At 35.0% G+C, this 72,089-nt stretch overlaps 2 protein-coding genes and 1 long non-coding RNA gene across 3 annotated transcripts; 1 reads left to right on the top strand and 2 right to left on the bottom strand.

Moving 5' to 3' along the window:
* Positions 1 to 18,499: 18,499 nt before the first annotated feature.
* On the bottom strand, positions 18,500 to 19,573 carry LOC139482574 (uncharacterized). Its single transcript, XM_071266488.1, has one exon. It carries the CDS (start codon positions 19,571 to 19,573, stop codon positions 18,500 to 18,502), a length of 1,074 nt encoding a protein of 357 aa, XP_071122589.1.
* A 13,204-nt stretch (positions 19,574 to 32,777) lies between these two features.
* LOC139482573 (uncharacterized) lies at positions 32,778 to 34,389 on the top strand (the record flags this gene model as incomplete). The annotated part of the gene is made up of 1 exon (XM_071266487.1): positions 32,778 to 34,389. A coding segment is annotated over one exon (1,020 nt), but the record flags the coding sequence as incomplete, so codon positions are not given.
* Positions 34,390 to 51,539: 17,150 nt separating this feature from the next.
* LOC139482747 (uncharacterized) lies at positions 51,540 to 54,981 on the bottom strand. The gene is made up of 2 exons (XR_011654939.1): positions 54,785 to 54,981; positions 51,540 to 52,192 (listed from the first exon to the last, which is right to left on the bottom strand). It is a non-coding gene; the product is annotated as an uncharacterized lncRNA (long non-coding RNA).
* Positions 54,982 to 72,089: the final 17,108 nt, after the last annotated feature.

Genomic DNA, 72,089 nt, shown 5'->3' with positions numbered 1-72,089 from the left:
GAAAGGAACAAAATGTATATAGTCGACATGTTCAGCAACGCATATTAGAGGACTTAAATGTCGAAATACGCGTGAAAATTAAGAAATAGCCAATTTTGAATAATGAAATGGATATTTTGAATAATGGAATGGACTGCTGCGACCCTTTATCCCCTAATTATAGATAAACCTTATACCTCATTCGAAAGCTTATAACGAGAGGAACAAAATGTTTATAGTCAACATGTTCAGCAACGCATATTAGAGGACTTAAATGTCGAAATACGCGTGAAAATTAAGAAATAGCCAATTTTGAATAATGAAATGGATATTTTGAATAATGGAATGGACTGCTGCGACCCTTTAGCCCCTAATTATAGATAAACCTTCTACCTCATTCGAAAGCTTATAACGAGAGGAACAAAATGTATATAGTCAACATGTTCAGCAACGCATATTAGAGGACTTTAATGTCGAAATACGCGTGAAAATTAAGAAATAGCCAATTTTGAATAATGAAATGGATATTTTGAATAATGGAATGGACTGCTGCGACCCTTTAGCCCCTAATTATAGATAAACCTTATACCTAATTCGAAAGCTTATAACGAGAGGAACAAAATGTATATAGTCAACATGTTCAGCAACGCATATTAGAGGACTTAAATGTCGAAATACGCGTAAAAATTAAGAAATAGCCAATTTTGAATAATGAAATGGATATTTTGAATAATAGAATGGACTGCTGCGACCCTTTAGCCCCTAATTATAGATAAACCTTCTACCTCATTCGAAAGCTTATAACGAAAGGAACAAAATGTATATAGTCAACATGTTCAGCAACGCATATTAGAGGACTTAAATGTCGAAATACGCGTGAAAATTAAGAAATAGCCAATTTTGAATAATGAAATGGATATTTTGAATAATGGAATGGACTGCTGCGACCCTTTAGCCCCTAATTATAGATAAACCTTCTACCTCATTTGAAAGCTTATAACGAGAGGAACAAAATGTATATAGTCAACATGTTCAGCAACGCATATTAGAGGACTTAAATGTCGAAATACGCGTGAAAATTAAGAAATAGCCAATTTTGAATAATGAAATGGATATTTTGAATAATGGAATGGACTGCTGCGACCTTTTATCCCCTAATTATAGATAAACCTTATACCTCATTCGAAAGCTTATAACGAGAGGAACAAAATGTATATAGTCAACATGTTCAGCAACGCATATTAGAGCACTTAAATGTCGAAATACGTTTGAAAGTTAAGAAATAGCCAATTTTGAATAATGAAATGGATATTTTGAATAATGGAATGGACTGCTGCGACCCTTTATCCCCTTGTTATAGATAAACCTTTATACCTCATTCGAAAGGTTATAACGAAAGGAACAAAATGTATATAGTCAACATGTTCCGCAACGCATATTAGAGGACTTAAATGTCGAAATACGCATGAAAGTTAAGAAATAGCCAATTTTGAATAATGAAATGGATATTTTGAATAATGGAATGGACTGCTGCGACCCTTTAGCCCCTAATTATAGATAAACTTTATACCTCATTTGAAAGCTTATAACGAAAGGAACAAAATGTATATAGTTGACATGTTCAGCAACGCATATTAGAGGACTTAAATGTCGAAATACGCGTGAAAATTAAGAAATAGCCAATTTTGAATAATGAAATGGATATTTTGAATAATGGAATGGACTGCTGCGACCCTTTATCCCCTAATTATAGATAAACCTTATACCTCATTCGAAAGCTTATAACGAGAGGAACAAAATGTATATAGTCAACATGTTCAGCAACGCATATTAGAGCACTTAAATGTCGAAATACGTTTGAAAGTTAAGAAATAGCCAATTTTGAATAATGAAATGGATATTTTGAATAATGGAATGGACTGCTGCGACCCTTTATCCCCTAATTATAGATAAACCTTATACCTCATTCGAAAGCTTATAACGAGAGGAACAAAATGTATATAGTCAACATGTTCAGCAACGCATATTAGAGCACTTAAATGTCGAAATACGCGTGAAAATTAAGAAATAGCCAATTTTGAATAATGAAATGGATATTTTGAATAATGGAATGGACTGCTGCGACCCTTTAGCCCCTAATTATAGATAAACCTTCTACCTCATTCGAAAGCTTATAACTAGAGGAACAAAATGTATATAGTCAACATGTTCAGCAACGCATATTAGAGGACTTAAATGTCGAAATACGCGTGAAAATTAAGAAATAGCCAATTTTGAATAATGAAATGGATATTTTGAATAATGGAATGGACTGCTGCGACCCATTCCCTAATTATAGATAAACCTTATACCTCATTCGAAAGCTTATAACGATAGGAACAAACTGTATATAGTCAACATGTTCAGCAACGCATATTAGAGGACTTAAATGTCGAAATACGCGTGAAAGTTAAGAAATAGCCAATTTTGAATAATGAAATGGATATTTTGAATAATGGAATGGACTGCTGCGACCCTTTAGCCCCTAATTATAGATAAACTTTATACCTCATTCGAAAGCTTATAACGAAAGGAACAAAATGTATATAGTCGACATGTTCAGTAACGCATATTAGAGGACTTAAATGTCGAAATACGCGTGAAAATTAAGAAATAGCCAATTTTGAATAATGAAATGGATATTTTGAATAATGGAATGGACTGCTGCGACCCTTTAGCCCCTAATTATAGATAAACCTTATACCTCATTCGAAAGCTTATAACGATAGGAACAAAATGTATATAGTCAACATGTTCAGCAACGCATATTAGAGGACTTAAATGTCGAAATACGCGTGAAAATTAAGAAATAGCCAATTTTGAATAATGAAATGGATATTTTGAATAATGGAATGGACTGCTGCGACCCTTTAGCCCCTAATTATAGATAAACCTTATACCTCATTCGAAAGCTTATAACGAGAGGAACAAAATGTATATAGTCAACATGTTCAGCAACGCATATTAGAGGACTTAAAAATCGAAATACGCGTGAAAATTAAGAAATAGCCAATTTTGAATAATGAAATGGATATTTTGAATAATGGAATGGACTGCTGCGACCCTTTAGCCCCTAATTATAGATAAACCTTATACCTCATTCGAAAGCTTATAACGAGAGGAACAAAATGTGTATAGTCAACATGTTCCGCAACGCATATTAAAGGACTTAAATGTCGAAATACGAGTGGAAATCAAGAAATAGCCAATTTTGAATAATGAAATGGATATTTTGAATAATGGAATGGACTGCTGCGACCCTTTATCCCCTTGTTATAGATAAACCTTTATACCTCATTCGAAAGGTTATAACGAAAGGAACAAAATGTATATAGTCAACATGTTCCGCAACGCATATTAGAGGACTTAAATGTCGAAATACGCATGAAAGTTAAGAAATAGCCAATTTTGAATAATGAAATGGATATTTTGAATAATGGAATGGACTGCTGCGACCCTTTAGCCCCTAATTATAGATAAACTTTATACCTCATTTGAAAGCTTATAACGAAAGGAACAAAATGTATATAGTTGACATGTTCAGCAACGCATATTAGAGGACTTAAATGTCGAAATACGCGTGAAAATTAAGAAATAGCCAATTTTGAATAATGAAATGGATATTTTGAATAATGGAATGGACTGCTGCGACCCTTTATCCCCTAATTATAGATAAACCTTATACCTCATTCGAAAGCTTATAACGAGAGGAACAAAATGTATATAGTCAACATGTTCAGCAACGCATATTAGAGCACTTAAATGTCGAAATACGTTTGAAAGTTAAGAAATAGCCAATTTTGAATAATGAAATGGATATTTTGAATAATGGAATGGACTGCTGCGACCCTTTATCCCCTAATTATAGATAAACCTTATACCTCATTCGAAAGCTTATAACGAGAGGAACAAAATGTATATAGTCAACATGTTCAGCAACGCATATTAGAGCACTTAAATGTCGAAATACGCGTGAAAATTAAGAAATAGCCAATTTTGAATAATGAAATGGATATTTTGAATAATGGAATGGACTGCTGCGACCCTTTAGCCCCTAATTATAGATAAACCTTCTACCTCATTCGAAAGCTTATAACTAGAGGAACAAAATGTATATAGTCAACATGTTCAGCAACGCATATTAGAGGACTTAAATGTCGAAATACGCGTGAAAATTAAGAAATAGCCAATTTTGAATAATGAAATGGATATTTTGAATAATGGAATGGACTGCTGCGACCCATTCCCTAATTATAGATAAACCTTATACCTCATTCGAAAGCTTATAACGATAGGAACAAAATGTATATAGTCAACATGTTCAGCAACGCATATTAGAGGACTTAAATGTCGAAATACGCGTGAAAGTTAAGAAATAGCCAATTTTGAATAATGAAATGGATATTTTGAATAATGGAATGGACTGCTGCGACCCTTTATCCCCTTGTTATAGATAAACCTTTATACCTCATTCGAAATCTTATAACGGAAGGAACAAAATGTATATAGTCAACATGTTCCGCAACGCATATTAGAGGACTTAAATGTCGAAATACGCATGAAAGTTAAGAAATAGCCAATTTTGAATAATGGAATGGACTGCTGCGACCCTTTAGCCTCTAATTATAGATAAACCTTATACCTCATTCGAAAGCTTATTACTAGAGAAACAAAATGTATATAGTCAACATGTTCCACAACGCATATTAGAGCACTTAAATGTCGAAATACGTTTGTAAATTAAGAAATAGCCAATTTTGAATAATGAAATGGATAATTTGAATAATGGAATGGACTGCTGTGACCCTTTAGCCCCTCATTATAAATAAACCTTATACCTCATTCGAAAGCTTATAACGAGAGGAACAAAATGTATATAGTCAACATGTTCAGCAACGCATATTAGAGGACTTAAAAATCGAAATACGCGTGAAAATTAAGAAATAGCCAATTTTGAATAATGAAATGGATATTTTGAATAATGGAATGGACTGCTGCGACCCTTTAGCCCCTAATTATAGATAAACCTTATACCTCATTCGAAAGCTTATAACGAGAGGAACAAAATGTGTATAAACAACATGTTCCGCAACGCATATTAAAGGACTTAAATGTCGAAATACGAGTGGAAATCAAGAAATAGCCAATTTTGAATAATGAAATGGATATTTTGAATAATGGAATGGACTGCTGCGACCCTTTATCCCCTTGTTATAGATAAACCTTTATACCTCATTCGAAAGGTTATAACGAAAGGAACAAAATGTATATAGTCAACATGTTCCGCAACGCATATTAGAGGACTTAAATGTCGAAATACGCATGAAAGTTAAGAAATAGCCAATTTTGAATAATGAAATGGATATTTTGAATAATGGAATGGACTGCTGCGACCCTTTAGCCCCTAATTATAGATAAACTTTATACCTCATTTGAAAGCTTATAACGAAAGGAACAAAATGTATATAGTTGACATGTTCAGCAACGCATATTAGAGGACTTAAATGTCGAAATACGCGTGAAAATTAAGAAATAGCCAATTTTGAATAATGAAATGGATATTTTGAATAATGGAATGGACTGCTGCGACCCTTTATCCCCTAATTATAGATAAACCTTATACCTCATTCGAAAGCTTATAACGAGAGGAACAAAATGTATATAGTCAACATGTTCAGCAACGCATATTAGAGCACTTAAATGTCGAAATACGTTTGAAAGTTAAGAAATAGCCAATTTTGAATAATGAAATGGATATTTTGAATAATGGAATGGACTGCTGCGACCCTTTATCCCCTAATTATAGATAAACCTTATACCTCATTCGAAAGCTTATAACGAGAGGAACAAAATGTATATAGTCAACATGTTCAGCAACGCATATTAGAGCACTTAAATGTCGAAATACGCGTGAAAATTAAGAAATAGCCAATTTTGAATAATGAAATGGATATTTTGAATAATGGAATGGACTGCTGCGACCCTTTAGCCCCTAATTATAGATAAACCTTCTACCTCATTCGAAAGCTTATAACTAGAGGAACAAAATGTATATAGTCAACATGTTCAGCAACGCATATTAGAGGACTTAAATGTCGAAATACGCGTGAAAATTAAGAAATAGCCAATTTTGAATAATGAAATGGATATTTTGAATAATGGAATGGACTGCTGCGACCCATTCCCTAATTATAGATAAACCTTATACCTCATTCGAAAGCTTATAACGATAGGAACAAAATGTATATAGTCAACATGTTCAGCAACGCATATTAGAGGACTTAAATGTCGAAATACGCGTGAAAGTTAAGAAATAGCCAATTTTGAATAATGAAATGGATATTTTGAATAATGGAATGGACTGCTGCGACCCTTTATCCCCTTGTTATAGATAAACCTTTATACCTCATTCGAAATCTTATAACGGAAGGAACAAAATGTATATAGTCAACATGTTCCGCAACGCATATTAGAGGACTTAAATGTCGAAATACGCATGAAAGTTAAGAAATAGCCAATTTTGAATAATGGAATGGACTGCTGCGACCCTTTAGCCTCTAATTATAGATAAACCTTATACCTCATTCGAAAGCTTATTACTAGAGAAACAAAATGTATATAGTCAACATGTTCCACAACGCATATTAGTGCACTTAAATGTCGAAATACGTTTGTAAATTAAGAAATAGCCAATTTTGAATAATGAAATGGATAATTTGAATAATGGAATGGACTGCTGTGACCCTTTAGCCCCTAATTATAAATAAACCTTATACCTCATTCGAAAGCTTATAACGAGAGGGACAAAATGTATATAGTCAACATGTTCAGCAACGCATATTAGAGGACTTAAAAATCGAAATACGCGTGAAAATTAAGAAATAGCCAATTTTGAATAATGAAATGGATATTTTGAATAATGGAATGGACTGCTGCGACCCTTTAGCCCCTAATTATAGATAAACCTTATACCTCATTCGAAAGCTTATAACGAGAGGAACAAAATGTGTATAGTCAACATGTTCCGCAACGCATATTAAAGGACTTAAATGTCGAAATACGAGTGGAAATCAAGAAATAGCCAATTTTGAATAATGAAATGGATATTTTGAATAATGGAATGGACTGCTGCGACCCTTTATCCCCTTGTTATAGATAAACCTTTATACCTCATTCGAAAGGTTATAACGAAAGGAACAAAATGTATATAGTCAACATGTTCTGCAACGCATATTAGAGGACTTAAATGTCGAAATACGCATGAAAGTTAAGAAATAGCCAATTTTGAATAATGAAATGGATATTTTGAATAATGGAATGGACTGCTGCGACCCTTTAGCCCCTAATTATAGATAAACTTTATACCTCATTTGAAAGCTTATAACGAAAGGAACAAAATGTATATAGTTGACATGTTCAGCAACGCATATTAGAGGACTTAAATGTCGAAATACGCGTGAAAATTAAGAAATAGCCAATTTTGAATAATGAAATGGATATTTTGAATAATGGAATGGACTGCTGCGACCCTTTATCCCCTAATTATAGATAAACCTTATACTTCATTCGAAAGCTTATAACGAGAGGAACAAAATGTATATAGTCAACATGTTCAGCAACGCATATTAGAGCACTTAAATGTCGAAATACGTTTGAAAGTTAAGAAATAGCCAATTTTGAATAATGAAATGGATATTTTGAATAATGGAATGGACTGCTGCGACCCTTTATCCCCTAATTATAGATAAACCTTATACCTCATTCGAAAGCTTATAACGAGAGGAACAAAATGTATATAGTCAACATGTTCAGCAACGCATATTAGAGCACTTAAATGTCGAAATACGCGTGAAAATTAAGAAATAGCCAATTTTGAATAATGAAATGGATATTTTGAATAATGGAATGGACTGCTGCGACCCTTTAGCCCCTAATTATAGATAAACCTTCTACCTCATTCGAAAGCTTATAACTAGAGGAACAAAATGTATATAGTCAACATGTTCAGCAACGCATATTAGAGGACTTAAATGTCGAAATACGCGTGAAAATTAAGAAATAGCCAATTTTGAATAATGAAATGGATATTTTGAATAATGGAATGGACTGCTGCGACCCATTCCCTAATTATAGATAAACCTTATACCTCATTCGAAAGCTTATAACGATAGGAACAAAATGTATATAGTCAACATGTTCAGCAACGCATATTAGAGGACTTAAATGTCGAAATACGCGTGAAAGTTAAGAAATAGCCAATTTTGAATAATGAAATGGATATTTTGAATAATGGAATGGACTGCTGCGACCCTTTATCCCCTTGTTATAGATAAACCTTTATACCTCATTCGAAATCTTATAACGGAAGGAACAAAATGTATATAGTCAACATGTTCCGCAACGCATATTAGAGGACTTAAATGTCGAAATACGCATGAAAGTTAAGAAATAGCCAATTTTGAATAATGGAATGGACTGCTGCGACCCTTTAGCCTCTAATTATAGATAAACCTTATACCTCATTCGAAAGCTTATTACTAGAGAAACAAAATGTATATAGTCAACATGTTCCACAACGCATATTAGAGCACTTAAATGTCGAAATACGTTTGTAAATTAAGAAATAGCCAATTTTGAATAATGAAATGGATAATTTGAATAATGGAATGGACTGCTGTGACCCTTTAGCCCCTAATTATAAATAAACCTTATACCTCATTCGAAAGCTTATAACGAGAGGAACAAAATGTATATAGTCAACATGTTCAGCAACGCATATTAGAGCACTTAAATGTCGAAATACGTTTGAAAGTTAAGAAATAGCCAATTTTGAATAATGAAATGGATATTTTGAATAATGGAATGGACTGCTGCGACCCTTTAGCCCCTAATTATAGATTAACCTGATACCTCATTCGAAAGCTTATAACGAAAGGAACAAAATGTATATAGTCAACATGTTCAGCAACGCATATTAGAGGACTTAAATGTCGAAATACGCGTGAAAGTAAGAAATAGCCAATTTTGAATAATGAAATGGATATTTTGAATAATGGAATGGACTGCTGCGACCCTTTAGCCCCTAATTATAGATAAACCTTATACCTCATTCGAAAGCTTATTACGAGAGGAACAAAATGTATATAGTCAACATGTTCCGCAACGCATATTAGAGCTCTTAAATGTCGAAATACGAGTGAAAATTAAGAAATAGCCAATTTTGAATAATGAAATGGATATTTTGAATAATGAAATGGACTGCTGCAACCCTTTAGCCCCAAAGTATAGATAATCCTTATACCTCATTCGAAAGCTTATTATGAGAGGAACAAAATGTTTTTAGTCAATTTGTTCCGCAACGATATTAGAGGAGAAATGAAGGACTTAAATATACGCGTGAACATTGAGAAATAGCTTATTTTGAATAATGGAATGGACTGCTGCAACCCTTCAGTCCCTAACCAAAGCAAAATTTGTACACCAAATTAAGCTTATTGACAGAGAAATAAACAGAGTATAAACGATATGTGCCGCAATGACCATCAGAGGTGTTCCGGAGGACCTAAATGCCAAAATACGCGCGAAAATTAAGAAATAGCCAATTTAAATATGAAATAGATATTTTGAATAATGGAATGGACTGTTGTTAGCCCGAAATTACAGATATACCTTATATCTCATTTGAAATATAAAAAGAAGATGTGGTATGATTGCCAATGAGACAACTATCAAAAAAAGACCAAAATGACACAGACAATAACAATTATAGGTAACCGTACGGCTTCAACAATGAGCAAAGCCCATACCGCATAGTCAGCTTTAATAGGCCCCGATAAGAGATTATAAATCAATTCAAACGAGAAAACTAACGGCCTCATTTATGTACAAAAATTAACGAAAAACAAATATGTAACGCATAAACAAACGACAGCCACTGAATTACAGGCTCCTGACTTGGGACAGGCATATACATAAATAATGTGGCGGGGTTAAACATGTTATCGGGATCCCAACCCTCCCCCTAACTTGGGACAGTGGTATAACAGTACAACATAAGAACGAACTATAAAAATCAGTTGAAAAAGGCTTAACTCATCACATGGACAAAAATACATGTTGATTCGGCCGGGTACTTATACATCCCGACACAAAAAGACACAATGAACAGATCTGAGAGTACTCGCAGATTTCTGACAGCTAATTCAAAGTCAGTAACAACTAATTAAAATATCATGCATCTAAGACTAAACTATCAATCCGTACACATTCTACATCCAATGGATTTAGTGTAAAGACGTCATAAACAGCCAGAGAAAAACATGACCTTGTGCAATGCCAAGTTACAGGTATCGACAGATTGTAGGTCCATGAATATGTATATGTATGCAACATAGTCTAGTAATATTTAGTTAGCTTTTAATCCACTGATAACAAAATCAATATTTATACCAATAAAAACGATATTCAATGATGGTGTTGAATAGGTTACCTTTTAGAATAAGTTTATTTAAAGGAGGGACAAGTTTACATGGATCATTTCTAAATTTCCGGGCACGGTTAACAACATTTCCGTAAAAATGAGGATGTGCTATCCCGTTTGAAATAAGTTTTCTACAGATACAACCAAACTTCAAAACCAAATCTTTATATCTATGGAAAAATTAAGTAAAGGTTGTAAGTAATTTATGGTAACGATATCCCTGGTTTAATAATTTACCAGTAATACATAGGTTGCGTTCGTTAAAATCAAAAACGTAACAACAAACACGGGCATATAGCGAACAAGTTGTGAAATATAAACACCGTAAGATGGTACCAAAGGATCCCGAACATCGCCATCTAAAAATGGAAAATTAACATTAGGGAACGAAAAATCGTCTCTTTTGTCATAAATTTTAATGTGGAGTTTCCCGTTTAAAACCGAAATATCTAAATCCAGGAAAGGACAGTTATTACCGAATAAATTTGATTTATTTAAGTAAGTTCCTTGCGGTAAATTTCAGCAGTATATTGAGAAAATTCTTGATTATTTAACGAAAAAAATATCAAGATAACGGTAAGTCTTGTTGAATTTATCTATTAAATGCAATTTCGACGGGTCTTTACTGAGTTTAGTCATAAACTGTGATTCGTAACAGTACAAAAACAAGTCTGCTATTAAAGGGGCAAAATTAGTGCCCATGGGGATACCTACAAGCTGTCGATAAACTTTGTTGCCGAAACGTACATAAATATTATCAAGGAGAAAATTAACAGCTTCAATCATCTCATCACACCTCCAGTAAGTATGTCTAGCATATTTACCTTTCTTATATGAGAAGAAGGCTTTAAATGAGTTGCAGCAAATATATCTACATTCAGCTTTACCAAACGACCATTCAATTAAATAGGAAAACTTTTGTTTAATAGTGTGGAAGTGTAGTGTAAAGAGTAGAAAAATCAAAACTAATTAACAGAATCAAAAGGACCATCAAAAGCCCGTAATTTATGTAAACATCCAAAGAATTTTTTACACTCCAAAAATGGTTTATACCACTATGTTCATATATTTTATTACAATAGTTTATGATAAGCTCTTTAATAGCAGGTAATGAACTAGTTAAGATCACTGACAGATTACTAGAGGCCGAGATGAAACGATATTTAAATGATTTTTTGTGTAGTTTAGGTAGCCAATACATAGTAGGGACCTTCAAATGTTCAGAAGAAGCATTAAGCTTTGATGGGGTTGTGATATGCTTGTTAACTATATGGCTATCTGTGAAGCGGATGGACTTGAATGTAGATGAATTTAAAATTTCATTCTTAAGAACGTCCGTGTAGTATGTACGGCATACCAACACCACATTGTTGGCTGCTTTGTCGGTCGGTACAAAAACAAACCGCTTTGAAAGTATTTGAAGTTTATTTCTTATTCTGGAAATAGCTGTATTATGTACTCTATTATTTACTTCTAAATCATTTTCAAAATGTGATATTCTCGAGCTCTTATCTATTACATTCATATATTTATTTAAATAAGAATCAAGAGATTTTTTATCAGATTTTTCGCTTAAACACCATTTTTTACAAAATGAGGAAAGCTTATTTAGGAAGGAACAGTAGTATGATAATGGGAGTTCTGCCACACACCCATTCTGAGGAGAAACACACACACACACACACACACAAATTCACAGATATAAAATACACAATGGATTTTAATATTATAAATATGTTTGATCACAAATAGAATACGGCGCAAGAGAAATTCTGAAAAAAAACCTGGCCGCTGTTAAGGCCAATCGAGAACAGCGCTGCAATGATGAGGAAATTCTCAAATGGCGAGAAGTATGGCAGGACTCACCCTGGATTGTCAAAGACATGAAAGATGTTGACACGAGGTAAATGTATACAAAATTATAACATTATGCTGGAAAGGGGAAACTTTTTGCAAATGGGGATGTGAGAGACTAAACATGCAGCTGACTTCCACAAAGAAGAGACCAATCGAGCTGTGCAAATTGTGAGCTGAAGAAGGTGCAGGAAAAGATTTGGGAAGATAAGAAAGCCATTGGGAATAAAATTGAGGTACATTCGCCAAAGAAAGCTGTTTAATTTCTATGTACTACCTGGAATATGACCCCCATTATTGGCATGGATGTGCAGACCTCCCTTGAGGTCTTTCGGAAGTCACGGGTGAAACTTATAGAAAATTGGGATTGAACGAGGGATACTTTCACTCGAGAAACTTGATTTTCACCACGGCCACGGACTTGGTTGAAACCCTTGAGGAGATGGATGAAAAGATCGTAGAAAAGATTACCCAGTGGACCTCTGACAAAACTAGGGAAATGGTGAACACTTTTTAGGTCTAGCGGGGGGGGGGGGGGGGTGGGGGGGGGGGGGTGGGGTGGTACCCCTTCTCGAATGTACATTTTGTCTTGGTGATTCATAAAATCGCAGTGGTTTCATGGGAGATATGCTGCCGTAAAGGGACCTATACAACTAGTTTTTATGCTCCTTATGACTTGCGGCAATAGGGCTAGGGGCCATCTTGATAGCGGTGTTTGTTGGTATTGTTCTGGCGAACAAGATCGTCCAGGACATCGATATAGGTGCGTGTGGAGTTGGCTGAAAAGTATTTGAACATTTTCTCTTTTATGGTGCGACTCCAACGTTTGAAAATACTCGACTTCTCTTCGTTCCCGGTGGAGTAGAGATCGATAACATGCTTTTGAAGCAGCTGCTTTATATGTTTGTTGTAAAACTCAGTGCCTATGTCTGTCCATATCTTCTTGGGCACACCGCTTGGAAGGCAGCCAGCACCGTCACCCCCGTCTTGTTCTTGAGTGGTATTCACCAGCCATATTTGGAAATAAGACAACGATAATGCTCAGGATAAATTTATTTCCTTTGTTGTCCCTGGAGAATTCACTCATATCATCAAGGTCGGCCGCCAAGGTCTCATCCAAACCACCCAACGCTACACAGCGTTCATTAAACTAGAGTCGAACTGATTTGTGCAACTTCTCAGGTAGATCAGCGGTCCAGCGAACATTTTTTTAACACCCAGACCAAATCAAACTTTGGTACCGATGAAGGGTCCGACGATGCTGCAGTCGAAGCGTTCGCGTGTGGTAGAGAAGGGAATGGTGTTAAGCGAGGCTAGCAAAGCTTAGTCACATATGGAGTTGCGTGTGGTTGCATCCTTGTGCTGGGCATAACACAGATCGTGGTGATATGCTGCCTGGTCAACTTGATTAATTGGTTTTGACCTAGCCTTCGGAATGCCATTCGGAAGTAGGCGCTTGCTAAGTTTAGTCCCTGGACGGCGAAGTTGTGTCCGGGTAGATGCATTTCCATGGGTAATCGATTGATTAGTTTGTTCATGAACCCTGTACCGGTTGTAGCAACAAACTGAGATTTCTTTGGCATCGCACACCTTGCAGTTGCCAACCTTTCTCCTTCGCCTGTTGCTGGTCATTACATCGCTGATGTTAACTGTGTCAGTCTTTCTGCTACGACTTTCACGCAGAAAATCATCGCTATTTTATTTAAATGAATGAACGTTGAAAACATTTCTTACAGTGTCAACGCCTCTATGAGGAGTAATTTACTACCTCATACCTCAGCGGTCGATAAAACGGTTGATCATTGGGAAGTTGGACTGTGGATGGCTCATACTACAACCGATTGTACGTCTTCGGATAATCGCTTCACCAACCTTTCTACCAGCTGTTGGAGCAAACGCTGAATAAAAGCTTTCCTAAGAAGATATCCGATACCTCCTACAGTGCAATGGACATGTCACCCTACTCGTTGGTCGATGAGGTCAACACCACCACGACCCCTGAGTGGTGTTCGACGACCGGATGCTGAGAAAACAGAACACGTGTGAACACAACGTCGATTGTTTTTACCTATGCCAGAACAACTTCACACTTCCCCGCCAGTCGATCCGGGAGAATGCCAACTTCCCCTGCCTCTTCCAGTAGAACGCTAAGAATATCGACCACATCCGACACGATCACTGCAACGATCTCACCAAGGAACAGTTTGACGTTCTGTGTAAGCATTGTTAGTCCAAGCCCTATGAATTTGTAACCATCGATTTACAAGCACCAAGGCAAATGGAAAATATCGATGCAAATAAAAAGGAGTTCTATGAGGTACAAGATAAAGAATGGACCAGCCCGAAGATTTCGTTATGGAACTGAAGGATGAAGAATATGTAGACACAATGAAAAACTAGCCCTCCACGTTTGAATGGCCCTGTAAATGCAATTTTGAGTTGGTTCCAGTCGATACGAGGAGCATATGTTGAAGATGCGGTTGTGTGATCCTTCGTTCGATCTAAAGCTGTGGAGGTGATTTCAATGCATGTAAATTCATCATTATGATAAGGTGGAGCGATATTCTCAACCCGTATGCCCTGCAAAGACGATTCGAGGCCACCAGCGCACATACCTATGACACTTGGATTTTTCGAAGAAAAGGAATCCGAATCAGCTGTGTAATACCTTCATGTGCAACTCATCGATTGGGGGCGTTCACTCCAACGCTTGGGGGCATTTAGCAGCCTTCGATCCTTCTTGAGTAATGACGTTTATCAAGATTATCGACCCTAAGCAGCATGATACAATTGTCAAGGAGTTGCAAGACACCAAACGAAATATTCAAGCCAGTAATATGCAGCATCGCCTCGACAAGACTGAACTTAGCAGGGACCTTTACAAGGTGTTCAATCCTGTGCTTGAGGCTCAGCGAGAGGCAGGTTCACAGATCACCAAAATATTGCAGACCTTCCTGAAACAGTGCCAGCCCTCCCACCTCCACCGCCCGAGTTTGTCGTACCACTTGTTGGGTTTTGAGTGTGTTAGTACTTCGTGTTGTGTTCGTTTAGGGTTTGGCTAACAATATATACAATCGTGTGGTTCAACATTCATTCAAACAAGCATAGAATCATAAATACAATATACATAGAAACGCGACGGCACACATACGAACGCATAACGTTCCCGCAATCCTCGACATCCTGGGGGCCACCAAAATGGAAATTACTAAAGAAAAATGATAAAATTTACAATCACAAAAGAATCCAAAAGGAATTTACTTTTACTGTCTCTGTAATTTACGATATTTAAATGACTCCTGAAAATTACTTTAACTAATTCACAATTGTCTTTCAATTTGCCCCTCCGTCATTGAATGTAATTGATACGTGAAAGTCCTTTTTTGTTTACTTTTGGCGGGAACGGAGTTAATAGTGCGTTTAAGAAATTTCACTAGTTGGTCCTTGCAATTCCAACGGATATAATTTAACAATTGGTCGATTTATAATACCAGTATCTGTTTTGATAATAGCAGTTCGGATCAATCGATCTTTTCCACGAATCAACTCCTTCACGACGGCTTACCTCCACATAAGTCTATTGGAATCGTTGTGAACTTGAACGATGTCTCCTACTTCAATAGTTTGAACGTTAGTACCAGTTGCACGGCATCTTCGCTAGCCAAGGGTTACGATCCACTCCCGCTAGAGAGCGGGAGTGGATCGTAACCCTTGGCTAGCGAAGATGGTTGCACGGTGGAATTCTCGTAAAGATGTCAAATATTCATTCCTCCAACGTGAACGGAAATATTAAATTAGTTGATGTTGTCTCTGAAGTTTTTTGTAACAACACGAATGGTTAGAATTGTGAAAGTTTTCAATATCATCCATTTGATGTGGTAGCGAATCCAATATCCTTCCGTTTAGTAAGTGTGATGGCGTAAGTGGTTGTGGGTCTGTTATGTCTGTTGATATATACGTAATCGGACGATTATCAAGTATGCTTTCAATATCAGTCACTATGGTTCGAACCAGGTCAATAGTAATAAATGATTGACGTAATACTTTTTTAATATCATTTTGGTTAGTCCTATAAGTTTTCCCCACCATCCATCTAACCATGGGGCTCTATTTGGGATAAATTTCCATTCGGTTCCGCGCTCCACCACTTTTTTGTTGAATTGATTCGGCAGCAGCTTTAAATGTATTAGCGTTATCTGACATCATTATTCTTGGAAGTGAACGACGTGCCACAAATCTAAAAGCTAACACGAATGACTCTTCTTTCATATCCGGCACAATTTCTAGATGTACTGCTCGTGTTGCTGCACATGTAAACAGGCAAATATAAGTTTTGCAGTCAATGTTATTTTGTTCTTTTGTACACAAAGCGCCTGTAAAGTCGACACCTGTAACAAAAAGGGAAATTCATCGTTAAGTCTATCTTTCGGAAGCGGTGGTGGCTCAGGTGAACGGTAAGGTTTTCCTGTTACTTTATTACACTGCTTCTAAGATGGTACTTCACACATTGCCGAATTCTCGGAATCCAAAACTTCTGCTGAATATGCGCAATTGTGCTGTTTAGTCCAGAGTGTAAATTTTTGTGATGCATGTCTCTAATTATCAACGACGTAAAATGGAGTTTCGTTGGTAACAAAATTGGATACTTCGTATTATAATCTAATGATGCGTTGTTTAGTCTTCCTCCGCAGCGCAATAATCCGTTGTCGTCCAAATAAAGTCTAAGTTGTCTAACTATAGCAACTTTATGTTTCGATGATGGGTTCAAACTATCAATCTCGAGTTCAAATGTCGTCCGCTGAACATTACGAATAAATGTATTTTCGGCTTCTCCAATTTCTTGAATGCTGATTATTCCAAATTCTGTTATTCTAACCAATTTACTAAACGAGCTATATTTGTCGATTTGAATACAACTTGTCTTTGGTACATTTATCTCAGCGTCCATAGATTCCTGTGTAATTGTTGAAAATGTGTTACAGTTTTCCACATTTCTTGTCCAGTTTGGCCATTCTGTCTTGTTAGCGACCCATTTTAGTCCCTTTATCCAAAGTACACTATTCATCAGCTGTTTTGCCGTAATTCCGTGGGTAAGATAATCTGCTTGGTTTTGGTCTGTTGGGCAATATCTCAAATCACTGTTTTCGGCCAATTTTCTTATTTCTTTGAGACAATTAGATACAAATGTAGGTAACGTTTTTGTTGACGATATCCAACTCAACACTATTTGACTGTCACTCCAAAAATATGTCTTGTGTGTTTCAATAAATCTTAATAAATAGTTTGCTAATCTGGCGCCAATCAGCGCACCCATTAATTTCAAACGTGGCAAAGTTATAGTTTTTACCGGAGCGACTCTGTTTTTGTAATGATTAGACTAGACGTGTTCCCTTTGACTAAATAGGCATACGCGCCATATGCTTATTGACTGGCGTCTGTAAATATAATGAAGTTCAGTCTCGTCTTGCGCATCATATTCAGGTGCTTTTTGGCGGGAAATTTCTGTTTCTGTTGCCTCTTCTATTTCCATAGCGATCGATTTCCACTCTTCTTTTAAAGAACACGGTAATAGCTCGTCCAAATTTAACTTCTCTTTCCATAATCTTCCCATAAAGAGTTTTGATGTCACAGTAACTGGGGATATTAATCCAAGCGGATCAAATATTCTTGACGACTGGCGCAACACTTCTCGTTTTGTTAATGGTACATCATCATTTTTTTGTGAAAGTTAGTTGATTATACAAAATGTTATCATATTTTGTGTTCCAACGCATTCCAAGTATTTAAACTGTCTGGTCCTCGTCCCCTGCCTTTTCCTGTATTGCTATATTTCGTAAGTTTTCATTGTTAGAATTCCATGATCTCCAGTTAAAACCGGCATCGTGTAATAATGTCGAGATTCTGCATAACACTTGAGTAGAGTTGTCTCGTCAGAATGGTATCTACATATATGTTCCTTTGCAGTTTTGAGGATGTGTTAGATGGATTTTCTCTAAAATGTTTCATCAATGTAGCACTCAAAATAAAGGGTGAACATGTTGCACCAAACAGTACTACTTTGAATCTGTAAGTTATTAATTGACTGTTCGGATTGTTGGGGTTCTGTAACCAAAAGAATCTCGTAACATCTCTGTCATTTTCGTCTAATTATATGTGTAGAAATCCTTTCTCTATATCAGCTGTCACTGCATATTTCTCCATTCTAAGGCGTGTCAACATTGTAGTAAGGTCGTTCATCATAGGCGGATATTCTGCTAAACAATCGTTGAGACTAGCGCTGTAAGAATTTGCTTTACAGCTACAGTTATAAACTATTCGTATAGGCGTGGTTGTGGAATCCTTCTTAACAGCGTGATGTGGTATATAATGAATTAAATTTTCAGTAAGAGTCTCATCGCTTACCTTTCCTATGAAACCTATCCGTTCTTGGTCAGCTTTAATATCTCCATACATTCGGAACATTTCATTGTCTTTTGAAATACGACGTATTACATTTTCTGTTCTTCTTTTGGCGAAATCTTTGTTTGTTAAAAACTCCGGGTAGTTTTCTTTCCATGGTAGTTTGGACACATATTTCCCATTTTGTTTTGTAATGGGCGATTCGGCAAAGGTTTCCATGACATCTATCAATTGCGTATCAACTTCCTTTTCGTCAATTCCTAAAGATTCCAGTTTCAAAAATTCCTCTAAATCGCAATTTTCCTGTTTATGAGATATCAAAACATTCATTATTAAAGTTGACTGGTTATTATTCTTGACTGGAACTGGGCCTGACAACAAATATCCGAGTTTAGAGCTCACAACAGTCGAACCATTTCCAAGCATTTCTTTATCTTGCACTATATTCCAATAAAAGTCTGCTGCAATTAGAAGAGTAAGCTCAAAAGACTCTGCGTCTGTAACGGGGTGGGCTAGAGATGATCCATGTAGATAGTGAAGTCCCTGCGTGATTTTTCTGCTCTGGCTCTGAAGCGGTGATGCTATGGTGATAACTATCAGTACTTTTATAGGTATAATCTCTCCATTATTGGCTTTCAACTGTACCGTGGTTTTGTCTAAATTTCTTATACAGCTAGTTTTATTCCCGAAAGAAACAATATTCAGATTTTCGGATCCCTCTTTCTGTACATTTAATTTAGTAGCTAAGTCTGCAGTAATAAAAGACCGTTGTGCACCCTCGTCGAAAAGTATGTTTGTCTCTGCTGTATTATTCACCGACATTACCTGAGCTACTGCTGTTTTAAGCAAAACGGTTGAAGTTTCTTGACTGGCTGATGTGTACAGCATTGAAGTTTCTGTGGTGTCCTTATCTTCTGATTGTTGTGTTATATTGTTCTTGCAAATTGATGCATGATGCTTACGATGGCAAATTCTAAAGTCGTATTTAGTGCTACAATCTGATACTCTGTGCTTTCCAAAACAATTAAAACACAATTTTTTTTCTTTAATAATGGCTATTCTTCTTTCATGTTCGGCGACATCCGTGCAGTCATTGGAAAAGTGGTCCCCCTCACAGAATGGGCAGGCTTTTTTTTGTGCGGAATTAATTGGGTTTTTTTCATACCTTGATACTTCGATGTTTTTCCTTGTGGGCGAGTTTTGCTTAAATCCTTCTTAACGCTTGCTACAAAATTTGTGGTGTGATTAGCTGTCGGCGGTTGATACATGTATTCATTCATGTCATTATGTCCTGATTCTTGAATTGAAAGTTCTCAGCAAATAGCGTCTCGTAGTTTCTGTATATTCCAATCATCACTTCCGTTTTCCCGTGTAATATTTTTCCTGAGATCTGTCGGAAATTTCCCTAGAATAACTGGAATCAGTAATGAACCAAACATTTCTTGGCATTGGCCTAATGACTCTAGACCTCTGATGTATGCCTCAGACTTATCGTAAAATGCTCTTAAACTCTCTAAACGCTCATCAGGCACCGGCATATCCAAAAGTGATCTCATGTATGCATTGATTATCTTGTGGGTTTGGCCATAACGATTCTTTAAAAGTTCAATAGCATTGTAGTAATTTGGGTTGGTCATGGTGAGGCCTAAAACTACGTTTGCAGCATCTGATTGCAATAAGGACTTCAAATATTAAAATTTCTGAATGTCGGATAGTGTATTGTTATGATGAATCGTCGATTCAAATGAATCCCAGAAATATTGCCATTCTAATATATCTCCGCTAAAATTTGGTAGCGTTAACTTGGGTAGGCGATGATTTTGGATTGAGGTTGAACTTGTTTGTGACAGCTCCCGACTGGAATGCGTAAATGGGTTTGAATGTGAATGTGGTATAAACTCTTGGGCATTGCTATCTAAAATTGAAGAAGTGGCGGTGGCGACGGGTTTCAAGAACTTTTTATATTTTCTAATTTTACTTTCCTTCTCTAAATAGTTCTCATCTGTTTCTATAATGTCATCAGTAATTCCCTCCGAGTCCACTGAATTTAAAATCTGTTCGTCGATATTGGCTAAAGTTTTCTTTTTCTTTTCAACTGCTTCCAATAATGTACATATTTCCTCTGGGTCTTAAGTTGAATCAACAATAGCGTCTTCCATCTTGTTAAAAACTTTCGTCACCACTGCTTTGTTCCCCGCTCTCAATTATTTTAATCTGCTTATGTCCATTCTCTCTATCCATTATTCACGGCACCAATGTTGGGTTTTAAGTGTGTTAGTTCTTCGTGTTGTGTTCGTTTAGGGTTTGGCTAACAATAAATACAATCGTGTGGTTCAACATTCATTCAAACAAGCATAGAATCTTAAATACAATATACATAGAAACGCGACGTCACATCGTCCGTGGCGACGGCACACATACGAATGCATAACGTTCCCGCAATCCTCGACACTACTACTCATTGGACCACCTACTACAGACACCGTCCTCGGAGCTCGAGAACAGCAGCATTTGCAGCTCAGTTTGACTACTCCCGACCACACCCTTCTGAAAACGATGGTATCTTCACCAGAAGGTCATCATTTACTTATGACGGTGATAATTTTTTCATGGAGAGTGTGAAATACAAAGGAACCCTTGGCCTCTGGGAAGTCATGGTAAAAAAGAAACCAGAATCGTTCAAGCTCGACGACCTTGGCGACTATGCAGAGATACTTGATCATTTTCATTCACCATACCCCTGAGACACATTTTCGTCTTTGCAGACGATTACAACAAGATTGTGTATGGATTTAAGCACGAATTGTCACTCGTGCGCACCTCGGACGACAATGTCATCCTGCTGCTGCCGTGAACGATGTTGCGAAAATCAACCTGAGGACGTAGCAGAAATCAACCTGAGTAAGATCTCTTGGTTTGTTTGGGTGATGTAGCCGTCAACAAGGCCTTAAGGTCTGGATAGTACCTGAAACGTGGTGGATGCGTTTACACAGTGAATCCCAGTGGCAACGGTCTCTACCTCAAATCCTCAAACGCCTCGATTACCTATGGGTATTGTCTCTACTTGAAGCGCAGGTGGCAGTTAGGTCCGCTGCTGTATGCCCTGAGGTAATCGGTGCCCTCAGGTAGAAGCGGAGCCGGTCTGGTCTTATATTTAGATGCTAACAGCCCCTTCAAAAATATTCCCCTCCTCGGTATGCTCCTATAAAACAAATGAACGATTAGATGCTAGGTACCGGCAGACTAAAGTCGAATGTGTGTAGATTCAACTCGATGCAGAAATTTGAAGGTATGAAACTACCTTGAACTCCTATAAACGTCTGGACAAAGCTGTATCTGTAGCACTGGGTGCTTGTTCTGTTGGTAGTTTGGTGTTAACCAGCAGAACCTTGGGTTTAGCTTTGACCGGTACAGGTGCTATAGCCACCTTTCCTCTGGGGTTTCTAGCTTGCTTGAATGCTACAACCGTAATGGATCTCACACTTATTACTAGGCATGCAACTAAAAAGAAAAAGAAACACCACGATACCTCGCGATTGGTCCAGTCCAAAAAGTCCTTGGTTGAGCAATGTGTCAGCTCTGCTTTAGCTGATGATGAACAAATCGATGATGCCTAGTTTGGGAAATTCGTCACCAGCCTCAAAAACTACTACGACCATAAAGATCAGCTGCAGCAACTCATGTCCAGTTTAAGCAAAGTTTGTCAAAATGTTCCTTTTATGATTTTCCCACCATCCCCAATTAAATGGTTTTAGACCCGATTTTCAGGCCTAAACAATAGATCTTTACACTTCAAATCATACCGTCCTTATAAAAAATATACAAGTTGTGGTTATCATATACCCGGCGTGCCTGTTTTTTTTCATCCCATAGCTCACGATTTGCACAGCTCCGTCGGTCTCTCTCTTTGCCCAGACGGTGGTAAGGTGTTTGTTTAGTCTTTCACATCCCCAAGTGCAGATATGTTTTCTCTTTTCAGTACAAGGTTATAATTTTTCCGAACCACACTTTGTGTCAAAATCTTAAATGTCTTTGACAATCCAGGTCGAGTCCTGATCTACTTCTCGCCATTTGAGAGTTTCCTCATCAGTATTTTCCAAAATGTCTACCTCTTGTGCCATATTCTCTCTCTGATCAGACATATTTGTAACCTTACAAGCCATTGTCTTTATTCCATCTACGGTTTTTTTTTGTGTTTTCTTTCTTCCAAAAAGGTTCATTTTTCCACGACCCCAACCTCCCACTTTTTTCCATTCAACCCCAACCACCCACGTTTTGCCCGCTTAATCTCGTCAACGAGCGTGCAATATTTCGGATTTTTAGGTCCGGTCCCAGCAGAAATGAATTATATAATAAATTGACTATATACTTTGTCTTCCTCTCTTTATTAGGCTTCCGAATGAGGTAGATCTATAGTTAAGGGTTGAAGGGTCCTATAACTACACGCGTATTTTGGCATTAAGGTACTCCGAAACCCCTCTAATAATCATTGCGGCACATAAGGTTTATACTCAGTTTATTCCTCTACCAATCGGCTTTAATTTGGTGTATCATTTTGCTTTGATTAGGGACGGATGGGTTGCAGTAGTCCATTCCATCATTCAGAATAAACTATTTTTCAATGTTCAAGCGTTTTTCTATATTTAAGTCCATTATTTCTCCTCTATTATGCATTGCGGAACATGTTGACTATATACATTTTGTTCCTCTCGTTATAAGCTTTTGAATGAGGTATAAGGTATATCTATAATTAGGGACTAAAGGGTCGAAGAAGTCCATTCCATTATTCAAAATAGCTATTTCATTATTCAAAATTGGCTAATTCTTAATTTTCACGCGTATTTCGATACTTAAGTCCTTCGTTACTTCTCTAATATGCGTTGCGGAACATGTTTACTATATATATTTTGTTCCTCTCGTTATAAGCTTTGGAATGAGGTATAAGGTTTATCTATAATTAGGGGCTAAAAGATCGCAGCAGACCATTCTATTATTCAAAATATCCATTTCATTATTCAAAATTGGCTATTTCTTAACTTTCACGCACATTTCGACATTTAAGTCCTCTAATATGCGTTGCAGAACATGCTGACTATATACATTTTGTTCCTCTCGTAATAAGCTTTCGAATGGGGTAGAATGTTTATCTATAATAATTAGGGGCTAAAGGGTCGTAGCACTCCATTCCATTATTCAAAATATCCATTTCATTATTCAAAATTGGCTATTTCTTAATTTTCACGCGTGTTTCGATACTTAAGTCCTTCGTTACTTCTCTAATATGCGTTGCGGAACATGTTTACTATATATATTTTGTTCCTCTCGTAATAAGCTTTCGAATGGGGTAGAATGTTTATCTATAATTAGGGGCTAAAGGGTCGTAACACTCCATTCCATTATTCAAAATATCCATTTCATTATTCAAAATTGGCTATTTCTTAATTTTCACGCGTATTTCGATACTTAAGTCCTTCGTTACTCCTCTAAAAAGCGTTGCGGAACATGTTGATTATATACATTGTGTGTTCCTCTCGTTATAAGCTTTCGAATGAGGTATAAGGTTTATCTATAATAAGGGGCGAAAGGGTCGCAGCAGTCTATTCCATTATTCAAAATATCCATTTCATTATTCAAAATTGGCTATTTCTTAATTTTCACTCGTATTTCGACATTTAAGTCCTCTAATATGCGTTGCGGAACATGTTGACTATATACATTTTGTTCCTCTCGTAATAAGCTTTCGAATGAGGTATAAGTTTTATCTATAATTAGGGGCTAAAGGGTCGCAGCAGTCCATTCCATTATTCAAAATATCCATTTCATTATTCAAAATTGGCTATTTCTTAATTTTCACTCGTATTTCGACATTTAAGTCCTCTAATATGCGTTGCGGAACATGTTGACTATATACATTTTGTTCCTCTCGTTATAAGCTTTCGAATGAGGTATAAGGTTTATCTATAATTAGGGGCTAAAGGGTCGCAGCAGTCCATTCCATTATTCAAAATATCCACCATTTTACCATTTCATTTTTCAAAATTGGCTATTTCTTAATTTTCACTCTTATTTCGACATTTAAGTCCTCTAATATGCGTTGCGGAACATGTTGACTATATACATTTTGTTCCTCTCGTAATAAGCTTTCGAATGAGGTATAAGGTATATCTATAATTAGGGACTAAAGGGTCGAAGAAGTCCATTCCATTATTCAAAATATCCATTTCATTATTCAAAATTGGCTATTTCTTTACATTCACGCGTATTTAGACATTTAAGAGCTCTAATATGCGTTACGGAACATGTTGACTATATACATTTTGTTCCTCTCGTTATAAGCTTTCGAATGAGCTATAAGGTTTATCTATAATTAGGGGCTAAAGGGTCGCAGCAGTCCATTCCATTATTCAAAATATCCACCATTTTACCATTTCATTTTTCAAAATTGGCTATTTCTTAATTTTCACTCGTATTTCGACATTTAAGTCCTCTAATATGCGTTGCGGAACATGTTGACTATATACATTTTGTTCCTCTCGTAATAAGCTTTCGAATGAGGTATAAGGTTTATCTATAATTAGGGGCTAAAGGATCGCAGCAGTCTATTCCATTATTCAAATTTCCATTTCATTATTCAAAATTGGCTATTTCTTAATTTTCAAACGTATTTCGACATTTAAGTGCTCTAATATGCCTTGCGGAACATGTTGACTATATACATTTTGTTCCTTTCGTTATAAGCTTTCGAATGAGGTATAAAGTTTATCTATAATTAGGGCTAAAGGGTCGCAGCAGTCCATTCCATTATTCAAAATATCCATTTCATTATTCAAAATTGGCTATTTCTTTACATTCACGCGTATTTCGACATTTAAGAGCTCTAATATGCGTTGCGGAACATGTTGACTATATACATTTTGTTCCTCTCGTTATAAACTTTCGAATCAGGTATAAGGTTTATCTATAATAAGGGGCTAAAGGGTCGCAGCAGTCCGTTCCATTATTCAAAATATCCATTTCATTATTCAAAATTGGCTATTTCTTAATTTTCACGCGTATTTCGATACTTAAGTCCTTCGTTACTCCTCTAATAAGCGTTGCGGAACATGTTGATTATATACATTGTGTGTTTTTCTCGTTATAAGCTTTCGAATGAGGCATAAGGTTTATCTATAATTAGGGGCTAAAGGGTCGCAGCAGTCCATTCCATTATTCAAAATATCCATTTCATTATTCAAAATTGGCTATTTCTTAATTTTCGCGCGTATTTCGATACTTAAGTCCTTCGTTACTTCTCTAATATTCATTGCGGAACATGTTGACTATATACATTTTGTTCCTCTCGTTATAAGCTTTGAATGAGGTATAAGATTTATCTTTAATTAGGGGCTAAAGGGTCGCAGCAGTCCATTCCATTATTCAAAATATCCATTTCATTATTCAAAATTGGCTATTTCTTTACATTCACGCGTATTTCGACATTTAAGAGCTCTAATATGCGTTGCGGAACATGTTGACTATATACATTTTGTTCCTCTCGTTATAAGCTTTCGAATGAGCTATAAGGTTTATCTATAATTAGGGGCTAAAGGGTCGCAGCAGTCCATTCCATTATTCAAAATATCCATTTCATTATTCAAAATTGGCTATTTCTTAATTTTCACGCGTATTTCGACATTTAAGTCCTCTAATATGCGTTGCTGAACATGTTGACTATATACATTTTGTTCCTCTCGTTATAAGCTTTCGAATGAGGTAGAAGGTTTATCTATAATTAGGGCTAAAGGGTCGCAGCAGTCCATTCCATTATTCAAAATATCCATTTCATTATTCAAAATTGGCTATTTCTTAATTTTCACGCGTATTTCGACATTTAAGTCCTCTAATATGCGTTGCTGAACATGTTGACTATATACATTTTGTTCCTCTCGTTATAAGCTTTCGAATGAGGTATAAGGTTTATCTATAATTAGGGGATAAAGGGTCGCAGCAGTCCATTCCATTATTCAAAATATCCATTTCATTATTCAAAATTGGCTATTTCTTAATTTTCACGCGTATTTCGACATTTAAGTCCTCTAATATGCGCTGCTGAACATGTCGACTATATACATTTTGTTCCTTTCGTTATAAGCTTTCGAATGAGGTATAAAGTTTATCTATAATTAGGAGCTAAAGGGTCGCAGCAGTCCATTCCATTATTCAAAATATCCATTTCATTATTCAAAATTGGCTATTTCTTAACTTTCATGCGTATTTCGACATTTAAGTCCTCTAATATGCGTTGCGGAACATGTTGACTATATACATTTTGTTCCTTTCGTTATAAGCTTTCGAATGAGGTAAAAAGTTTATCTATAATTAGGGGCTAAAGGGTCGCAGCAGTCCATTCCATTATTCAAAATATCCATTTCATTTTTCAAAATTGGCTATTTCTTATCTTTCAAACGTATTTCGACATTTAAGTGCTCTAATATGCGTTCCTGAACATGTTGACTATAAACATTTTGTTCCTCTCCTTATAAGCTTTCGAATGAGGTAAAAAGTTTATCTATAATTAGGGGCTAAAGGGTCGTAGCACTCCATTCCATTATTCAAAATATCCATTTCATTATTCAAAATTGGCTATTTCTTAATTTTCACGCGTATTTCGATACTTAAGTCCTTCGTTACTCCTCTAAAAAGCGTTGCGGAACATGTTGATTATATACATTGTGTGTTCCTCTCGTTATAAGCTTTCGAATGAGGTATAAGGTTTATCTATAATAAGGGGCTAAAGGGTCGCAGCAGTCCATTCCATTATTCAAAATATCCATTTCATTATTCAAAATTGGCTATTTCTTAATTTTCACTCGTATTTCGACATTTAAGTCCTCTAATATGCGTTGCGGAACATGTTGACTATATACATTTTGTTCCTCTCGTAATAAGCTTTCGAATGAGGTATAAGGTTTATCTATAATTAGGGGCTAAAGGGTCGCAGCAGTCCATTCCATTATTCAAAATATCCATTTCATTATTCAAAATTTGGTATTTCTTAATTTTCACGCGTATTTCGACATTTAAGTCCTCTAATATGCGTTGCTGAACATGTTGGCTATATACATTTTGTTCCTCTCGTTATAAGCTTTCGAATGAGGTAGAAGGTTTATCTATAATTAGGGGATAAAGGGTCGCAGCAGTCCATTCCATTATTCAAAATATCCATTTCATTATTCAAAATTGGCTATTTCTTAATTTTCACGCGTATTTCGATACTTAAGTCCTTCGTTACTCCTCTAAAAAGCGTTGCGGAACATGTTGATTATATACATTGTGTGTTCCTCTCGTTATAAGCTTTCGAATGAGGTATAAGGTTTATCTATAATAAGGGGCTAAAGGGTCGCAGCAGTCCATTCCATTATTCAAAATATCCATTTCATTATTCAAAATTGGCTATTTCTTAATTTTCACTCGTATTTCGACATTTAAGTCCTCTAATATGCGTTGCGGAACATGTTGACTATATACATTTTGTTCCTCTCGTAATAAGCTTTCGAATGAGGTATAAGGTTTATCTATAATTAGGGGCTAAAGGGTCGCAGCAGTCCATTCCATTATTCAAAATATCCATTTCATTATTCAAAATTTGGTATTTCTTAATTTTCACGCGTATTTCGACATTTAAGTCCTCTAATATGCGTTGCTGAACATGTTGGCTATATACATTTTGTTCCTCTCGTTATAAGCTTTCGAATGAGGTAGAAGGTTTATCTATAATTAGGGGATAAAGGGTCGCAGCAGTCCATTCCATTATTCAAAATATCCATTTCATTATTCAAAATTGGCTATTTCTTAATTTTCACGCGTATTTCGACATTTAAGTCCTCTAATATGCGTTGCTGAACATGTCGACTATATACATTTTGTTCCTTTCGTTATAAGCTTTCGAATGAGGTATAAAGGTTATCTATAACAAGGGGCTAAAGGGTCGCAGCAGTCCATTCCATTATTCAAAATATCTATTTCATTATTCAAAATTGGCTATTTCTAATCTTTCAAACGTATTTCGACATTTAAGTGCTTTAATATGCGTTCCTGAACATGTTGACTATATACATTTTGTTCCTCTCGTTATAAGCTTTCGAATGAGGTATAAAGGTTATCTATAACAAGGGGCTAAAGGGTCGCAGCAGTCCATTCCATTATTCAAAATATCTATTTCATTATTCAAAATTGGCTATTTCTTGATTTCCACTCGTATTTCGACATTTAAGTCCTCTAATATGCGTTGCGGAACATGTTGACTATACACATTTTGTTCCTCTCGTTATAAGCTTTCGAATGAGGTAGAAGGTTTATCTATAATTAGGGGCTGAAGGGTCGCAGCAGTCCATTCCATTATTCAAAATATCCATTTCATTATTCAAAATTGGCTATTTCTTAATTTTCACGCGTATTTCGATTTTTAAGTCCTCTAATATGCGTTGCTGAACATGTTGACTATATACATTTTGTTCCTCTCGTTATAAGCTTTCAAGTGATGTATAAGGTTTATCTATAATTAGGGGCTAAAGGGTCGCAGCAGTCCATTCTATTATTCAAAATATCCATTTCATTATTCAAAATTGGCTATTTCTTAATTTTCATGCGTATTTCGACATTTAAGTCTTCTAATATGCGTTGCTGAACATGTTGACTATATACATTTTGTTCCTCTCGTTATAAGCTTTCGAATTAGGTATAAGGTTTATCTATAATTAGGGGCTAAAGGGTCGCAGCAGTCCATTCCATTATTCAAAATATCCATTTCATTATTCAAAATTGGCTATTTCTTAATTTTCACGCGTATTTCGACATTTGAGTCCTCTAATATGCGTTGCTGAACATGTTGACTATATACATTTTGTTCCTCTCGTTATAAGCTTTCGAATGAGGTAGAAGGTTTATCTATAATTAGGGGCTAAAGGGTCGCAGCAGTCCATTCCATTATTCAAAATATCCATTTCATTATTCAAAATTGGCTATTTCTTAATTTTCACGCGTATTTCGACATTTAAGTCCTCTAATATGCGTTGCTGAACATGTTGACTATATACATTTTGTTCCTCTCGTTATAAGCTTTCGAATGAGGTATAAGGTTTATCTATAATTAGGGGATAAAGGGTCGCAGCAGTCCATTCCATTATTCAAAATATCCATTTCATTATTCAAAATTGGCTATTTCTTAACTTTCATGCGTATTTCGACATTTAAGTCCTCTAATATGCGTTGCGGAACATGTTGACTATATACATTTTGTTCCTTTCGTTATAAGCTTTCGAATGAGGTAAAAAGTTAATCTATAATTAGGGGCTAAAGGGTCGCAGCAGTCCATTCCATTATTCAAAATATCCATTTCATTATTCAAAATTGGCTAACATGTTTAACCCCGTCCATTATTTATGTATGTGTCTGTCCCAAGTCAGGAGTCTGTAATTTAGTGGTTGTCGTTTGTTTATGTGTTACATATTTGTTTTTCGTTCATTTTATAAAATAAATAAGGCTTTTAGTTGTCTTGTTTAAATTGTTTTACATTGTCTTATTGGGGCCTTTTATAGCTGACTATGCGGTATGGGCTTTGCTCATTGTTGTAGGCTGTACGGTGAGCTATAGTTGTTGATGTCTGTGTCATTTTGGTCTTTTGTGGATGTTTGTTTCATTGGCAATGATACCACATCTTCTTTTTTTTTTTTATATTTTCTCATTTTTTATGCATATTGTGGCATTTAGGTCGTCCGTAAACCCTCTTATGGTCATTGCGAATCAAAATATAGCTATAGTGTCACGGTCAATTTTTTTTATATTTTTTTCACTATTCACCGCTTCAATTTGAATAATGAAACATAAACCATTTCATTATTCATTATTCATTTTTCAATATTGAATAGTGAATAATGAACTATTTCATTATTCATTATTGAATAATGAATAATGAACTATGAATAATGGACGTACTTCAGCGCGGTAAATTTAATTTTTTAAAGATACTATTAGACATGGTTATATTTTACCTTTCTATTCCAATCCTATATTGACTTGTTTATCTAATAATGTATCAGCTTTGAATAATGCAGATTTTGTAAAATCGGCTATTAACGATTTATTAGCTAGATGTTTAATTGTGGAGACATTAGATATTCCATTTGTTGTGAATCCTTTAACTGTTGCTGTTCAGTCAAACAACAAAAAACGGTTAATTTTAGATTTGAGAGAAATTAACAGACATTTATGGAAGCAGAGTGTAAAATTTGAAGATATGCGTATTGCAAAACATTATATTAATGCACATTCATATATTTGTAAGTATGATGTTCGTTCTGCATATCATCACGTCGATATCTTCCCGCCTCACACTAAATATCTAGGTTTTGCATGGGAATTAAACGGTGTTAAAAAATATTTCAAATTTCTAGTATTACCGTTTGGTCTCAGTACGGCTTGTTACATATTTACCGAACTAACTAGACCACTTATTAAAAAGTGGAGAGGAGAAGGCAAGCAGATAATTATGTACTTGGACGATGGGCTTGGTGTACATGATGATAAGGAATTGTGTACTCAAATGTCTATACAGGTTAAACAAGACATAATTAGTAGCGGTTTTGTACCTAAAGCCGAAAAGTCTATGTGGACACCTACTAAAAATCTAACTTTTTTAGGCACTCATATTGATACAGATAAAGGCATTTTTACTATCCCTGACAATCGTATTGATAAGATTATGAGTACCATTTCAGATATTGATATGTGTTTCACCAAAAGTGGTAAAGTATTTGTAAGGAAGGTAGCTTCCTTGGTAGGACAGATTATATCTACGTCTCCCGTTATAGGCAATATAGTATATTTAATGACTAAACATTTGTCTATTGACATTAATAGTGTTCATTCATGGAACAGTTATATACATTTATCTGTAGACAGTATTGATCAAATTAATTTTTGGAGGTTTAATTTACATGAAGCCAATGTTAAACCTTTTAAGACTGATGTATCTTGGCAGACTATTGTATATAGTGATGCAAGTTATACGGGTTACGGTGGTTATATCGTGGAAAACCCATATAATATTGCTCTTGGTACGTGGTTAGAATCTGAAGTTTCTACTAGTTCTACATGGAAGGAGTTGACTGCGGTGAAAAATGTATTTTTGTCGCTTATAAACTTTTAAATGGCAAGAATGTAAAATGGTTTACTGACAATCAAAATGTTGTTAGCATTGTTAGTAAAGGGAGCACTAAATCAGTTCTGCAAAAGTTAGCGTTAGACATTTTTAGCACATGTATTAAACACAATGTTAATATAGATATGGTATGGATCCCACGTACTGAGAACGAGAGAGCTGATTATCTAAGTAGAATTATTGATTTAGATGATTGGGCTATTTCTGAATTTGTATTTCAGATAGTTGAATCCCTTTGGGGACCTCACGAGGTTGATTGGTTTGCCTCTGACGACAATTTTAAATTGCACGTTTTTTATTCCAGATTTTGGAATGTGAATTCATCAGGTGTTGATGCGTTCACGGTTGATTGGCGAGGGATCAACGGGTTATTTGTTCCACCGGTTTCTTTGATCCCACGTGTATTGATGTATATGCGGCAGTGTAAAGCTGTTGGTACTTTAATTTTACCTTACTGGCCCTCTGCCAGTTTTTGGCCAATGCTTTGTCCTTTTGGTGATGGGTTTATTTCTGAGGTGATAAATATTATAGATCTTCCTACTTACAAAAATGCTTATATAGCTGGTAAGAGTAAGAAGGCCATATTTGGCAATGTTGATTTAACTTTTCGCATGTTAGCATTACGGATGGATTTTTCATCCAGTTAGCTCATTTTGATGTGAGCATGTATTATAGATCTCTCTTGATCTTTTCTTGTAGAATGTAATTTAACATGGATTTCTTGTGTGTTTGTGTTGACAGTGGCGAATATTACAGTGACATTTAGATTGTAGTATTAATATGATTGTAATGATTTTAAATGATTTTCATTATTAATGTTTCCTTTCAATTACACATATATTTTTGCAGGCTTTCGCTGGAGAATTGCAGAATCTACCTGTCTCTTTACTTAGTAAAGTGAATTTACTTCCAGAATTACTTTCGGAATCTCGAGCAGCATCTACAACAAAAGGGTATTATCAAAGTTTTTTACGATGGAAAAAATGGGCTATATTTAACGGAATTGAAAATTGTGATATTCTACCAGCTAAAGCTTTTCACGTAGCTATATATTTAGCTTCTCTGACACAGTCGAGCAATACTGTTAGTCCAGTTGTTCAGGCGTTTTATTCTTTAAAGTGGATACATTCACTAATTGGATCTTTATGTTCACCGACTGATCCGTCTTTAGTTGTTAATGTGTTAGAAGGTGCGAAACGCAGTTTGGCTACTCCTACGAATAAAAAGGAACCTATTTCAGTAGAATTGCTGCATAAAATGTATGATGCCATGTTTTCTTTTGGTAACTTGTATAATCAACGTATAATTTGTGCGTGTTTCACTGCATTTGCTGTTTTTTTAAGAGTTTCTGAGATGCTTAATATTAGAAGAAGTGATGTAGTTATTTTAGAGTGTTATATGTCAATTCTAATACAACATAGTAAAACAGATGTATATAGAGATGGAAATTCAGTATTAATCGCTCGTACACATTCAAATAAGTGTCCCGTTAAAAACATGGAATTATATTTGCAGTGGGCTGATATTTCATGTGATTCTGATGAGTTTATTTTTCGAAATCTAACAAAATGTAAAGATGCCTATGTTTTGCGTAAAGGAAATACCCCTTTGTCGTATTCAAGGATGCGTGAGCTCTTTATTGAGGCTTTCAAGCCTTTTGTTCATAACATAAAGCGATATGGATTGCACAGTTTGAGGTCTGGGGGTGCTAGTGTTTGTGCTAATTTGGGTTTACCAGACCGCCTTTTTAAGAGGCACGGTAGATGGCGTTCTGAAACGGCCAAAGATGGTTATGTTAAGGACTCCTTAGAAGATTTGCTTAAAGTCTCCAAAAATTTAGGGTTATAGATTTATTGCTTGAATTTTGAATTCTTTTATTGCATGATATAAAACTTTCTTAAAATTTTCCCGTTCTTTGTGTTTCGGCCATCGGCTCTGTCGTGTGGTATTGCACTTTACTATTTCTTGTTATTATTATTATGAGAATAATATGTGGTTTTGATATATGGGTATTAACGGAAGAAGAAATATAATTTCAATCGTTTGAATTTATGAATTAGTATGAAATTATTTTCTTCTGAATTGTCTGCCCATAGGTGGCGTTTTTAGGTTATGTGTTTCATCTGATTTGGCGGTTAAATCATTCGGCACGACAGGGTCCACTCGATCGGTCACGTTTATTTTTTAATACTACGGTTTTCATAGATTTTGTATCATGCATTAAGAGATTATTTTGCTTTACATGTGTGGGTTCACTGAATGAACTATTTACATATTTATACGAGGACACTATAAAGATGTTTATATTATGTACATGAGATATATTATTATTAAATGGTAATTAAACCAGCCATCGGCTCTGTCGTGTGGTATTGCACTTTACTATTTCTTGTTATTATTATTATGAGAATAATATGTGGTTTTGATATATGGGTATTAACGGAAGAAGAAGCTGACTTAACAGTTAATAATAATAAATAAAATAATAGTGTGGTTCAAAATATGACGGGATACATAAGTACAGAGTCACGTCAAATGTATATAACAAAAAAAGTAGGTTAACAGTAAAAGTAATATTAATAAATAAAATAATTTTGTCATTCAAAGTATGACAAGATACATAGGTACAGAGTCACATCATAAAATAATTTTGTCGTTCAAAGTATGATGGGATACATAAGCACAGAGTTACGTCAAAAGGATATCTCAAAAAACAGACTTAACAGTAAAAGTAATATTAATAAAGACAAATAAAAGAATAATATAACACGTTATTAAGATGATAAACAACGTCAGTACGCAAAATCTATACTTCAAGACCATCGTGTATTATTTGTGAAGTTGATACGGAATATTTTTCAACAAGTTCTGGGTACCTTCCGATGAACTTTTTTTAGGAAAAGGACGAGACGTTCTTTGACATACCCCTGGTTCACCAACTTTCTGCTCAGACACTGGTGACGTTTATCAAAGTCTGAGTAGGAGCTGCAAGCTCTTGTATACCGAATAAGTTGGGAAATGTATATTCCATATGCAGGTGAAGTTGGTATATTGCTACTAAGGTAAGGGAAATTGATAATTTCAAAATCAAAATCGTCTCGTTTGTCATAGATTCTGGTACTAAGATGACTGTGCATGTCACATTCGAGATATAAGTCTAAAAATGAGGCGGATGAAGCCGTGTCTGTTGTCTCTTTAATTTCTAGTTCTGGTTGATATATTAATGGAACCCAATCAGAAAAGTTCGGATTGTTAATGGAAAGAACATCATCAATATATCTGAAAGTGAAATTAAATAACCTGGCTTCTTTAATCTTCTTGTTTTTGACAAGTGTCTGAAGGAACTCCGATTCATATGAAAACAAGAAGAGGTCAGCAAGGAGAGGCGCGCAGTTTGTTCCCATAGGAATGCCGACAATTTGTTGAAAAAGTCTACCTCCAAACTCAACAAATATGTTGTCGATAAGAAACTCCAGCATACTGACCACTTGTTCTTTTGTGTAGCATGTTTTACCTTTTTGTTTGTCACTATTAACGAAATATGCCTTATGAAATCCCAAAGTAATAAATTTATAGCGTATGCTACCATTTATATGTTGAAAGCCATTATGGATTATTTCTTTTAGGCGATTTTTCAATTTCACATGGGGAATGGTGGTATACAGGGTTGAAAAATCAAAAGTTTGATAGAACTAATTTCAGAAATAGACCGAGACTTAAAATTGTTTAGAAGTTCTTTAGAATTTTTAAGAATCCACATATGGTTAATACCACTACGCGAGTAAACAGTTTCACAGTATTTCTGAAGACCCTCTTTCACTGCGGATAAAATTTTAGTCAATCTAATGGACAATTGTTTAGTGGAACATGCAGATGAGCCAGCAATATACCGTTGTTTGTACGGAATTTTATGAAGCTTTGGTATCCAATACAAACAAGGTAAGTCCTCCGATTTGGTCTTCAATGTAATGTTTATTGAAGCCATGAAGGACTTATGATTTGCTAAAATCTCATCTTTGTCAAATGATATGTCTTTGTATGTGGGATTACCTGAGTGCTCCCCTATACCCAATTCCTTTACAAGACATTCGTAGTAATACGATTTACATACAAAGACAATATTATTTGAAGCTTTGTCCACAGGAACAACAACATACTTATCATGAAGAGATGATAGACATTTCATGGCCTCTTTGTCTCTGGAAATGGACTTTGGTCGATCGTTCACACAGTTTTTCAACTTGTGAATGCGACGTTTTATCAGAGACCTGATAGTTTTAACCCATTCTGACAAAGTGTCCAGTTCAACTTCTTCTCGCTTAGCCCATGCTCTGGCGTAGTCCTCAATGGAATCCATAATAATTTTGAAGTTATGGTTCCAATTGATGTGTTGGGGTTCTCTAAACTTAGGACCATGAGAAATCACCTTTCGGAGATTTTCATGTTGAATTATGTTTAGATCTCCAGTTATAACATGACCAGAGGGGCTGTAATTATAAGGTGAGTGGGAACAGTCTCATGTCGGAGGGCTTTTTAAGTATTGTTCTAAGTCAAGGTCCTGCAATGCTTGTTTATAGTCAAATATTTTAGGTGCAATGGTTTTGGTGTAAATGTAGGATACAATAGGAACAGATTGATTTTGAAAATAAATAGGAATTTTAGATGTTACCTCCTTGTGATGTAGAACGTTGCTGATATTGATTGCATCAATTCCTCTATTGGCAAAATCAACAGTAAGGAATTTCCTCTTTTCCTCATGTAAAGGTTCCGATCTTACTGGTTTGAAAAGACGGAAAAGAGCTACATCACAAATAATACTGACTAGTCTGTATATTGCAGAAAATGTATTGGTGCCTCCTTTGTCAAGTGCATAATCTCTCAAACGTTTTAGAAAATTAACTGGCAGTGAAAAGAGAATAGTTCTTATGTAATGTAACCCTAGTGGATGATGAAGATGTGAAAAAATGTCATCAAAGCTCCAAGAGAGTGATCTAGATTTGGAAGACTTTTTTACATTAGGCCGATGGTAATGTTTTTGCCCATGACTACGTTGTTGTCGTAAGGTAGTATTAAATAAACTCATTACATTAATATCACTGCAGGCAGGACTTGACAAATTTCCTACTCTTTTAATATTGTCATTGCAACCATATGGCATTGCAGTCCCTAACTCCCTTATCCAGAAATTTTCTCTATCTTTGCGGAAAGGAGTACTTAGTACAGGGCTATTTGTGAGGTTCTCGTTCTATGTTAGGAGTCGATACTACATTTTGCTCCTGGCTTGTTGTTGAGATTGGATTTAAATTTTTGTTGTCCTTGTCATATGATAGAACCTGATGCAATTGTGTAGGTCGGGATAGACATTTGACTTAGCTTCTATCAATTCTTTTCATTTGTTGGATATCGCTGTGTTGCTGTTTTTTTTTCTTTCTTTAATTTCTTCATCCTTTGATGTGATAGAGTTGTATTCATATGCTGGTTCATTTTTGTAGTATGCATGTTAACTCTGGTTGTTTCAGAGGAGTTTGATTTTGTTGGTATATTATGACTCTGGTCATGAGAACTTGGGTACTAGTATTTATTGTTTATAGACACTGTTTGTTGATAACCATAGGGTAGTTCTGTTGTTACATTGGGTTAATTTGAATGTCCCGTATACGTATTTTGATTGACATGTGTTGGATGGCGTGGCTGCTGAGATGAGATAGTTGATCTGTAATATACAGGTGCCTGTCTGTAAATGAGGTTGGTTTACATATTGATGGTTTCGTGGTAAATACTGTTACAGGCGGGCGAGTAGGGGTCGAGTGTACTTTTAATTCCGTATGATTGCTTATTGATAGTGTTCCGTTACTTTGTCTTGTTTTGAGTGTAGTTTGTTGACTCCAGCATAATCATATATAAATGAAGAATCCAGCGTAAAAGAGTGACTTTTATTCTTGTCCAGTAGGCATGTATATCTCAATAAATAACGCATGCAAATATCAGCAATAACATAGTATAACCATAAATTGTAATAGTAAGATGCTGGCCTTCCGAACCCCAGATATAACTTATAAATACAGATTTACAAGACTTTATCCTATCAATACAATAATGAGAGAATGAAATATACGTATTTCATTAAACTACGATATAAGAAAGTTGTCAACGTGGTGGGACATCGTATCTTTACATCTTTAATAATTTGTGTAATTTGCCAAAAACTGCTATGAGAAATTGTAAACATTGAACTGGTTCCTCATCTTGTATTAATATGAAGCCACTTACTGTTGAAGACCTGCTTAAGCGGGAATATTTATAAAAGCGATATTTGGTTCCTTGACGTCCTTATGTGAGCTTTTAGTTAAATATTCCAAAAGATGTAAAAAGATAAATAAAGGCTTGAAATGCTATCGCATAGCTTAAGGTGAAATAGCTGTATATCGAAATGCATCCTGTACCTAAATAGCTTGCTTGACTTTAAGGGTTTGTTTGGTTTATTGTACTGCTCTGCTTGATAGCCAGATACGATATGCCAAAGTGCTAGTGCGACGCCGTATTTATACTTGACGGTGAAATACATCCGCGACTCACAGAACTGAAAATCTACTATAACTTTGAAATACTAACGAAAACTCTGGCTCATGTACCGAAATGTCGTTATAAATACATAAAATCGCGAAAGTTTGCCTTTAATTCCAATAAATAAGTGACATAATAAATATAAACCTTAAAATTCCATACTCGTAGCCTTATCACCTACGTTACTATATGACGTCATTGAAATCACAAAATAGTTCCTTAACGGCGCTACACAAAAACGTACTTAACGTAATTATTTCCTATTATTAAATATCCTACACAGTAAAAGGAAGGCCAGCAAGTAATTTAATCATATCTTAATAATACTTTTATGTATTATTATAACTTTATAAAGAAGTACCGTTACCCGGAAGTGACCATTCGTTGGAATGGCAACTTCCAATATACGTAAACAAGCACTCGCCACGATGGAATTTAAGGGAAAGCTACCCAAAAGATGTGTCAAATAACACTGAGACTGAATGAATAGGTAACGACAAACATGTTTTATAAACCCATTATCCCCTGAAAGTGTGAATTTAATGTAGACCCGTGAAAATCGTGATCGAAGTGCCTGTTCACTGACAGTTGAATTTTACCGCTATGTAAACTTGATAAGTTGATAGACGTTATGTTAAATGTTATGTTATCTGATAAAATTGGTACTAATTATAAAAATATGCAATTTGATCTCCCCAAATTGAGTTTGCCAAAGTTGTCTTAGTGCATGAAAATCATCTAAGACCGTTATTTTTCAGGTTTTCAGATATTGATCCCAATAAAATTTAGAAATATAAAATGTGTTGTTTCTTTAAGATTATTATCAATACCCATTTATAACAATACATTTGATGAACAGCTAGAGGTAGTATTTGTGTATAAGCTGAATGACAGGGATGGTATTGCGGAGGTCCTGGTAGTTTTGTTGGTAGATAAGGTCAATGGTGTTGATGGTTCGGAAAATGCATAAGTAATTGTTAACCAGGACACACCCGCGAAATCACTGGCATTTAGAGTTTGGTTGAAAGTATGTAAACTGTTAAAGAATTTTGGTAAAAGATTTTTTGTCTGGAGAATTTCGGAAAAGGTATCAAAAGTCATAGGAACTTGAAGACAGGACAATAATTAAAACCTTCTCCCTTTTTTCAAAAGTCCGTTTTGTTTTGTGTTCTGTTAAATTCCATGATTTTCGCGTTTCTGTACATGCTATGAACATACGTATATTATCAATAAAGTGTATTTGCAATTAATTATCAATTCCAAGGTTTTTTCTCCACGGCGATCACTGCTATGTTATATAGAGATTCTTTATATATTATAGGAGTATAATCAAAAGTAAAGATGCAGAATAACACGAAAATAATTGTCCCGACCGCGGGTAATTATTAAAATTATGTTTTAAAGATTAAAACCGGAAGTCTTATCTATGGTCGTCTATGACTTAAAAGTCGATCTGATGAGGGAAAAACTATCCGGACGCCTGTTTTCCCCGGTTTTCTCCAAAAATAACCCATACTGAATAATCATAAGAAGGGATGACAAATGCGACTATGCGTCGTACCTTTAGGACACAGAGGCATGCTGATTAATTTTTTACTACACATAAAATAGTATAGATATTGAGCTTGCATAGTTTGCTTACCCACAATGCTAAACATGATGAATCTGTAAGTGATAAACATATACAAAATGTTATTTAATGAAGCTGGGTTGTCTACAAGTTCGAAGATACATGTTTCTTAAATTTCTGTAAAACTCTTTTGAGTCAATGAAATTTCAAATTTCATTAACTTTACAAATTCAACTTTATTCAAAATGAGTCGTATAGAGGAAACTTAATTTTTCTTATTGAGGAAACTTTAAACGAGAACACTTATCAAACGTTGATGTGAGAATTACTATGACCAGTACTTTCAAAGTATCAAGTCACAGGCCTTATTTTCTTGGAACAATAAAGAAAAACAACATCAATTGGCCTATCAAATGCAGTCTAATTTTCAGTTCTTAAGGAGGTTTGCTACTCATGTTTTTTACATTTTGTCAGATTTTCGAATTCCTCTGGTTTTATCCATTAAAGTGCCTCTTAATTTTTTGCCAATTAATCCCCCTTTTTCTCTTCATATTTACATTCCATATATTGTAATAGGCCATTTTTGAAAATCTTATAAAATCCTTGTAATTTTTTCATTGTTGTTTTGAAAAAGATAGTGGCCAATGTGAAATGAGTGAAAATTTAGAGACATTTGTTTCCCGCCAAATTTTTAAATTTTCCCGTCAAATTTTCAAATTTTCAATGGATTTTATCTAAAAAACAAGCACACTGACTTATATTTTTTTCCCAGCTATTTTAGTTTCTCTATTTAGATTCCCCCTAACTAAAACAGTCATTTGAAATCCTTGTTATTTTGAAACTGAGTAGCGAACCCCCTTAATCTAAAATGAGTTTGTATAAATAATTTAAATATACCTTTTATAGTTTGATTTTTAAATTTCAATAGAGTATTTGATGCAGATACTTAAAATAAAACCTTATGGGATAGAGGGGATGAAACAGATGACTATTATGTTTTTATAGAAGCCTGGCGACATTAGATTTTATCGTAAAATGTTCAAATTAATCTTACCCTCGCCTTTTACGTTTAAAGAAGATATTCATTAGGAAATATTTTTTTTAATGAAAAATCGATTCAAAACAGTCTGGGAAAACATCAAGAGTTTGAAGTATCTTTCACAAATAGTATCATCTACCATTGTCTACATACGAAAATTCCTGTACAGGAATATGACAGTTGTTATCCATTCGTTTGGTGTGTTATAAATAAAATAAGTTAAATAAAGTCCAAATGTAGTTAATGTAATCTATTCATTGGATAGGTATAGACCATTCGAATTACACGTAAATTTTCAAATGTAATAAACCTCTAGTAGAGACCAAAATACGTTAAAGTAAGCAACTTCAGGTTATAATTCTTGTCCAGGGAACAATCTCACGATTCAAGATAAGGAGAACAAATTTGACATTTAAAAATCAAGGAAAACTTTTCGACATTTATGATTGCGTCACTGAATATAAAATCAGACAAAAAAATAATTATATTCAAAACTAGGAGTACAAAACCTTTTAAACTGGATTTGCAAAAAACGTGTGTCATTATTATGATTAAATGATCAAAAGCATTAACGCATTCCACTTTTCTTGGAAAATTGTTATAACTTTTCAACACACAACATTACATTGTAACATACATGCAACTTAAATAATTTAGCTGTTGTACGACCGAACACAAATTCAATGAAGAAATCTTTCGCATATAGTTCATCAATACTTTGGAATAAACTACCAAATGAAATAAAATGTTTTGAAAACCTGGACACTTTTAAACATAACTGTGTAGATTTTTTGACTGCGAATTATTTATTACAACTCACTCATACATTCTAATGATTATATTTAATGTATTAGTCCATCAGCCGGTAAGGTAAAATCTCAGTTCTGTGTTACACCCCAGGGTACCGCAATTTTTTGGTATAAATCTAAAGAGTAATGTCTTAAAAATATTTTTAGAGGTGTTAGACTTTTGAAAAAAGTGTCCAAAAGGGGTTAAAAGGGGTCTTATTTCAGAGTATATCAAAAAATTTGTTTAACACATATATACAGAAAAAAGAAAAAATAACCAAGTATTCTGTACAATTTCTCTTATTAAATTGAATAAATCATATCTTATTAATACGGAGGTTAGTTTTTATTTATTTTTTAAATCGTATAGGACAAAGAAAAAAAGGGGGAGGGTAATATCCAAAATTTATGATTTTGAATGAAACAAAGCATACATACTAGTTTTCTTGATAAAAATGTATATTTTTTTACATTGAAACATAGAGCATCAAGTAAATAAAGGCAGTTGAACAAAATTCAAAGGTTAGAAAAGGAAAAAAACATGGAATCAATGACAAACACAAACATAAGCAATGTACATCACAGTCATTTAAAAACACACATAGTACTACAAAAATAAAGGAACTGTCAAGGTTTTAAGATCTATATTAAAGTTCTTTTAACAACAGAAAACCACATTTTAAGGTCATGAAGAAGGTCAATCCATAGAATCATCTTCATTTTCGTCAACGCCATCTATCGAATCATCATCACCATCATCTTCATCTTTGTCGTCATCGTCAACCATAACAACGATTCGATTATTCTTGTTGCTACAATCACTCGTACATTTGCAGCCATCTGTACCAGATAAACCTTGTCGAACACATGAACATCTTTTAGTGGCACAACCAGCTATACATGAATAGCTTATCAGTATCAATATAGCATCTTACGCTGGCGTTTGGTCTCGCCAATTGATGGTGATCAAATCGTTCTTAACAATCCAAGCATGGTTGTTTGGCGATGGAATAGTGTTGCAGAGCAGATTTCCTAATCTTTGCCTGAAAGTTGTCTCGTTTGATGTGCTTTAACATTGCATCTTTTGTTTGGGGCAGTAGATGACAAATGAATGTTTTTTGCATTGCAAAAAATTCTGAATATTAATGCATTGATGTTATTATTATCGTATCCATATATAGCACGCAAAAACCTCTCGAATGTTTTTGACAGTTCTTCGCATACCTCTTCAAAATTTTCACCAAGACGGAACAGACCTTCTGAAAATTCCACAGAACGTGTCAAAACGCCGAATGCTTTGCTTTTTCCCTTACCAGACAAAGCACTAACTAAATCACAACCAGTAAAGGCGTACAAACCTGGCAGTGCTCTACAAACATTCTCCCCCAATTTTGCGTTTTGCGTTGATTGCACATTTTATAATCTGCATTTGGAAGACGTACCTATCAGAAGAATAATATTTGAACTGATACAATTCTGAAAATAGCAGCCCAATACTTCCACATCAGATTGATTTTATTACAATGAAATCGTAACCTTTGTCAGCTGCGTGTTTTGCATGAAGAAACATTTTTTGTCGGCTTCTTCCTGTTTCCTTAGAAGCTGAGTGCATTTTACACTTGTCACTTTTTCCGATTCAACAGTGATACAAATAAATCAATTCCTTCAAGTGTATAAAATCTATAGGATTGTTTACTCCATTCCGACACAAGGATTTAACAAGAGCAACTTTGTTTCTACCAACTGACAAACATTTCTTCCATTGCCGAGGACACGATTGTAATGATCTCGAAATTATTGTAATGATTTGCTCTCCCAATGACCTGCGATCCCGTTTTTATTTTTTTATGGATATTGTGGGATACTGATCAGTGACAAAATCAATACGGGGAGCTCTTTTTTAAACTGAAAGGATGGTTTTAAAAACAACATTTGCCAAATCAGAAAAAAAACTTGGTATCCTTGTGATTGATTGAATGACTGCCATGCCATCAAATATCCACATGCTTTTTCATGAATAGCTTGCATTTATTCAACGCCCTTTTCTAAAAGACCAGCAAGGACAGATTCATTTGCCTTTACAGGTGTACCATCAGCGTTTACAAGAGACCATGGAAGAGGACCTAATTTAAACTTCAGGACCTCTCGCATATCCAACTGTCTTGTCTGGGCTATCACAAGCAGGCGACAAAAAAGATTTAGATCTGCTTTCAATGTGCTGTTGTTCTTATCAGTTATTAACTGCTTACCTTTTATTTACTTTGTTGAAAATGTAAGCTATGAGTGTCTTTAAATTGGTTTGAAAATGCCGATTGACTTTTGAACAAGCCGTTCACTGATGAAATTGTCTGATGCCAACTTTCCCTTTTCATACGCGTCGCACATTAATTTAGAAAAAGAAACAGTACCCGAGGACACGCCTGGTAGCTGCTCAGATGTTTCAAATGGATTTTTTCAGCTTTGCAGTGTTTGAACAAATTTCAAAACGTCAATTTCATCTCACTTCATTCGAGTTTTGTCAAGTTCTATTTGTGTGGATGTTTCAGGATTAACTATTCATGCCAAATCTCGACATTTTGATGATATTGAAGCTCTTTCATGTGCATTTAGCAACCAACGTTTAACAGAACCTTTATTTAAACTGAAACCAACAATGCCACCTCTTGTTTTGGTATCTTTGTTCAACGTTTGCTCGATTGTTTGGTCAACTGGAGATCTAGAAAATCCATGAGAGCTTCTCTAAACACAAAAACCACCAGATGTAAGATATTCATGGGCATCAGGATATGTATTTGGCAGATTTTGCATATGAAGCAAATAGACTGACATATATCGGGGATAGTTTTGACGGTCATTTGCGAAAAACCATGGTAGCATTTTTTCAACACATGCCAAATGAAGTTTCAAATTACCTTCCCTTGTTGCTCTTATAAATACCAATAAAAGTTCGACCATTTCTATATACGAATTCCAGAACTTTTTCATTAGTCCCTCACTTAGATTGCAATATACACTAAATGCCTCAAATAGTTTACCAACATAAGGTGACATAAGCAAGGTTTTTAAGTTGTCTTCTGTTAAATTTTGTCTGATTTGAGCTAAGATTGACAGAACAGATGCTGAAAATAAGAATCGCGAAATTCATTCTGATCATTTGAATTAAGCCAAGAACCAAATGCTTCCCAAAGTAATCGTTCGAAAGCTTCAAATACAATTTTGTGCAATCGCAGCGCTCGATTATAATATTAACTTCAAAAACACAAGTCAAAGAACCTGACCAAATATTAAAATCCAACAGGAGATCACCAAGCCCTGTATCGCCAAACTGTTTCCCAATGACTGCTATAAAAGCACATTAGTGTGACATTATGTACAAAATTTATAAAACAATAGTGAAGCAATAAATCTAAGCAAGAAGGAAAAAAAGGATGAAAAGCACTATCAAATGAGGAGCAATGGATATATAACGAAAAGCAAATAAATAGTAACCAGATGGTATGTCAAATCGACATAATTTTGTGCCAAAGAAAGTAAAACGTATAAACAAATTTCCCAACTAAATAAAATTGAGAATGGAAATTGGGAATGTGTCAAAGAGACAACAACCCGACCAAATAAAAAACAACAGCAGAGGGTCACCAACAGGTCTTCAATGTAGCGAGAAATCCCCGCACCCGGAGTCGTCCTTCAGCTGGCCCCTAAACAAATATATACTATTCCAGTGATAATGAACGCCATACTAATTTCCAAATTGTACACAAGAAACTAAAATTAAAATAATACAAGACTAACAAAGGCCAGACTGACTATTTGACCTACGTTCAAAGCAATGTTTGTCGATTGAATGACTTTACAATCTTAACTCAATCACCACATAGCTAAAACACAAAATGTAAAAAAGCACACCTTTATTGAGTCCTATAGAGTGCACCTTTTCAAAACGCAAAAAATTAACTTTAATTTGTAATTGTTTCATAAATATTTTGTTACATATTTACTTTATGAAATAATTTGTCTCACAAAACAAAAACAAAAAAAAAAAACATAATCGACAATTAAATGTTTGTTGTCAGTTGCAAATTGTTAAGCTTAAAATGCGTATGTGTGCACTCAGGTATGGATATATTGTCGACTGAATCGAAGACAGTAATGTGATGATTTCCGGTATTTCACGATTATTTGCACGTACATATGTTTTATTGAATAATTCATATTTTAGACGATATATACATACTGCAAATACTTTAAACATTGCATACTGGTCAATTTTAAAGTTTAATTCACAAAAACGGATAATTGTTTGACGAATTTCTTTATGAAATGAGAAAATATCCCTTAATTTTAACCCAAAAAATCGCAATGTTTGTAATGTGAATAAACACTTTGTTAAAACAAAAAATCTACGGTTTTACATTTAATATGATAGTTTTATATCTCTTTTAGTTGTTTTAACCTATACTTTATTTTTTTTTAATCGCTTTATATTAAATTTTTTTTTTAGTAAAAATTACTTAGTCGTGATAGCTAAATAAGGGGACCATTGTAAGGGACGTTTTTAAAACTCTTTTAGACACTTTTTGGTTGGTCTAACACCTTGTATTTTATTAATAAGATAATGAAGTTGAATTCTATCAAACAAAATCGCGGTACCCTGGGATGTAACACAAACTCCTTAACTAGAGCGCTTTTGAAAACTATTTTGAAAACTAGCTGATGGATTATATATAGGCATGAAAGCGCTAGTGACAATATTTTAACGAACTGTTATTATTTGATGTGAAATGTAGTTTGCAAATTTAAAAATATTATTATATATATATATATATATATATATATATATATATATATATATGAGTCTGAAAGATTGTGTTACACAATCTTTCAGACTCATATAATTTTTCCTGTTTGTGTAGTATTGTCAATTTTGATGATCCAATACCTATTAAGTTTACTGGTTGGTAGATTCTTATAGACTCTCTCTCTCTCTCTCTCTCTCTCTCTCTCTCTCTCTCTCTCTCTATATATATATATATATATATATATATATGAATTTATTTTTCTCGTTCTTCAGACAATTTATAGTTAGCATGAATACTGCATCTACATAATATATTCAAAATTGTAAGCGTTGTAATATTTGTACTGTTTGTTCTTAGTGAGGGCCTCAAGGTAGATTAGTACATAAGAAAATGCCTAAACCAAGTCAGGAATATGACAATTGTTATCCATTGATTTGATGTGTTTAAGCTTTTGATTTAGCCTTTGATTAAGGACTTTGTGTTTTGAATTTTCCTCGGAATTCGTTATTTTTGTGATTTTACTTATAAATTGTTTCACTCAAAAACAAATATACACACAGTTATTTTCTGCCTTGTTTTGCAAAGAAACATGAACGGGTACTCTTGGTATTGAGTAATTTATCAGTGAAAAGACATTTTTCTTATATTCTGATTCTCCGACACATTTATTTATAGCTTCAAAATTTTGTATCGCAACATGTCGCGTAGGTATTTAATGATATTATACAGTTGGTAAAACAATTGTCTTTGTTAAAGTTATGCACTCTTATAATACTTATTCTGTATGTGCACTTCCTCCATAACAAATGAAGATATCGACACAATTCGTTTTCTGAATTGTTCGTTATATCCTTAACTTTTCTTTTATATGGTGTGAAGCGATCGTGACATTTTTCAGTTTTCTATGCGGCACTATTTCCTTAATCGGTATGCTAGTGTAACTCATAAACTGTAAGCCGAAGACCTAAGGTCTTTTAATTTGAGATCGTTAAATCATTAATTGAAAATGAGGTCAAGGTCAGAGGTCCAGGTCATGTTCTAAGTCTTGCCTTTGTTTGTATGTGCAACTCCTCGCAAACGATAAAAGCTATGTACAAACGAATAATTGACAACGCGTTTGGTTTGGTGAGACGAAAAAATAGTACATTCAGTCCAAAGCGATCTGATTGTATCCTTCAACCCCTCAAGTTTGGCCGGTATCATTGTTTACATTAATCGCGCATGCGGAAGACTCGTGACGTCACTTTCCAGTTGAGCGGCGTTCTATATATATATATATATATATATATAGTAAAGAACAACGTGGATAAGTGAAACCAAAACATAAGGTTGAAACAGGTAAATAATCACTAAAATAAAAAAATCCTTGTCAAAATCGCCATTTTGACTAATTCCCTTTTCTACCTATCTTTAAATCGACTTGATAATTGTAAAACACAGGGAAAATCCCTTCCAAACCGAGTTGCCGGTTTGTTTACATTCCAGTGATCAAGACTCGTGACCTACAAAAGTATGACAGGCCAGGCAAACGTAAAAATCGTAACTAACAAATATGGAAATTTTAATGAATTTTTTGCACAGATTATGAAAAACTCGGAAAGATGATGAATTATCGCTATAAAAGGGATTGTACTGCCAAATGTTATTTTCTCCACAACATCATGGTTGCAAAAAAAGGGTAAGGCTTGGTTAATTCCTGACCAATATTTACGATTGAGGGCTCAAAATTTGGCTGGGAATTTGCACTTTACATACACAGAAATAGATATATATATACATATACACAATATTAAAACCAAAAATACAGCAATAAAACAGAAAGGCATCACATTACATTTCAGGCTAAACTTACCTTCCTCAGGCATGATAAAAAGTACAGGCTGTACAGTCCCATGGCTTTGATCAATGCATACATATCAGCAAGGAATAATGAAATGTCACAATGAAAAGCAGCTCTACAATTTAATGTCCCAAGGCAAACTCTACGTGATAGAATCACCGGCAGAATAAGTCCAGATTGTGTGACCACTGGGAGGGCACCTGTCTTTTCACTAGAAGAGGAGGCACGGATTATGGAACATGTAAAGTCCATTGCTTCACATGGATATGGGTATACTAGACAAGAAGTTACAAATCTAGCTACTGATTTTGCCCACACAATCAATATTAAACCAAGGAATGAAGAATTTACCTTGAGATGGTTTGAGGGTTTCATAAAAAGATGGCCAGAACTTAGAGTGGTTATACCTAGAAGTTTGGAGATTCTATGTGCAAAATATGGTTCTGTTGCTAACGTTGAAGAGTAATTTGCAAGCTTAGAGCAAGTTGTTCACAAATATAATCTTCAGGATAAACCACATCTGTCATCTCATATTTAATGTTGATGAAAAGGGTATAACACTGAATCACAAACCACCTAATGTTGTATCTGGAATTGAATGTAACACATCATCAGTAACATCTGGAAGGTCTAGTACTACGACCATACTTGGACGTGAAAGTGCCCCAGGATTTGCTGTACCTCCATATTTTGTATTTGAAGGGAAAAGAATGAATAATGAATTGATGAATGATGCAACACCTGGTGCTGTTGGTGCAGTATCAGACTCAGGATGGTCCAATACCAACATATTCAGACAATATTTAACCGACCATTTTCTTAAATATGTCACTGGCAGAAACAATGACAACATACTTCTTCTCCTCGATGGGCATAAGTCACATGTTGCAGTTGATATAATTGAATAGGAACAGGAACACCTAATCATCATTCACGTCTTACCAGCTCATACCTCACATATATTACAACCTTTGGATGTTGGATGTTATGGGCCGTTGCAGCATATTCATGATAACGAATGTCACAAAACCATGCGTCATAACTCCTCAGTCATAACCAGATACAATATATGTGAACTAGCCTGCAAAGCATACCAGAAAGCACTATCTCTAGAAAACCTTCAGTCAGCATTTAGGAAGACTGGAATATACCCCATGGATAAGACTGTCATCAACAAAGATCAATTGAAACCATTAGAGGTATTTACAACAAATAATGAATGCAAAGAAACTACGGATGAACCAAACAGATAATATACGTCAAGTAGTTGAAGTAATGGAGGCTGTTGAAAGTGCTGTGACTGATATTTTAGTTGTTGAAGATTTGCAAGATCATGATACTGCTGTACCACACTTCTTTGCGGAAAAAATAAACAAACTAAAAAAAATTAAGTCCGAAAATGACAAGAAAGAAAGAAAAACCCTTAGAAAGATTGTATCTGGTATGCCCATAACTGAAACTGAGGTAGCAGAAAAGGTAAAACAGCATGTTGAAAACCAAGGAAAAAATAAATCAAGCAACCAGAGTAGTAAGAAAACTGGGAAACAAAATAAAAAGAATACGTCCACTTCGGCTTCATCATTTACACCAGGACCTAGCCACATATTTAATTAACCAGGACCTAGCCACACGTCCCCGAAACCAGGACCTAGTCTTATATACATTGATGATTCCATGGACTTCAGCGATACAGACGATGAAGAAATTCCAGAAGTTGAATTATGCTGTGTGTGTAAACAGTTTAACCCCAATCAAATTAAACTTGGGGTTGGTGTTGAACTTAGCAAATTGGTGCAGTGTGACAATTATAGGCGCAAGCACTGGACACATCTCGAAAATTGTACAGAACTGAGGGCTGTGAGGAGGAATATCAAGTTTTACTGCATGCATTGCAAGGAATAGACATTTTGGCCCAATTTCTTTGCTATTGTTAAATTTTATTTTTTGTTACTTTTTTTCAATACCATTCTCGAACATTATGATGCCTACAAGGAAGATATCAACGATGATATCAATTTGGCCATCAAAGACGTGACATAGAGCTGTTCTTTGTCATTTGGTCACAGACTGCGACTTATCACCGTATTTTTACTTGCATTAAGCAATATGACAGATGCTAATAGTTGAGTATGATCTACCTAATGCACAATAATAATTGAGATCACCCCGGTTTTAGGTGAAGTTGAAGTTTCTCAGGTCTTTATTTTTCTGTGTTGTCGATGGTAAACTCTTGTTTTGACATTTTCGTTTAAGCCATGGTTTTGTCGATTAATGATTTTGATGTCTGTTTCCCTTTGCATTGGTAGCCTTTTTGGAATGATAGGTAGTTTCTACTTATGTTTGGAGACAGAACAAATGCCATACCTATTCAGAATGTCACTAGAAACAAACTGTTCCGGGTTAGGGGAAGGTTGGGATCCCGCTAACATGTTTAACCTCGCCACATTCTGGATGTATGTGCTTGTTCCAAGTCAGGAGCCTGTAATTCATGGTTGTCGTTTGTTGCTGTGTTACATATTTGTTTTTCGTTATTTTTTTTTTGTACATTAATAAGGCCGTTTTCTCGTTTGAATTGCTTTACATTTGTGATTTCAGTGCCTTTTATAACTGACTGTGGTATGGTCTGTGTTCATTGTTGAAGGCCGTACGGTGACCTATAGCTGTAATTTTTTGTGTCTCTTGTGGAGAGTAGTCTCATTGGCAGTCATTACACATTTTCTTCTTTATATTTGTTGGACAAGTTAGGCATTTGATCATCGGCAAACCCTCCAGGTAATGTTGCAATGGTTCCGTGCCGTCCGATCAGAGCGGAATAATGACAGTAAGGGTAGCCATATTTTGCGAATAATTTGTTCAAGATAAGGGTGGCAATCCGGTACATTGAAAGGGACAAAATGTCATAGTACAGAAGTTTGAAACCGGCGACATGCAAACAGTTTTCTTTCATTTCACAAGCTGAAGTATGCATATGAAATAAGATTAAAACAAGGTTTATCAATTTTGTTGGAAAAATTTATTGACGAAATTGTTAGTCCACTAATGTGTAACTCGACAGCATCTGATATCATATCGCAGACGACCATTATTTCTTTTCAACTGGAAAGACTGTAGAAATCGTTCACCACTACAGGCAACCGTTTGTCTGTCCAAGTAAAAGCTTGTACGGTCACCTTCCGCCGTCCACCTCGTACTCGAATTTTGACATCTCAATCTTCCCTTTAGGTTGCAACACTTATATTGATATCGGTAACTGCCACCACCAGTCTTTCTATTTAATTTGAATTCGTTTAAGAGACCTTTATTACAAAAGACCCTTTGTCTATCCAAGTAAATCACCTCTCCTTTACCCCCGTCTGAAGTAAACCCATTGTTTACTCTCCGTATATTGCACTCAGCCCCAGTATGTCTACAGCACTTGAACTTGTAACGGACCTGATTACTTCCAGATCGCTCTAGTTTGAACATGTTAATAACGTTACCACGAGCTCCACAACTAAGTCTGTGACGATCAAGAAAGACAGTATTTCCGTTTCCTGCGTTATTCCAATTTGTAGATTTGTCCCAGCATCCATAAACTTTGTCTGACAATAGGATTAGGTATCCTAGACACATCAGCATACCCACAATGCTAAACATGATGAAACTGTAAGTAATAAAAATAAGCGAAATATCTTGAATTGATAACTCTTCGACAACAAATTGGACGGTAAAATGAAGAAAGTGCATTTTGTTCCATAGTTGGTTCTGGATTACCAATTATTTAATCTTAAGTGAACTAATGTTTATTTATAAGAGAGCTTATTTGAAGTGTTATCGGTCAAGAGAAATAAACTGAAGTTTTAAGGGTCAAGAAAAATAACTTTTTGTTCAAATAAACAAGGGAGATAATTTGACTTTTTTATAGTAAAAAAAGCTGATACGACGTTACATGAATGCATTGCACAGAAGTGCTGCACCACAAAGACAACCCAGTAATTTCTGTTGTATAATATTGGCGTCAAATTAACAAGAAAGAACTCGCACCTAACACCCAGTTGATTTATAAGATTTCAGTTTGGGGCAAATAAATTCATACGATGTATTTGGTTTACAGTTTGATTAAGAAGATATACCGACATAGCTAGATAATACAATTAATTATCCAAATTCTGCCACTATTTTATATTAATAAGTATTGTTATTTTAATTGTTATTAATACATGTTATATCAGTATTACAAACCTCTAAGTTATCTTGAACTCTATCCTATATTTTGGAAAAAAAATAGAAATTTAAATGTGACGTCACTTTTGTGTGTTGATCTATTCGGCCTTTTTTATATGCGGATTTAGATTGTTTTACATATTCTTTTTTATTCTGTAGTTCGTCATCATTTCAGTGTTGAAATGTATATCTGTTGTATAGTCATTTTTATAGATTTACTGTTTGCGAAAGTATGAATTATTCTAAATGCTAAGGATTTTCGTATCCCAGGCCGATAACCTTAGCCGTATTTTGCACAACCTTATGGAACTTTTGGTCCTCAATGGTCTTTGACTTTGTACTTGTTTTGGCTTCGGACTTTTTTTATCACAGTGTCACTGATGAGTCTTATGATGATGAGGCGCACGTCACTGTCGTCAGGCGTGTTAAATTAAAAGCCTGGTACCTTTTGATAGCTATTATTTGTGTGTTTCTCTGTCCTGTATGTTCTCCCATTTATTTGTATTGTAGTGCTGTCATGTAATGTTGACATTATATTTAACATTGCCATAAAAGCGGGAGGTTTGTCTAGCCACAAAACCAGGTTCAACCCACCATTTTGTCTTAAAATGTCCTGTACCAAGTCAGAAAACGGCGATTGTTATATTAAAGTCCTCTTATATTTGATGTGTGTCCCTCAGTTTTAGTTTGTAACCCGTATTTATTTTTTCCTCAATCCATTTATAAATTTCGAACAGCGGTATACTATTGTTGCCTTTATCTAACAAAATTACCACGTTTCAAAAAAGAAATTCAGCTTAACGATTACCAACTTCAATAGTTAAACAAAGGATTTCCTAGATATCGTCCATTGATACAAATTTACACAATATTTCATTAAAGCGATCAATATAGAATTCACCGTGGGTGTTTGATGCAGATACTTGAATTCAAACCAAATGGACTAGAGGGGTAGAACAGAAGCCCATAATTGTTTTAGAAGCCCGGCGACCCAAATTTGATTTGATCTTAAATTGAAATATGAAAATGGCTGATTTGGACAATCAAAAACAAATCATTGTGAGTGTAAAACAGTCCGAAAAAACGTTTAAATTTTAAACATTATTGATCTATCACTTAAAATTGAACCGACATAAATCTACAAAACGTTTAATATGGTGTAGCTCTAATTATTCCTGGCCTGAAAATGTTTGAAAATAGGCTAAAAATAGAACTTTCCATTTGGTGGAGCCACCTTAAATGATCCTTGAATATTTTGATAGACCAGAGAACAGAATTAGAGACTTCAGTTGACGCTTTACTATCATTGGCGTATCTTTAATGAGTTTTAAATAGAAAGGAAAGCTGACTATTATAAAACTAAGAAGATGTGATTGATAATAAAATCCTCATTGATACCAGGATTAAAATTGTGTACGCAAGACACGCGTTTCGTCTACTAATGACTCATCAGTGATGTTCGAATCTAAAGGGTTAAAACGGACAGATAAAGTGCGAAGTTGAAGAGCGTTGAGGACCATTATTCCGAAAGGTTAGATTTGTTCAAGTACAGCTAAAGTAATCTATTCCTGGGAGAGAAACTTCTTAGTATTTTTTATGATTGCCGGTGAGACATCTCTCCCCCTGCGATACGATAACGTAGAAATTAGCAATTTCTATGTTTAGACTATTTTATAGTCGAGGGATTAGTTTCACGGTTTATAGTTTATAGAGCTAATTTTACGTTTTACAAGCCAAGAAAACTGATCTAACGTTATAGATACAATGCATATAATAAAAGAAAACAAAATCAAAAGACTCAAAGTTAAATGTAAAAACGAGTATAAACTTTAGATTAGTAAAAACATGACTGACCATAAGGGAGATACAAAAAGTACAGATTTATGTTCTGTGTGTTGCATATTGACTGCTGTATGTAATTATTATCTCATATTGTTTTAGTGAAGAAGATAACTTTCGGCGAAATAGTTCTTCACTTTGTGCCCAAATATTGTATCAAAGAACAAAATAATAAAATTTAATCGTAACTTACCTGTAAAGATGCTGAAGATAGTGTTAATGAATGTCGAAACAGTCTTGCTTCTTTTATATATGATTGTATCCGTTTCTTACAAATAAACACATTATTCAAGTTACCACAAATAATTAACGTTTGTCGGAAAATTGTTTTCACTTTTTGAAAAACAACATTAAACTCTAACATACAAGTTACTTTAAGCAGGAGGTGGTATATATATATATTTTTTTTAACTGAATGTACATTTTTCAACTTACAATAAAATCGTAAACCCAGCTGACGTTTCCCGGTTAATTTGTTAACCTTGATACAAATTGATACATTACATTGTGACTTACATGTATAAGCTGGAAATGGTGTTCTTTATATAGTGTTCTTTTTATCTATGAATTCCTTATATTGTTAATAAACAAATTAGTCAAATAACCACAAAGAAAATCATTAGCGCATATACTGTTTATGGAATCATACAAAAATTCGTCAGAACCACGAGGCAAACCATGCATGGTAATTCCCTGTCATTAATTGTTTCAGTTCGGTATTAAAAATTAAATAAGGTCTTCGAATAACGTGGGTTGTATCAATGATATATGGCAGACGTTCAGTCTATAGCTACCATACCATACCGTATGAGTTTTGTTCGTTGTTCAAGGCCGTACGATGATATAAGGTAGCAATTCACAGTTAGTTGGGGTTTTGCATTTGATGCGCATGAGCAATTCGATTTTTTGGATTTAGATTTCACATCTTTGAGGTTAAGGCCTCTAAAACCCTCTTGTGGTTGAAAATCTTGGATGCAATAGGCTTAGTGTAAGTATATAACATTACAGGTGTATACTTGGTACCTTTGATAACTATTTACACCACTAGGTCGATGCCACTGCTGGTGGACGTTTCGTCCCCGAGGGTATCACCAGCCCAGTAGTCAACACTTCGGTGTTGACATGAATATCAATAATGTGATCATTTTAATAAATTTCCTGTTACAAAACTTTTAATTTTTCGAAAAACTAAGGATTTTCTTATCCCAGGCATAGATTACCTTAGCCGTATTTGGCACAACTGTTTGGAATGTTGGATCCTCAATGCTCTTCAACTTTGTATTTGTTTGGCTTCATAAATATTTTGATATGAGCGTCACTGATGAGTCTTATGAAGACGAAACGCGCGTCTGGCATACTAAATTATAACCCTGGTACATTTGATAACTATTTACACCACTGGGTCGATGCCACTGCTGGTGGACGTTTCGTCCCCGAGGGTATCACCAGCCCAGTAGTCAACACTTCGGTGTTGACATGAATATTAATAATGTGATCATTTTAATAAATTTCCTGTTACAAACGTTTGAATTTTTCGAAAAACTAAGGATTTTCTTATCCCAGGCATAAATTACCTAAGCCGTATTTGGCACAACTTTTTGGAATTTTGGATCCTCAATGCTCTTCAACTTTGTTTTTGTTTGGCTTCATAAATATTTTGATATGAGCGTCACTGATGAGTCTAATGAAGACGAAACGCGCGTCTGGCGTACTAAATTATAATCCTTGTACCTTTGATAACTATTTACACCACTGGGTCGATGCCACTGCTGGTGGACGTTTCGTCCCCGAGGGTATCACCAGCCCCGTAGTCAACACCAGTGTTGACATGAATATCAATAATGTGGTCATTTTAATAAATTTCCTGCTACAAAACTTTGAATTTTTCGAAAAAACTAAGGATTTTCTTATCCCAGGCATAGATTACCTTAGCCGTATTTGGCACAACTTTTTGGAATTTTTTATCCTCAATACTCTTCAACTTTGTATTTGTTTGGCTTCATAAATATTTTGATATGAACGTTACTGATGAGTCTTATGAAGACGAAACGCGCGTCTGGCGTACTTAATTATAATCCTGGTACCTTTGATAACTATGTATACGGTATATGGGGTCAGTAAATTCCATATGGGGTGAGAGCGTATTACGTCACTAGCACACTATGTAACGAATTTATCTTACTGACTATCTTAAATAAGAAGTTAGCAATGTCCTTTAACTCTACTTTCCGCTATATAGAGGATGTTCTTTTACTAAATAATTCAAAATTTGGTGACTATGTGGAACGCATCTATCCCAGAGATAAAAGATACCACAGATACAGTTAAGTCGGCCTCATATATTGACTCACATCTAGAAATTGACAATGAGGGTCGGTTGAAAACAAAACTTTACGACAAAAGAGATGATTTCAGCTTTCCAATTGTGAACTTTCCATTTCTAAGTAGCAACATTCCAGCAGCACCTGCATACGGGGTATATATCTCCCAATTGATACGATATTCCCGTGCTTGCATTTCCTATCAAGATTTTCTTGATAGAGGGTTGCTGCTCACAAGGAAGCTATTAAACCAAGTCTTCGAAATGGTGAAGTTGAAATCATCCCTTCGTAAATTTTACGGACGTCATCACGAGTTGGTTGACCGTTATGGAATAACCGTTTCACAAATGATATCGGATATGTTCATTACGTCGTAACTACAATCCCCTTCCCTTTCATGAATGTGACCTACCGAATTAGACTATTTACTGGATTTGTTATCACATAAGCAACCCTTCCGGAGCACCTGAGATCACCCCTAGTTTTTTTGGGGGGTTCGTTTTGTTTATTCTTTAGTTTTCTATGTTGTGTCATGTGTTCTGTTTTTTGTTTGTCTTTTTCATTTTTAGCCATGGCGTTGTCAGTTTGTTTTAGATTTACGAGTTTGACTGTCCCTTTGGTATCTTTCGTCCCTCTTTTAACGTGTACAATCAGGATCAACAACGTACGTCACGAGTCACGTGATATTTGTAAGTTTCCAGCCGCCATTTTTGGAATTTCGAAGCGAACAATGGTTAGAAATCTATGATTAATTTGCCATGAAAGCATGTATAGGTAAAAATATATAAACAAGCACATAACAGGGGTCAATACTGACATGGTTTAGCGTTACTGTTTCATGTAAAACATCCTAACTTTACAAACACTCTCAAAAACCGATCATGTACCGTCTGCAAAGTGTAATCACAACATTGACATTTGTAGAACGATCTTTCTTTTCTTCCGTTACAAAAAGATCAATGACAAAATAGAGTAACACGAGGCGAGAAAATATGCACATCATCCATATTAATCGTGTACGATAATATGTATTTCATGGCATTTATTAATTTGTTGAGTCTGTAGAAAAACGAACGTGAAAAATCGCCGACCTCTGGTTCCTCTCTATCTGTAGGCCTATCTGTTTTTGTATGTGTAGAATCAGTTTTGACGTTCAACCGATTTATACAAATATAATAGTTTGCAAGACAAGAGGTTTCAATCAAAAATGCTGCAGGCAAACACATGAAAATATTTGGGTATATGTACAACTCAGGGGCGTAGCTAGGCAATTTTGATATGTACGCAATACCGGAGAAGGAAGTCATACGGCAGGGGGTTGGGGGGTCGCTAAAGGCCCCCAGAAGCTCTTGGGTAAATGGTGCAAAATCCTGCATTCTCGAAATTTCCGAGGACTTAAAATGACCTCACAGAAATCTTACTTTTAAGAGAAACAAGTCAACATTGGAAATAAATAATCAGAGAAAAACAAAGAAACCCGTACTGTTGGGTTAACAATTTGTTTTTTTCCCTTATATGTAGTGGGTTAAAATGGCTTGATTAGGTATATTTTATTTGTTACCTAATCACACTGAACCCACTTTACATTAGAAAACAAACTAATTTCTAAGCTAACACTGTGCAACTTAAATGGTATTTTTTTATTGAAAAAATATTAAATAAAAATTCGAACCACATATATCTTTATGTTTTAATTTATGAGTAAACAAGCAGTGTTTTTCAGCTTTTTTTTTCTCTCAAAGTTAATTCTGAAAAATAAATGCCCATTTCCTTTCTTTTTTTCTACTAAAGATGTCCAAAACCGTGTCTTCTTTAATTTTTTTTCTCGGTATATGTTCAAAAGACCGAGTCCAGATAAACGATTCGTTTTCCTTGTATTTCTCAAGTAGGTCTTCACTCTTCTCATGGTACTAAAAGGCCGTTCTGCCGTTGCCATCGAGACCGGCATACGACGGACGGACCAACAGACAGACGGATGCACAGACCAGAAAGCACAATGCCAATCTATTATCGTAGGTAGGGCATAACAAAATCAAATTTTTTTCTTCAACAATATTGAATAAAATTTAAGTTAAAATTCTAAAAATTTGCTAGTTAGTAAAGGTTAAAAATGTTAGTAAAAAGTAAAAACACAAAAATACTGAACTCCGAGGAAAATTCAAAAAGGAAAATCAAAAATCAAAAGGCAAAATCAAAAGTCCAAACACATCAAACGAATGGATAACAACTGTCATATTCCTGACTTGGTACAGGCATTTTCTAATGTAGAAAATGGTGGATTGAACCTGGTTTTATAGTTAGCTAAACCTCTCACTTGTATGACAGTCGTATCAAATTCCATTACATTGTCAACGATGCATGAACAAAACAAACATACTCAAAGAGTAAAAAATGTCAAAAATAGGGGTACAGCAGTCAATATTGTGTTATCATCTTAATATCACTATAAAAACAACAAATGTAACGAAGAAGCACAAAAAGGCATACATCAAATTTAACATACTCATTTTGTTTTTCTTATACGACTTAATTTATCTGTGTAAAGTCTACCCATAAAGGATAGAAGGTTTTCAGTACTGGTGTTAAATTGCGCGCTTGAAATTCGCACAGGTAGACATAAAAATAATTTTGTCGTTCAAAGTATGACGGCATACATAAATGCAGAGTCACGTTTAGTAGATATAACAGAAAACAGATTTAACAGTAAAAGTACTAATAATTAATAAAATAATTGTGTGGTTCAAAGTATGACGGGATACATAAGTACAGTTTCACGTCAAATGTATATCATAAAAAACAGACTTAACAGAAAAAGTAGTATTATTGAATAAAATAGTTTTGTCATTCATAGTATGTCAAGATCCATCAGTAAAAGTAATATTAATAAATGAAATAATTTTGTCGTTCAAAGTATGATGTTTTACATAACCACAGAGTCATTTCAAAAGAATATCTAAAAAAAACTGACTTAAAAGTACAAGTAATATTAATAAAGACACATAAAATAATACTATTACATGTTATTCAGATGATAACCAACGTCAGTACGCAAAATCTATACTTCAAGACCATCTTGTATTATTTGTGAAGTTGATACGGAATATTTATCAACAAGTTCTGGGTATCTTCCGATGAACTTTTTTAGAAAAAGGACGAGACGTTCCTTGACATACCCCTGGTTCATCAACTTTCTGCTCAGACACTGGTGACGTTTTACAAAGTCTGAATAGGAGCTGCAAGCTCTTGAATACCTAATTAGTTGGGAAATGTCTATTCCATATGCGTGTGAAGTTGGTATATTACTACTAAGGTTGGGGAAATTGATAATTTCAAAATTAAAATCGTCTCGTTTGTCATAGATTCTGGTACTGAGATGACTGTGTATGTTAAATTCGAGGTATAAGTCTAAAAATGAGGCGGAGGAAGCCGTGTCTGTGGTCTCTTTAATTTCTAGTTCTGGTGGGTATATTAATGGAACCCAATCAGAAAAGTTCGGATTGTTAATGGAAAGAACATCATCAATATATCTGAAAGTGAAATTAAATAACCTGGCTTCTTTGATCTTCTTGTTTTTGACAAGTGTCTGAAGGAACTCCGATTCATATGAAAATAAGAAGAGTTCGGCAAGGAGAGGCGCACAGTTCGTTCCCATAGGAATGCCGACAATTTGTTGAAAAAGTCTACCTCCAAATTCAACAAATATGTTCTCAATAAGAAACTCCAGCATACTGATCACTTGTTCCTCTGTGTAGTATGTTTTACCCTTTTGTTCCTTATTAACAAAATATGCCTTATGGTATCCCAAAGTGATAAATTTATAGCGTATGCTACCATTTTTATGATGAAAAGCATTGTGGATTATTTCTTTTAGACGGTTTTTCAATTTCACATGGGGAATGGTTGTATACAAGGTTGAAAAATCAAAAGTTTTGATAGAACTAATTTCAGAAAAAGACTGAGATTTAAAATTATCCAGAAGTTCTTTAGAGTTTTTGAGAATCCATATATGGTTAATACCACTACGTGAGTAAACAGTTTCACAGTATATCTGAAGACCCTCTTTAACTGCGGACAGAATTTTAGTCAATCTAATAGACAATTCTTTAGTAGAACAAGCAGATGAGCCGGCAATGTACCGTTGTTTGTACGGAATTTTGTAAAGTTTAGGTATCCAATACAAACAAGGTAAGTCCTCCGATTTGTTGTTCAATGCAATGTTCATAGAAGCCATGAAGGACTTATGATTCGCCAAAATCTCATCCTTGTCTAATGATATGTTTTTGTATGTGGGATTACCTGAGTGCTCATTTATTCCTAATTCTTTTATAAGACACTAGTAGTAATACGATTTACATATAAAGACAATATTATTTGAAGCTTTGTCCGCAGGAACAAAAACATACTTATCTTGAAGAGATGATAGACATTTTACAGCCTCTTTGTCACTGAAAATGGACTTAGGTCGATCATTCACACAGTTTTTCAACTTATGAATGCGACGTTTTATCAGAGACCTGATTGTTTTGACCCATTCTGACAAAGTGTCCAGTTGAACATCTTCTCGCTTAGCCCATGCTCTGGCGTAGTTCTCAATGGAATCCATAATTATTTTGAAGTTATGGTTCCAATTGATGTGTTGGGGTTCTCTAAACTTAGGACCATGAGAAATCACCTTTCGGAGATTTTCATGTTGAATTATGTTTAGATCCCCAGTAATAACATGACCAGAGGGGCTGTAATTGTAAGGCGAGTTGGAACAGTCACATGTCAGAGGTTTTTTTTAGGTATTGTTCTAAATCAAGGTTTTGTAATGCTTGTTTATAGTTAAATATTTTGGGTGCAATGGTTTTGGTGTAACTGTAGGATACAATAGGAACAGACTGATTTTGAAAATAAATAGGAATTTTAGATGTTACCTCCTTGTGATGTAGAACGTTGCTGATGTTGATTGCATCAATTCCTCTATTGGTAAAGTGAACAGGAAGGAATTTCCTCTTTTCCTCATGTAACGGTTCCGATCTTACTGGTTTAAAGAGACGGAAAAGAGCTACATCACAAATTATACTGACAAGTCTGTAAATTGGAGAAAATGTATTGGTGCCTCCTTTGTCAAGTGTATAATCTCTCAAACATTTTAGAAAATTAACCGGCAGTGAAAAAAAGAATAGTTCTAATGTAATGTAACCCTAACGGATGATGTAGATGAGAAAGAAGGTCATCAAAGCTTCCAGAGGCCGATCTCGATTTGGAAGACTTTTTTACATTAGGCCGATGGTAACGTTTTTGTCCATGACTACGTTGGTTTCGTAAGGTAGTATTAAATAAACTCATTACATTTACATCACTGCAGGCTGGACTTGACAGATTTCCTTTGACATTATCATTGCAACCATATGGCATTGCAGTACCTAGTTTCCTTATCCAGAAATTTTTTTTCTATCTTTTCGGAAAGGAGTACTAAGTATTGGACTATTTGTGTGGTGATAAATTTTCTCGATGATGCGTCCTTTCATAGATAACGAAGGATCATGATCCGGTTGATGAAAATGGTTATAAAGAACCCTGAATTGCGGATCTTTATTATCAGACCGGTGTTGATTCATCCTTTTACGTAAAGTTTGTCGAGTTTCACCCACATAAAGTAGTCCATACAAAGTACATTCGATTCCGTACACTACTGTAGTGACCAGGCAATTTTATAGAGTAAAACTAGTATTTCCCCAGATAGGAATTCGCCACAAATTTATATACATGTATAAAAGGGATTTTTTGATTTAGGAAACTAACCTTTTAGACTATTGCTTCTAGGCTTCAAGTATATTTAATTAAATTTCGTCCCTACTTCTGAAGCACGTTGACTGGAAGAAGATGGACGTACGGCATGTTCTATTCATTAAATCTAGTGGTCAACTTAAGCCAATGCCGTCCTTGGGTTCAAAGTTAATTCGAAGATCTCGGTGTTTATCTCCTCACTTACGTAATAAACTTGTTCTTTTTCACGGTGTTTGCTTCCATTGTTTTAAAAAGTATAAATACTGGAGTGTTTGCTACATCTTGGAGTTGCTGCATTGAGCCGGCTTGCATCAAGCCACCCTCAAACCCTCCAGACTGTATCAATCTACTTGGGCCGAACACATTTTTGTGTACAAACACTCCAGTGTCCTTGACTTTAAGGTATGTAATTATTGATAGTTAAATGTGAGGGAACGTCTCAAGCGACATAGGTGTACTTTTCCGTCGCTAAATTTAAATAAAGTCCGTTTAACATAGAAAACAGGTAGTTACTATTGATTTAAAGATAAGTTGGGTGGAATTATATTCATAAAGTCAATTTGTGAATAAATAAAGTTTAAGATATTTAATAGTTCCTTTTTAAGAAAGGCTATTGGGCAGAACAGTTATCTGTTGTATTTTTTTGTTACTTTACTATTGTTGAATTTATATGCAATTTGTTGAACTTTACTGATGTTATTGGTGGAATAAATATTATGGTGGAAAAATTCTTGTTTAGTCAATTTAGTGAAACATTGAAAAACAAGAACTATATAGGTAGAGTGTATCCTGCTGATCGAACCTAAGCGAAGTACTACCACTACATGTCCCAGGAGGACTATATTATGGCATTGTTGAATTGTCGTCGACCCCCTCCTGCTACAAATGGTGCCGTGACCAGGATACATTTCTTATCTGTATTAGTTTTGTTTCTAAAATTTTCTCAGAAATATATTTTTTTGTTGTTGTAAATTTTATTTAGTTCAATATTTTCCTTTACTATTGTAACATGAAGTACATGTAGTACTCCAAGTGTTTCTGATGAGATGTATAGTGATGCATGTGGTATAAATGTTCCCCAAGCAATGCCCAGTGTCATACAGAAAAATGATCAAAGGGAAATAAGCAGTGCTTTATCTAATCTAGATTTGTTTGAAAGTTCCAATAATCAAATACATAGTTCTGCAGTTGGTCTTAAACCTTCAGAACCTCAGTCTAGACATGACCTTTGTCCAAATGTGCAAGGGACCTTTCCTTATATGCCTACATATGACCCACAAATTGTTCCTTCAAATTTTAGAGATAGAAGGGGGATAACTCAGGAATCATTTCCTGGAGTTGTGCAATATGGTCAAACATATCGAAGGAATGATACGGTGTTACCAGGGCAAAATGTTTATCCAACACAGTTACCACCGGCGGGTGGTGGCTCTTTTAGATCACCTGATATGGGGGTACCTTACCCTTACTACCCACATGTACCAATATCCAGTGCTAATGCACCTGTCTCAAGTGTGAATATGGGACCTGCTTTCATAAATCAGAATCAATCTAATCTGAATCCTTATACTCTTAATATCATGAATATGCCAATGGTTAATACCTTGCCAAGACAAACCCAACCCATGAATTTAATGCAACCACAAAGACCCATGGGAAATATAGGACCAAATATTAACCCACATGTATATGGAGTTCACCGAAATGTGATGGCCCCCCAATTTTATCCAAATATGATGGGTCCTATGCAAAATAACCCTCCACGGGTAAGCAGAAAACAAAAAGAGCCAGACACATTTGATGGTCGAAACACTGACTGGGTATATTATATAATACAATTTTGAAAAGTAGCTAGTTGGAATGGTTGGGACCAATATGAAAGTGCCCAACAATTAGTGATGAGTTTAAGGGGAGTAGCTCAAAGGATGGTTAGTGAATTAAACCCATACCAATTGAATGATTTTACTTTCCTGAAACATATGCTGAGTCAACGGTTTAACCCCTTAGAACGAGAAACTGCACACACATATGAATTTAAAAAACGTAAAAAACGGAAAGATGAGTCTGTATCTGATTATGGACATGCCCTACGCCGATAAGCATCCCAAGCATTTCCTGAAAGGGATGCTATCTCTATAGAGGGAACGGGCATTGAGCAATTTATTGAGGGTATCGGGAATAGTCATTTCCAGTCATACATTCGATTATTTAGTAAACCTAGGACTTTAGAACAAGCAATTTCTTTTGCCATCGAATATGAGGCTGTAAAGGGACCTCTCGATCAGATTAAAAAGCCTTATTTCTCTGACGAAGTCACTTATCATACTTATGCAATTGACAAAGAAGACTCTAAACTTCAATATGAGCAAAATCTAAATCTTTATGAACAAATAAAAAAAACTGTTAAGGTAGAATTAGGCATTAAGGAAAATCAAAACTCTCCTAGAAAAGAGCAATCTAATAATAAATATAGATCGGGAAACAAAAATTTCAAAAAAGAGCTGAAATTAAATGTGAATATTGTGGCAAGACTGGCCATATCAGCTCCAGGTGTTTTAGACAAAAAGATGACGAAATGAAAGATCTGAAAGATGAAATAGCCAGATTACAGACTATGGGGGAATAGAATTGGCTGATCCGAAGGCCCTCGGATGAGCCATTTCTTTGAAAGTAAGGGCTAAAAATGAAACTGACAATTTAAAAAGAGTCCTACATGTACAAATGACATTATTGATACTTCTAGAGCCGATAAAGGTCCTAGTCTTTATGTGCCTGTGGAAAGTAATAAAATCAAAATAGATATGTTAATAGACACTGGTTCCCCAGTCACTATATTATCTGAAAATTTAATTAAAAAAGTAGATTTAGGGACATCAGGTCTGTCCAGAGTTGAATCGACTCTATCTGCAGCTTATGGCAATAAAATGAAAATTAAAGGACAAGCTGTTTGTGAAATTAAAATAGGCAATAATGAATTTCAACATAAAATCATATTCACAAAACTAGGGAAATTAGAAGGCATTCTAGGAATGGACTTTTTAAAATGTTATGAATGTGAAATCAAATTAGCAGAAGCTAAATTTCTTATAGCAAAACAAGTTATAAACCTTAAACAACATTTTAGTACAACATGTGCCAGAATCAAATTAAGGGAAAATAGAGTTGTCTCCCTTAGGTCAGAAACCTTTTTAAAAGGGTATGTTGATGGTGAATTTTCAGGAGATTATGGGATGATAGAGCCCAATAAAATTTTATTTCTAAAAAAGGGCTTACTTGTTGCCAAGTCATTGAATAATACTAAGGAAAAAGAAATTATTATTTCAGTGATAAATTTAAATGATAATCCTGTTAAGTTAAAAAAGAATTTGATGGTAGGAACTTTGGAACATGTCGATTTGGTATCCCAAGAACAGGAAACTAACAGAGATAAAACGCAAGGAAATTTACCTGAACATTTAAAGGAGTAAGTAGAAAAATGCTCTAGTAATTTGACCCTTGAAAATAAACAAAAGTTAATTGAACTTTTAGTAGAATATCAAGATATCTTTGTGGGACCTGATGGTATGTTAGGCCAAACAGATGTGGTGAAACATAAGATTAATACTGGATCGGCTTAACCGGTTAAAACGCCCCCTAGACGAATTTCGCCCAAAAAAAAAGAATTAGTTGAAAAAGAATTAGAGTCTATGTTAAAAAAGGGCGTAATAGAACCCAGTAACAGTAGTTGGAGTAGTCCTATTTGTCTTGTAAAAAAAAAGGACCAAGTTTTTTGGCGGTTTTGCATAGATTATAGACGGGTAAATTCTCTTTGTTCGCCTTCGGGATATCCCTTGCAAAAGATAGAGGATTGATTAGCGTCCCTAGAAGGAGCAAAATGGCTGTCAACAGTCGATTGTCATAGTTGTTATTGGCAGGTTTCGTGTGACGAGGAGGACAGTGAAAAAACTGCTTTTGGCACTCATAAAGGTCTTTTTCAATTTCGAGTTATGCCCATGGTTTAAATTCAGCCGCCCAAACTTTTCAGAAGTTAATGGAAAAAGTTTTGGGAAATCTTCAATGGCGTCATTGTCTTTGCTACTTAGATGATATCATAATTTTTGGGAATAACTTTGAACAAGCTTTAGAAAATCACAAGTTAGTATTTGAATGTCTAAGAGCAGCAAACCTGAAATTAAAACCCTCCAAATGTACATTATTTCAAAAAGAAGTAATCTTTCTGGGACATATTGTATCTGAAAATGGAATAAAATGGGATCCTACGAAAATGGAAAGTGTAAAAGACTGGCCTTCACCCACAAATGTATCTGAAATAAAAAGTTTTTTAGGTTTTGCGGGCTATTACCGCAAATTCATTTCTGAATTTTTCACCATAGCCTCTCCTTTAATAAAATTAACTAGGAAAACTAAAAGTTTTAAATGGTCTGATGAATGTGAAGAATCATTTAATAAATTAAAAGAAAGGTTAATTTCAGCCCAAATTTTATCTTTCCCTAAAGATGAGGGACTGTTCATATTAGATACAGACGCAAGTTTAAATGGTGTAGGAGCGGTTTTATCTCAGATACAGGATGAAAAAGAGAAAGTAATTATTTATGCTGGTAGAACGCTTAGCAAAAGCCAACGAAACTACTGTGTTACAAAAAGGGAACTGTTAGCAGTAGTTACTTTTGTAAGACAATTTAGACATTACTTGTGGGGACGAAAGTTTTTGATACAAACCGACCATGTCTCGCTTACATGATTATGAAACTTCAAAGAGGCTGAAGGCATGGTAGCTCGGTGGATCAGTATATTGGATGAATATGATTTTGATATTCAGTTCAGAAAGGGAACTCAGCACTCAAACGCAGATGGGTTATCGCGTATTCCTGCTCGTAAATGTAAAAACGATGATTGTAAACAGTGTTTTCCAGATTCCATTGTCCAAAGTCAGACTGAGGAAAATGCAAACTGCCGGATCTGTAATCGGATTCACCCAGGGAGCTGTCCTGCAGTCATGACGGAAGAAAACTCACTGTTAAACACAATAGTTTGCTCGGTAATAGATAATACCCCTGACCAAAATTTAGACCCTAATTGGTTAGATTTTTGGAGTATGGAAGAAATAAAAAATATGCAAGAAGAAGATCCCGCAATTGGTGATATGCTGCGTTTGAAAAATAATCAAGATGAGAAACCTCAGAGAAATGATATATTAAATTTACACCCTGAAGCCAAAGTTTTATGGGGAATGTGGGAAAATCTTGAAGTTAAGGATGACATTCTATACAAACAGTTTTTGAGAGAAGATAACACTATTTTGTTGCAATTAGTAGCATCCACAGAAAATAAGGGAGACAATTTTTCATCAGTTACATCATAACAAAATAGCGGGTCATTTTGGTAAAGATAGAACCATAAATGCTATCAGGACAAGATTTTATTGGCCTAGAAGTACTGAAAACATTAAGCTATGGTGTCTTGAATGTGACCTATGTGCCCGTTGTAAACCTGGTCCTGGTGTAGGGAGATCCCCACTTAGACAGTCCAAAAGTAGTGCCCCTTTAGAGAGAATTAATGTTGATATAGTGGGACCCCTTCCCATAACCGCAAACGGAAATGAATACATTATAGTTTTAGGGGACTATTACTCTAAATGGAAGGAGGCCTTCCCTGTCCCTAATCATACTGCAATGACGGTGGCGGATAAGATTATAACTGAGTTTATTTGTAGATTTGGGTGCCGTTTGCAGTTACATACCGACCAAGGGAAAGAATTTGAATCTCATTTATTTAAGATAATGTGTGAAAAATTAGGTGTTCAAAAAACCCATTCTACCCCATATCGCCCACAAAGTTCAGGTTTAGTAAAAAGATATAACAGAACTCTCAAACAAATGTTATCCATGTTTGTAAATGAACATAGAAATGACTGGGATGAGCATATCCGATATTTAATGATGGCTTATAGAAGCATAGTACATTCAACTACTAAATGTACCCCTAATAGTCTAATGTTAGGGCGTGAGATTCGTTGTCCAGTGGACCTTATGTTTGGTCTCCCCAATACTGTTAATGATTTTTGTCAAATTGAATATGTAGAATGGGTGAAAAATACCCTGAGGGAAGCATATAAAAATGTTTATGACCATTCGGGTAAAACAGCTCAACGTCAAAAATCATATCATGATAGAGGTCTAAAAGTCCGAAATTTTGAACCTAATTGTTGGGTGTGGAGGTAGTACCCTTCCAAGGTGAACCAAACATTAGGACTTGGATGGACAGGACCCTATCTAGTGATAGAAAAAATTACTGATGTAACATACAAAATACAAAAATCAGAACAAACAAAAAGTATTATGGTACATGTAGATCATTTGAAACCATACTTGGGTAGAAATGAACCAAACAATTGGGTTTTAAATAACACTTTAAATATTAGTCATCAAAATGATGAAAGTTCAAATCATGACAAGTCAGTTGCACAAACTTTAGCACCAGTAGTTTACACACCTGAAAGGCAAATTACAAAAACTCGCATAGGGAGAACAGTTAAACCTAGAGATATATATTCGCCGTAGTAATTGTGTCAAGAGAGCAGTTGACACATTGACAATTTGATGATGTTTATATTAATATGTATATAATTGTATGAATATGTTACTACATGTAGTTAGGGAATAAAAGATAATTTCCATTAAGCATATTATTTGCGTTCTAGAATTCTGTTTCTGGAATAAACATACATGTAATTTTGTATAATCAAGCACTATCAATTATTATTATTATTATTATTATACTATGTCAGTGATCAGAAGATTATCTGATTTGTGCTTAAGACATGTAAGATGATAGTGATTAAATGATATTAACTTTGTGTTAGATTAGTGCATATATAACTATGTATGTAATAATTAAGAATATTTATTTGTAGGGTTTTGAAGAAATGTATTTTTTCTAATATTAGTATTTATATTCTAGAATGTGTGATGATAAAATACAGATCAGGGCAGACGAGCAGGAACTGCAACAGTTCCACCATCTTGTCATTCGCCCTGCCACACCCATTTTTAACCCGTCGGGCCAATACTGTCCAGTGAGGAGGTGCTGTACTATATACAAGTACAGCACACTGAGAGAACTGCACACTCACTGGCAGTATCTTCATCAGCCAAACCGTCAAATTTATAAATGTGGAAAGTGCCGCAAGATGTTTGGGATCAAGTCGAGGTGCTCTCGGCATATTTCGTTTAAACATTATGTTAGAGAAGATAATATTCATAAATTTTTGAATACAATTGTGACCCCAAATGTAGATTACATCGAAACTCGGGGAGCGATGCTGCCCAGGTTGGGAACTGCAGAGGAGAATGCTGAAACTATAGACCGGGGAAAACGTGAGGCTAGCAGGAAGCGTGAAGAAGAAGCTAAGGCCTCACTAGTTCATCGTATAACAGAGCGTTTGGAGGCTGCAGAAATTATGAACAGAGACTTCTCATGATAAATCATTATTTTTGAATGAACATTAAATTATTGTGTTTATATATATGCATTTACAACCTTTGAATGTTCTGATTTTTAGTTTATGAATTTAATTTAACTTTTAAACTTCAAATTTTAGAAAGTTTTATCTACTGAGTGCCTTTTATTAACTTTTAGTTGGATCAATTTTACCTGTAATATTGATCTTTAGCGGGGAGGAATGTAGTGACCAGGCAATTTTATAGAGTAAAACTAGTATTTCCCCAGATAGAAATTCGCTACAAATTTATATACAGGTATAAAAGGGATTATTTAATTTAGGAAACTAACATTTTAGACTATTGCTTCTAGGCTTCAAGTATATTTAAGTAAATTTCGTCCCTACTTCTGAAGCACGTTGACCGGAAGTAGATGGACATACGGCATGTTCTATTCATTAAATCTAGTGGTCAACTTAAGCCAATGTCGTCCTTGGATTCAAAGTTAATTCGAAAATCTCGGTGTTTATCTCCTCACTTACGTAATAAACTTGTTGTTTTTCACGGTGTTTGATTCCATTGTTTTAAAAAGTATAAATACTGGAGTGTTTGCTACATCTTGGAGTTGCTGCATTGAGCCGGCTTGCATCAAGCCACCCTCAAACCCTCCAGACTGTATCAGTCTACTTGGGCCGAACACGTTTTTGTGTACAAACACTCCAGTGTCCTTGACTTTAAGGTATGTAATTATTGATAGTTAAATGTGAGGGACCGTCTCAAGAGACATAGGTGTACTTTTCCGTCGCTAAATTTAAATAAAGTCCGTTTAACATAGAAAATAGGTAGTTACTATTGATTTAAGGATAATTTGGGTGGAATTATATTCATAAAGTCAATTTGTGAATAAATAAAGTTTAAGATATTTAATAGTTCCTTTTTAAGAAAGGCTATTGGTCAGAACAGTTATCTGTTGTATTTTTTTGTTACTTTACTATTTTTGAATTTATATGCAATTTGTTGAACTTTACTGATGTTATTTGTGTAATGAATATTATAGTGGGAAAATTCTTGTTTAGTTAATATAGTGAAACATTGAAAAACAAGACCTATATAGGTAGAGTGTATCCTGCTGATCGAACCTAAGCGAAGTACTATCACTACATGTCCCAGGAGGACTATATTATGGCATTGTTGAATTGTCGTTGACCCCCTCCTGCTACACTACATTGTCCGTAGAACAGTCCAGAGGTGCGAAAGATTTAGTATAATGCGTTTTTCCTGTTAAGTTACTGGTGAAATCAGGAGTCGTGATTAACATATCACATGTCTTACACGTGCTCCTTTTTCCTTTTTTGTGTTTATAAGAAGAAATGATAGGTGTTGATTCACTTGTAGCAGGTGTATTCAAACAGTCGAAAATATTAACGGAACATGGCTTTAATTTATGAAAAGTATCTGAATTTTTAAAATAGTAATTACCTTCTGGCTGAACGTACGTCAAATCAGGGGTATCCCGGAGGATATTCCGTGGAACACACAAATCAAATGCTACAGTGTTCCGTGCAGCAAAAGGGAACCTTGGTAACCCGGGCGACGTCCCAGCCGGTTTGTTCTTAGTATTATATGTATTCATCATGCATAAAGCTACCAAGTTAATGATACCCTCGGGGAATAATCCACCAGCAGTAAAGTTTCTACTAGGAAGAAACTTGACATCGACTTGGTTGTAGTAAAAAGTAAAAACACAAAAATACTGAACTCCGAGGAAAATTCAAAAAGGAAAATCAAAAATCAAAAGGCAAAATCAAAAGTCCAAACACATCAAACGAATGGATAACAACTGTCATATTCCTGACTTGGTACAGGCATTCTCTAATGTAGAAAATGGTGGATTGAACCTGGTTTTATATCTAGCTAAATCTCTCACTTGTATGACAGTCGTATCAAATTCCATTACATTGTCAAC

Source organism: Mytilus edulis, chromosome 7 (genome assembly GCF_963676685.1).
Source record: "Mytilus edulis chromosome 7, xbMytEdul2.2, whole genome shotgun sequence".
In the NCBI taxonomy this organism is placed as follows: domain Eukaryota; kingdom Metazoa; phylum Mollusca; class Bivalvia; order Mytilida; family Mytilidae; genus Mytilus; species Mytilus edulis.
This window is presented reverse-complemented; position numbering and strand designations above follow the sequence as displayed.

Bases quoted from the DNA above. Each gene is read 5' to 3' on its own strand.
- LOC139482574 (XM_071266488.1), bottom strand. From the start codon at position 19,573: ATGTCGGTGAATAATACAGCAGAGACAAACATACTTTTCGACGAGGGT.